The sequence below is a fragment of the Scyliorhinus torazame genome, chromosome 2 (genome assembly GCF_047496885.1).
Source record: "Scyliorhinus torazame isolate Kashiwa2021f chromosome 2, sScyTor2.1, whole genome shotgun sequence".
NCBI lineage: Eukaryota > Metazoa > Chordata > Chondrichthyes > Carcharhiniformes > Scyliorhinidae > Scyliorhinus > Scyliorhinus torazame.
The window spans coordinates 389,183,354-389,255,166 of NC_092708.1; the positions used below are offsets into that span (position 1 = coordinate 389,183,354).

General features: G+C 49.4%; 1 protein-coding gene and 1 pseudogene across 1 annotated transcript; both read right to left on the reverse strand.

Moving 5' to 3' along the window:
* Positions 1–25,945: 25,945 nt before the first annotated feature.
* Positions 25,946–31,517, reverse strand: LOC140407689 (ovarian cancer G-protein coupled receptor 1-like; annotated as a pseudogene).
* Positions 30,222–57,330, reverse strand: LOC140405615 (ovarian cancer G-protein coupled receptor 1-like). The gene is made up of 3 exons (XM_072494162.1): positions 56,862–57,330; positions 37,094–38,303; positions 30,222–30,374 (listed from the first exon to the last, which is right to left on the reverse strand). Exon 2 carries the CDS (start codon positions 38,164–38,166, stop codon positions 37,135–37,137), a length of 1,032 nt encoding a protein of 343 aa, XP_072350263.1. The 5' UTR covers positions 38,167–38,303; positions 56,862–57,330; the 3' UTR covers positions 30,222–30,374; positions 37,094–37,134.
* Positions 57,331–71,813: the final 14,483 nt, after the last annotated feature.

A 71,813-nucleotide genomic window follows, 5' to 3' on the forward strand; every position in this document is an offset into this window, starting at 1 on the left:
CCTAACAAAGGGAAACCCCGAGGTGCAGGGGCACATGCACCAGGTAAATATAGTTGATCCCACCGGAGCGGAAGGACAAAACCGTCCCCCCCCATCAAGATAATTACCTGGAATGTCAGGGGACTTAACGGACCAGTGAAAAGATCCAGAGTCTTCACCCACCTGAAAAACATGAAAGCCGACATCGTTTTGCTCCAGGAGACGCACCTGAGGAAGAAGGACTGACTGTGGGTAAGGAAGGGTTGGGTGGGACAGATCTACCATTCCTGCTAATTAAGAGGACGATGTTCAAGGCGACAAAGATGGTTATGGGCCCAGGGGGATGTTAAGTCATGGTCAGCGGTGCCCTAGATGGGGCAGCGGTGGTCCTGGTGAACATGTACGCTCCCAACTGGGACAATACGGATCTTGTGAAGAAGACCATGGCGGGAATCCCCGTCACAGGTACGCACCAACTGATCATGGGAGGGGGGAACTTTAACTGTGTACAGGACCCACGGAGAGACAGGTCGAACCCCAAAACGGGAAAGACCTCCAATATGGTGAAGGAACTCAGCCTATTCATGGAGCAGCTGGGGGCCGTGGACCCATGGCGATTCGCCCACCATGGGGAGAAGGAATTCTCCTTCCAAATTCATGGATCGACTTCTTTGCAGTGGGGAAATCGATGCTTCCAGTAAGGTGCCGGAATACTCCGCAATCGTAACCTCCGACCACGCTCCACCTGACATGGGTGTGAAGTTGGAGACGGGCCGTACCCGACGCCCCCCCCCACCCCCCCCATGGAGGTTGGACCCTTCTGGCCCACAACCCTTCCTGCAAGAAAATATCACAGGCCATAGAGAGTATATTACTAACAACCAGAACGGGAAGGTCTCACCCTCCATGTTCTGGGAGGCGCTGAAGGCTGTGATCAGGGTGAAGTTATCGCTTATAAAGCACGGAGAGATAGGGACGAGAGGGCGACTAGGCAACAGCTAGTCGACTCCATACTGGACGTAGATCGGCGATACTCCGAGTCCCCGTCCGTAGAGCTCCTGGTGGCGAGGAAAAGCTACAGATGGACTTTGACCTGCTCTCCACAAGAAAAGCAGTGCACCAACTCCGCCAGGCATGGGAGACCCTGTATAAACATGGAGACAAGGCTAGCCGCCTGCTGGCTCCCCAGCTGAGAAATAGCACAGATCAGGGACAGCAGAGGCAACTTAGTAGCAGAAACGGACACGGTCAACAAAGTGTTTCACGGCTTCTACCAGAGGCTGTACACCTCGGAGCCCCCAGCTCCTTGATGGACTGGACATGCCAGTCGTGGGGAGGACAGGAAATGGGGCCTGGAAGGGCTGTTAGAACTGGAAGAGGTCATGGAAAGTATTAGCTCCATGCAGGCGGGGAAGGCGCCGGGACCAGATTTCCCAGCTGACTTATACAAAAGATTTGTGACAGCATTGGCCCCGCACCTGCGGGAGGTGTTCACAGACTCGCTCTCGAGGAGCACCCTGCTACCTACGCTAGCACAAGTTTCAACCTCCCTGGTACCAAAAAAGACAAAGACCCAACAGAGTGCAGTTCCTACAGACCCATCTCCCTGCTAAACATGGACACGAAAATACTGGCCAAGATCCTAGCCAAAAGGCTGGAGGACTGCGTACCAGAGGTGGTTGCAGAAGACTAGATGGGTGGTGTCAAAGGTAGACAGCTAACATTGAACGTCAGACACCTGCTGAAGGTGATCATGGCCCCATCTGGGGAGAGAACACCTGAGGTGATCGTCTCCCTGGACGCTGAAAAGGCCTTTGACAGAGTCGAGTGGAAGTACCTCATAGAGGTGCTGGAGCGGTTCGGGCTTAGAACAGGGTTCACCGCCTGGGTGGAACACCTGTACAACGCTCCCATGGCGAGTGCACAGACAAATATCACCAGTTCTCAATGCTTTGAGCTGCACAGAGGCACGAGGCAGGAATGCCCGTTATTCCCGCTGCTTTTTGCCCTGGAGATCGGACCACTAGCGATCACGCTTAGGGCGGCAAAGAATTGGAAAGGGACCGGGAGGGGAGACAGGGAGCACAGAGTCTCGCTCTGTGCGGATGGCCTGCTCCTCTACATCCCGGACCCGCGGAGCAGTGTGGAAGGAATCGTGACGCTCTTGAAAGAGTTTGGAACCTTCTCGGGCTACAAGCTTAACTTGAACAAAAGCGAGATCTTCCCGGTGAACCGGCAAGGGGGAGGGGGCAGGGCTGAAGGGGTTGCCATTTAAACAGGCCCGGCACAAATTCCGTTATCTGGGGATCTAAATCGCCCCACAAGTGGAACCTGACCAGCCTGACGGGGGAAGTTAAGAAAGACCTGCAGAGATGGAACACCCCCCCCCCACCACTGGCGGGGAGGGTGCAGACAATCAAAATGAACGTACTACCCAGGTACCTCTTCCTGTTTAGATCCATCCCGATCTGCATCCCAAAGCCTTTTTCAACTCACTGGACAAACTGATTATGGCATTTGTATGGGGCAGGAAAAACGCAATGATCCCAACAGGGTACTGCAGAGAACGAAATCCATGGGGGGCCTAGCCCTCCCAGACCTGCAACATTTACACTGGGCAGCGACTGAGGAGAGAGTAAAGGGGTGGATAAAGGAGCCAGAAGCCGACTGGGTGCTTTTGGAGGAGGGCTCCTGCAGAGGGACCTCCCTCCGGGCCCTAGCCATGGCGGCACTCCCATCCCCACCTAACAAATACTCAACAAGCCCAGTGATTGGAGCAACGCTCCGGTCGTGGAACCAGCTGCAACAGCATTTTGGGTTAACCAAAATGTCTGATAAAGCCCCCACCTGCAACCACCACAGGTTCACTCCGGCGACTATGGACGCCACCTTCAAAAGGTGGAGACGGGGGGGGGGCGCTGGCGGGGGGGGGGGCGCGCTGGCTGTTAGGGGGGGGGGCGCGCTGGCTGTTAGGGATTTCTACACCAACAAAAGGTTAACAACGCTCGAAGAGCCGACAGAAAGATTCCAGCTGATGGGGGCAAACAAACTCAGTTTTCTACAACTCAAAAACTTCCTACAAAAGGAAACAAGGACGTACCTACGACCACCATGACAATCCCTGCTGGAGGACCTGCTGGACGCGGACATCTTAGCGAAAGGGAACTGTGGTGACATGCACGGTCGACCGCTAACACCCAACTGGACGAGACGAGGGAGAAGTAGGAGGAGGACATCGGGTGTGAAATAGAGTGGGGACTCTGGAGCGAAGCACTGCACAGGGTCACCTCCACCTCCACATACGCAAGGCTAAACCTAATGCAGCTAAAAGTACACAGAGCCCACTTAACTAGAACCCGAATGAGCAGGTTCTTCCCAGAGGTGGAGGATAGATGCGAACGGTGCCAACGAGGCCTGGCAAACAGCGCCCACATGTTCTGATCTTGTTCCAGACTCGCTAGGTTCTGGATAACCTTCTTCGAGGCAATGTCCAAGGTTGTGGGGATGAGGGTGGAGCCATGCCCTGGGGTGGTAGTCTTCGGGGTATCAGAACAGCCAAATCACTTCATGGGGAAGAGGGACGAAGCCCTTGCCTTTGCCTCCCTAATCGCCCGCCGTAGAACCCTGCTCGGCTGGCGGTCAGCAGCACCGCCCAAATCTGCAGTCGGGCTGTCCGACCTGTCGGAATCCTCCAGGTGGAGAAAATTAAATTCTCAGGTCGGAATAAGGCGTCCACAAAATGTGGGAGTCATTTACTTGGTTGTTCCAAGACCTGTTTGTAACAAGTAGGAAGCCAAAGATCAGGAGGGAGTAGCCACGACACAGTAAGGAAGGTGGGGGGGGGGGGGGGGGGGGGGGGGGAGGGGGGGGCGTCAGGGGAACATGGACCATAACCAAGCCCAAAAACAGAAGCAGGAGACACAAGTTGGGGGTGGGGGCAGGTGCGACAACAACCTGAACCAAAGGGAAGAAAAGCAAAGGAGAAACCGGTGGGAAGCGAAACGCAGAGGGCCACAATCGCCATGGCAAACGCTGTAAGGAGAGGATAAACAAAAGGGGAAATTGTGATGTGTCTATGTGAATAGTTGAAGCAGATCTCGGTGTAACTAGTTATACTTTCACTTCTTATTTTCTCTTTTTTAACTCCCACTATTTGTTCATATTTATATTTGTTTTGTATCCCGAAAACTCAATAAAAATCATTTGAAAAATAATATTGGATCAGCAACAAGCCCCCCCTACTCAAGCCCATCTTCAATATAAAACATTTCAGGAAAGAAAAACAACACAAGAACTCTCCCCCAAACATTTCCACCAATATAGTCAAAGAAAAAACACAAAAAAAAACCATTCAGGTGTAATCATCAACATCATTCAATTCTCCCCCAAAGAACAATACAGTCTGCACTTACGAAGTCCGTATCCTTCTATTCCCACCCTATCCATATATTTGTCTAGATGCCTCTTGTGGCACGATCAATTTGACTGGAGACGAAGTTGAATCCAAACTGAGGCTTTATTAGTATCAGATGTGTGGCCTCCCACAGCAGCTGACGAAATGGCTGCGAGCTGGAGGCCACGCATATTTATAACCTGCCTCCTGGGCGGAGCTAGCATGCAGGGGCCCAGGGGAACCTGTAGTGCAGATTCTACCGTACAACCTCTAATATCAGAACACAGTGGTTTACCACATTCACCCCCTGTTAAAATTGAGTCCGGCGGGGTTGGTGGATAACTATATACAATTAGCAATCTTTAATATTTACAGAGCAGTACAAAAAATGTCTCTGGTCATCCTGCGGGCCGGCCAGAGGTTCAGCCGGTCCGGCGCCTTGATCGTCCTTTGGGATCGACGAAGTGGTGACGGCGATGTTGGTGCTGTCGTGGTCGAAGTTGACTCCAGGAGCGTGCTGAAATCCTCTTCATCGACGGGGGTGGGCAGGGGGAGGAAGGACGGTCCTAGGGGGGGTGATGGGGGCGGCAGGGGAGGGGTGAGTGGTGCCGGGGGGTGACGGGGGTGGTGTGGGGGTGGAACCTGCTGGTGCCAGGTCCCTGAGGGAGACGGTATCCTGGCGGCCGTCGGGGAACGCCACGTAGGCGTACTGTGGATTTGCATGGAGCAGGTGCACCCTTTCCACCAACGGATCCGCCGTGTGGACCCGCACATGTTTACGGAGAAGCACGGTTCCCGGAGCTGCGAGCCAAGTTGGGAGTGATACCCCGGATGTGGACTTCCTGGGGAAGGCAAAAAGACGTTCATGCGGTGTACTGTTAGTAGCAGTGCAGAGTACTGAGTGGATGGAATGTAGTGCATCAGGGAGGACCTCTTGCCAGCGGGAGGCTGGGAGATTTCTGGACCGCAGGTCTAGCTGGAAGGCCCTCCATACCGTCCCATTCTCCCTTTCTACCTGTCCGTTTCCCCGGGGGTTGTAGCTCGTCGTTCTGCTGGAGGCGATACCCCTGCTGAGCAGGAACTGACGTAGCTCATCACTCATGAATGAGGATCCCCTGTCACTGTGGATGTAGGCGGGGAAACCGAACAGAGTGAAGATAGAATTAAGGGCTATAATGACGGTGCCGGACGTCATGTCGGGGCATGGGATGGCGAAGGGAAACCGGGAGTATTCATCAATCACACTAAGGAACTATGTGTGTCAATTGGAGGAGGGGTGGAGGCCTTTGAAATCCACGCTGAGGCGTTCAAAGGGGCGGGAGGCCTTCACCAGGCGTGCGCTGTCCGGCCAGTAGAAGAGCGGTTTTCACTCGGCACAGACCTGGCCGTCCTTGGTAATTGTCCTTACTTCCTCGACGGAGTAGGGCAGATTTCGTGCCTTAATGAAGTGGTACAACCGAGTGACCCCTGGGTGACAAAGGCTGTTGTGCAGGGCCCGGAGTCGGTCTACCTGTGCGCTGGCACATGTACCTCGGGATAGGGCGTCTGGGGGCTCGTTGAGTTTGCCAGGGCGATACTTAATCTCGTAATTATAGGTGGAGAGCTCGATTCTCCACCGCAAGATTTTATCATTTTTGATCTTGCCCCGCTGTGTGTTGTTGAACATGAAGGCTACCGACTTCCAGGTGCGGCTATGCAGAGCTAGGTCGCATATTCGGTAGCTCCCGCTTGGTACGGACTTTTGGGCTCTTTTGCAGGGCCCCCACAGCATTTGTTTGACATTTCCCGGTGTGGCAAGAGGACTGCAACACTCCCCTGACGGTGTCCCCCAGGAGTGTTGTGTCTTTGGGCTGCCAGGCCCGGCAGAAGCAATGGAAGATTTGGCTGCAACAGGATAAACAGGGCCCCTTCCAGCATGCAGGCGGGGGAAGGGCAAGCTTAAAGCTGCAAACTGACCTGAGGACCTTTATCAAAAGTGAATTCTAACAGCAGAGGGAACAACTGTGAAAAGATCTCACCAGGGCCACTGAAGAAGCGGGGACGAGGCTTCCGGTGGTGGCCATGGAGGAGTAGGTCACGCATTCGGCAGCTCCCGTCTGGAACGGACACTTAGACCTTTTTCAGGAGTTTCCACGGACATTTTGGGGCAGATTGGTGAAGAGAACACTGTCAAAAGTATTCCCTCTCGAGACTTTTGGGCTCTTTTCAGGGCCCCCAAGGGCACTTTTTCGACGTTTCCCGGTGTGGGAAGGAGTTAATAATAGCTCCCCGTCAGTATATGGCTTTAACTAGGAGCGGGGCGACAAAAAAGGTGGTGGTGGACCTGAAGAAGGGAGGGAAGAAGGACAAAATGACGGCGGGCGGAGACAAGGCAGCGTGGAGGCAGTGGGCGGAGGAGCAACAGGAGGGTATCCAGCGCTGCCTCAGAGAGATTAAAACGGACCTGCTAGAGCCGATGAAGCCTTCTATTGATAAGCTGCTGGAGACACAGACGGCCCAGGGGGTGGCGATCCGAGAGGAACAACAAAAGATCTCTGACAATGAGGACGAGATCTTAGCTCTGGCGGTAAAGGTGGAGGCGCACGAGGCGCTCCACAAGAAATGGCAGGAGCGGTTCGAGGAGATGGAGAATCGGTCGAGGCGGAAGAATTTGCGGATTCTGGGCCTCCCGGAGGGGCTGGAGGGGCCGGACGTGGGGGCCTATGTGGTCACCATGTTAAACTCGCTGATGGGAGCGGGGTCCTTCCAGGGGCCCCTGGAGCTGGAAGGGGCCCATAGAGTGTTGGCGAGGAGGCCCAAGGCTAACGAGCCTCCGCGGGCGGTGCTGGTGCGGTTCCATCGGTTCGTCGATCGGGAGTGTCTGCTCAGGTGGGCCAAGAAGGAGAGGAGCAGCAGGTGGGAGAACGCGGAGGTTCGGATATATCAGGACTGGAGTGCGGAGGTGGCGAAGAGGAGGGCCGGGTACAATCGAGCGAAGGCGGTGCTGCACAGGAAGGGGGTGAAGTTTGGCATGTTGCAGCCGGCGCGATTGTGGGTTACCTACAAGGACCGGCACCATTATTTTGAGTCTCCGGAGGAGGCGTGGGCCTTTGTTCAGGCCGAGAAGCTGGACACAGACTGAGGGTCGGGATGGGCGATTGGGGACTGTGGTGGATGTGTTATGCCTAATTGTGGTTCGGGGGGGGAGCCTTTGCATTGTTTTGGGTTTCTTTTGCTGTGGGGAACGGGCCGGGTGTGGGGTGCGGGTGCGTGGCTGGCCGAGGAGGGGTCATGGCTAGTCGGCGGGGGAGGGGGGCGGGTAGCCCCCTAATCCGGCTGATAACCTGGAATGTAAGGGGACTGAATGGGCCGGTTAAGCGGGCCCGCGTGTTCGCGCACCTGAAGGGGCTCAAGGCGGATGTGGTTATGCTCCAGGAGACACACCTGAAGGTGGCAGACCAGGTAAGACTGAGGAAAGGGTGGGTAGGTCAGGTGTTTCACTCGGGGCTAGATGCCAAAAATCGAGGGGTGGCGATCTTGGTGGGAAAGAAGGTGTTATTCGAGGCGTCGAGCATTGTGGCAGATAATGGCGGTAGGTACATAATGGTAAGTGGTAAGTTGCAGGGAGAGAGGGTGGTACTGGTCAATGTGTATGCCCCGAACTGGGACGATGCGGGTTTTATGCGGCGTATGTTGGGTCGGATCCCAGACTTGGAAGTGGGGGGCCTGATAATGGGGGGAGACTTTAACACGGTGTTGGATCCTGCACTGGATCGCTCCAGGTCTAGGACGGGTAGGAAGCCGGCGGCGGCTAGAGTGTTGAGGGGATTTATGGACCAAATGGGAGGGGTGGACCCTTGGAGATTTGCAAGGCCGGGGCCTAGGGAATTTTCATTCTTCTCACATGTCCATAAGGTTTATTCTCGAATTTACTTTTTCATTTTGAGTAGGGCGCTGATAGCGAGAGTAGAGGATACCGAGTATTTGGCAATAGCCATTTCGGACCACGCCCCGCATTGGGTGGACTTGGAGATGGGGAGGAGAGGGACCAGCGCCCGCTGTGGCGCTTGGAGGTGGGGCTGTTGGCGGACGAGGAGGTGAGCGAGCGGGTCCAAGGAAGTATAGAGAGGTACTTGGAGACCAACGACAACGGGGAGGTCCGAGTGGGGATGGTATGGGAGGCACTGAAGGCGGTGGTGAGGGGAGAGCTGATCTCCATCAGGGCCCACAAGGAGCGGAGGGAGCGGGGGGAGTGGGAGAGGCTGGTGGGGGAGATGGTGAGGGTAGACAGGAGGTATGCGGAAGAACCTGAGGAAGGATTGTTGAGGAAGAGGCACAGCCTCCAGGCCGAATTCGACCTGGTGACCACCAGGAAGGCGGAGGTGCAGTGGAGGAAGGCCCAGGGGGCGGTCTACGAGTATGGGGAAAAGGCAAGCCGGATGCTGGCGCATCAGCTTCGGAAGTGGGACGCAGCTAGGGAGATCGGGGGAGTTAAGGACAGGGGAGGGAGCGTGGTGCGGAGTGGGGTTGGCATCAATGGGGTCTTCAGGGACTTCTACGAGGAATTGTACCGATCCGAGCCCCCATGGGAGGAGGGAGGGATGGGCCGTTTCCTGGACCAATTGAGGTTTCCAAAGGTGGAAGAGGGACTGGTGGCGGGACTGGGGGCCCCGATTGGGCTGGAGGAGCTGATCAAAGGGATAGGAAGCATGCAGGCGGGGAAGGCACCGGGGCCGGACGGTTTCCCGGTCGAGTTCTATCAAAAATAAATGGACCTGTTGGGCCTGCTGTTAGTCAGGACCTTTAATGAGGCAAGGGAGGGGGGGGCTTTACCCCCGACGATGTCCCGGGCACTGATCGCCTTGATCCTGAAGCGGGACAAGGATCCCCTGCAATGTGGGTCTTACAGACCGATTTCCTTGCTAAATGTAGATGCCAAGGTGCTGGCAAAGGTCTTAGCCACGAGGATTGAGGATTGTGTGCCGCAGATCATCCATGAAGACCAGACGGGGTTTGTGAAGGGGAGACAGTTGAACGCGAATGTGCGGAGGCTTTTGAACGTTATCATGATGCCAGCGAGGGAGGGGGAGGCGGAGATAGTGGTGGCGATGGACGCTGAGGAAGCCTTCGATAGGGTAGAGTGGGGGTACTTGTGGGAAGTGCTGAAGAGGTTCGGGTTTGGGGAGGGGTTTGTCAGGTGGGTTAGGCTGTTGTATGAGGTCCCGATGGCGAGTGTGGCCACAAACAGGAGGAGGTCCGAGTACTTTCGGTTGCACCGAGGGACGAGGCAGGGGTGTCCCCTGTCCGCACTGCTCTTCGCACTGGCGATTGAAACCCTGGCTATGGCACTGAGGGAGTCGAGGAACTGGAGGGGGTTGGTGCGGGGTGGGGAGGAGCATAGGGTGTCGCTTTATGCGGACGACCTGCTGCTGTATGTGGCGGACCCAGTGGGAGGAATGCCAGAGGTAATGGGGATGCTTAGGGAATTCGGGGACATTTTGGGGTACAAGCTCAATATGGGGAAGAGCGAGCTGTTCGTAGTTCAGCTAGGGGACCAGGAGAGGGGGATTGGCGAGCTCCCACTAAAAAGGGCGGAGAGGAGTTTCAGATATTTGGGGGTCCAGGTGGCCAGGAGCTGGGGGGGCCCTGCATAGGCTTAACTTTACAAGGCTGGTGGAGCAAATGGAGGAGGAGTTCAAGAGGTGGGACGCGTTGCCGCTGTCCCTGGCGGGTAGGGTACAGTCAGTCAAGATGACGGTGCTCCCAAGGTTTTTATTCCTGTTCCAGTGCCTCCCCGTGTTTATCCCGAAGGCTTTTTTCAGGCGGGTTAACAGGAGTATAATGGGGTTTGTGTGGGCGCGAGGGACTCCGAGGGTGAGAAGGGTGTTCCTGGAGCGGAGTAGAGATAGTGGGGGGCTGGCGCTGCCCAACCTCTGTGGGTACTACTGGGCCGCCAATGCGGCAATGGTGCGCAAGTGGGTGATGGAGGGAGAGGGGGCTGCATGGAAGAGGCTGGAGACGGCGTCCTGTGTGGGTACGAGTCTGGGGGCGCTGGCAACGGCACCGCTGCCACTCCCTCCAAGGAGGTATACCACAAGCCCGGTGGTGGTGGCGGCACTCAAAATTTGGGGGCAGTGGAGGCGGCATAGGGGGGAAGTTAGGGCCTCGGCGTGGACCCCATTACGGGGGAACCACCGGTTCTACCAGGAAGAACAGGTGGAGGGTTTTCGGGGTGGCACAGGACAGGCATACGAAAGTTGGGGGACCTGTTTGTGGACGGGAAGTTCGCGAGCTTGGGTGAGCTGGAGGAGAAGTATGGGCTCCCCCTGGGAACACCTTCAGGTACTTACAGGTAAGGGCGTTTGCCAGACGGCAGGTGGTGGAATTCCCACGGCTACTGCCACACACAGTACAGGACAGAGTGCTCTCGGGGGGGTGGGTGGGAGTGGGGAAGATCTCGGAAACTTACCAGGTGATGCAGGAGGAGGAGGAGGCCTCGGTGGTGGAGTTGAAAGGTAAGTGGGAGGAGGAGTTGGGAGAGGAGATCGAAGAGGGGACGTGGGCAGATGCCCTAGGGAGGGTGAACTCTTCCTATTCATGTGCGAGGCTCAGCCTCATACAGTTTAAGGTGCTGCACAGGGCACACATGACCAGGACAAGGATGAGCAGGTTCTTTGGGGGTGAGGACAGGTGTGTTCGGTGCTCTTGGAGCCCAGAAAATCACACCCATATGTTCTGGGCATGCCCAGCGCTGGAGGAATTTTGGAAGGGCGTAGCGAGGACGGTGTCGCGGGTGGTAGGATCCAGGGTCAAACCGGGCTGGGGGCTCGCAATATTTGGGGTGGCAGAGGAGCCGGGAGTGCAGGAGGCGAAAGAGGCCGGAATTCTGGCCTTTGCGTTCCTGGTAGCCCGGCGAAGGGTTCTCCTTCAGTGGAAAGATACGAGGCCCCCAAGCGTGGAATACTGGATCAGCGATATGGCAGGGTTCATTAAATTGGAGAGGGTGAAATTCGCCTTGAGAGGGTCGGTCCAAGGGTTCTTTAGGCGGTGGCAACCGTTCTTAGACTTTCTGGCAGAACGATAGACATTGGTCAATGGCAGCAGCAGCTCGAGGGGTGGGGGGGCGGGTTTACTTTATTTTTGTTTATGTTATTTACACTGGAGGGGTCTGAGGGGGTGTATACACCTGTTGTCTTAAGTCGGGGTGTTAATGTTAATTTATTATTTAGGTACAGGGGGGGGGGTTTGGGGGGGTTGCTTTTTTAGATTGTGTTTTGTACTTAACCCTGTTGGGTTCTTTTTTCTTTCTCATTTTGTTATTGATATTTTATGAAAACCTTTAATAAAAATTATTTTTTTTAAAAAAGAACTTGAAGGCTACCGACCATTGGTCAGTGAGGAGAGTGAATCTCCTGCCGGCCAGGTAATGCCTCCAATGTCGCACAGCCTCAACGATAGCCTGGGCCTCCTTTTCGACGGATGAGTGCCGAATGTCGGAGGCATGGAGGGTGCGGGAAAAGAATGCCACGGGCCTGCCTGCCTGGTTGAGGGTGGCGGCAAGGGCGACGTCCGATGCGTCGCTTTCTACTTGGAAAGGAAGTGTTTCGTCTACAGCGTGCATTCCAGCTTTGGCAATATCAGCTCTGATCCGTGCGAAGGCCTGTTAGGCCTCGGCCGTCAGGGGGAAATGCGTGGACTGTATGAGTGGGCAGGCCTTGTCAGCATAGTTTGGGACCCACTGTGCGTAATACGAGAAGAACCCCAGGCAGCGTTTGAGGGCCTTGGGGCAGTGGGGGAGGGGGAGCTCCATGAGGGGGCGCATGCGGTCGGGTTCGGGCCCCAGAACTCCATTCTGGACCACGTAGCCGCGGATGGCTAAGCGGTTTGTACGGAACACACACCTCTCCTTATTATACGTGAGGATGAGGAGAGTGGCGGTGCAGAGAAATTTAGCGAGGTTGGCGTCGCGGTCCTGCTGATCATGGCCGCAGATGGTCACACTGTCTAGGTACGGAAACGTGGCCCGCAAGCCCTACCGGCCGACCATTCGGTCCATCTCCCTTTGGAAGACTGAAACCCCATTGGTGACGCCGAAGGGGACCCTAAGGAAGTGATATAGCCGGCCGTCTGCCTCGAAGGCGGTGTATGATCGTTGAGAAGACCCGGTACTGTGCAATCTGGTTAACCATGTCAGATATGCGTGGTGGGGGTATGCATCGAGCTGCATGTACCTGTTGATGGTCTGGATGTAGTCCACAACCATTCGGTTTTTCTCCCCAGACTTAACCACTACCACTTGAGCTCTCCAGAGGCTGTTGCTGGCCTCAATGACTCCCTCCCGAAGCAACCGTTGGACCTCGGACCTGATGAAGGCCTTATCCTGGGTGCTGTACTGTCTGCTCCTGGTGGCAACGGGTTTGCAATCTGGAGTTAGATTGGCAGAGAGGGAAGGAGGATCGACCTTTAGGGTCGCGAGGCCGCACACAGTGAGGGGTGGTAAGGGTCCGCCGAATTTAAGGGTCAGGCTCTGGAGGCTGCACTGAAAGTCCAGGCCGAGGATAAGTGCAGCGCAGAGGTTAGGGAGGACATAGAGGCAAAAACCGTGGAACTCTACGCCTTGCACTGTGAGCATGACCGTGCAGTACCCCCGGATCGCTACGCAATGGGATCCGGAGGCCAGGAAGATTTTTGATTGGTAGGGTGTACCTTAAGGGAGCAGCGCCTTACCGCATTTGGGTGTACAAAGCTCTCGGTGCTCCCGGAGTCCAGTAGGCAGGAGGTCACATGGCCGTTGACTTTCACGCTGGTGGATGCTTTGGTCAGAGTGTGTGGTCGGGACTGGTCGATTGCCATGGATGCGAGCCGTGGTTGATCGTCGGGTAGTGAGGCGGCCGTTGAGTTGAGGTCCTGAAACGCCGTTGGTATCCATGTGCTGCGGAGTGGACAAGATGGCGGTGCCCAGAGGTGCCGGCGATTACAAAATGGTGGCGCCCATGGAACAAACGCTGCGGGGGTGGAGCAAGATGGCGGCGCCCATGAAACGCATGCGTTGTGCGGGGAAGAAGATGGCGGCGCCCATTGGTCGCACATGGCCTGGGAGGAGAGGAGGATAGGGGCGCCCATTGTCCGTGACCGGGGGTGGGGGGTGGGGGCGACCGCTGCCGCTGAGTGGACCTGGCACACCGCTGCGTAGTGGCCCTACTTCCCGCAGGCCTTACAAAGGGCAGTGTGGGCCGGGCAGCGTTGGCGGGGGTGTCTTTGCTGGCCGCAAAAATAGCTTTGGGGCCCCCCGGAGATCACTGGCTGGCGCGTAGCGCAGGCGTATTGGGTGGGTAGCGCCCCCGCTGGGGCGGCTGCCTGTGGGATCTATGAAGCGTAGGAGGAGTGGGCCGCGCGGTTGGGGGCATAGGACTGGACATTGCGCAGGGCGACCGTCCTGGAAAGCGCTAGTGTTTTAGTCTCTGCGAGGTCGTGCGTGGCACCTTCTAGGAGCCGCTGCCTGGTAACATCAGACCCAATCCCAGTTACAAAAGTGTCCCGCATAAGGAGATCTTAAGGAGACAGCGAAAACAGCGCGGGAGCAGAGAGAGCCGGGACAGCAAAAACAGCGCCGGAGGAGAGAGCCGGGAGATTTAAAAAGCGCGGGAGGAGAGAGCCGGGACAGCAAAAACAGCGCGGGAGCAGAGAGAGCCGGGACAGCGAAAACAGCGCCGGAGGAGAGAGCCGGGAGATTTAAAAAGCGCGGGAGGAGAGAGCCGGGACAGCGATAACAGCGCGGGAGCAGAGAGAGCCGGGACAGCGAAAACAGCGCCGGAGGAGAGAGCCGGGAGATTTTAAAAGCACGGGAGGAGAGAGCCGGGACAGCAAAAACAGCGCGGGAGCAGAGAGAGCCGGGACAGCGAAAACAGCGCCGGAGGAGAGAGCCGGGAGATTTAAAAAGCGCGGGTGGAGAGAGCCGGGACAGCGATAACAGCGCGGGAGCAGAGAGAGCCGGGACAGCGAAAACAGCGCCGGAGGAGAGAGCCGGGAGATTTTAAAAGCACGGGAGGAGAGAGCCGGGACAGCAAAAACAGCGCGGGAGCAGAGAGAGCCGGGACAGCGAAAACAGCGCCGGAGGAGAGAGCCGGGAGATTTAAAAAGCGCGGGAGGAGAGAGCCGGGACAGCGATAACAGCGCGGGAGCAGAGAGAGCCGGGACAGCGAAAACAGCGCCGGAGGAGAGAGCCGGGAGATTTTAAAAGCGGGGGAGGAGAGAGCCGGGACAGCGATAACAGCGCCGGAGGAGAGAGAGCCGGGACAGCGAAAACAGCGCCGGAGGAGAGAGAGCCAGGAGATTTAAAAAGCGCAGGAGGAGAGAGCCGGGACAGCGAAAACAGCGCCGGAGGAGAGAGCCGGGAGATTTAAAAAGCGCGGGAGGAGAGAGCCGGGACAGCGAAAACAGCGCCGGAGGAGAGAGCCGGGACAGCGATAACAGCGCGGGAGCAGAGAGAGCCGGGACAGCGAAAACAGCGCCGGAGGAGAGAGCCGGGAGATTTTAAAAGCGCGGGAGGAGAGAGCCGGGACAGCGAAAACAGCGCGGGAGCAGAGAGAGCCGGGACAGCGAAAACAGCGCCGGAGGAGAGAGCCGGGAGATTTAAAAAGCGCCGGAGGAGAGAACCGGGACAGCGAAAACAGCGCGGGAGCAGAGAGAGCCGGGACAGCGAAAACAGCGCCGGAGGAGAGAGAGCCAGGAGATTTAAAAAGCGCGGGAGGAGAGAGCCGGGACAGCGAAAACAGCGCGGGAGCAGAGAGAGCTGGGACAGCGAAAACAACGCGGAAGGAGAGAACCGGGAGATTTAAAAAGCGCGGGAGGAGAGAGCCGGGACAGCGAAAACAGTGCGGGAGCAGAGAGAGCCGGGACAGCGAAAACAGCGCCGGAGGAGAGAGCCGGGTGATTTATAAAGCGCGGGAGGAGAGAGCCGGGACAGCGAAAACAGCGCGGGAGCAGAGAGAGCCGGGACAGCGAAAACAACGCGGGAGGAGAGAGAGCCAGGAGATTTAAAAAGCGCGGGAGGAGAGAGCCGGGACAGCGAAAACAGCGCGGGAGCAGAGAGAGCTGGGACAGCGAAAACAGCGCGGAAGGAGAGAACCGGGAGATTTAAAAAGCGCGGGAGGAGAGAGCCGGGACAGCGAAAACAGTGCGGGAGCAGAGAGAGCCGGGACAGCGAAAACAGCGCCGGAGGAGAGAGCCGGGTGATTTAAAAAGCGCGGGAGGAGAGAGCCGGGACAGCGAAAACAGCGCGGGAGGAGAGAGAGCCAGGAGATTTAAAAAGCGCGGGAGGAGAGAGCCGGGACAGCGAAAACAGCGCGGGAGCAGAGAGAGCTGGGACAGCGAAAACAGCGCGGAAGGAGAGAACCGGGAGATTTAAAAAGCGCCGGAGGAGAGAACCGGGACAGCGAAAACAGCGCGGGAGCAGAGAGAGCCGGGACAGCGAAAACAGCGCCGGAGGAGAGAGCCGGGAGATTTAAAAAGCGCCGGAGGAGAGAACCGGGACAGCGAAAACAGCGCGGGAGCAGAGAGAGCCGGGACAGCGAAAACAGCGCCGGAGGAGAGAGAGCCAGGAGATTTAAAAAGCGCGGGAGGAGAGAGCCGGGACAGCGAAAACAGCACGGGAGCAGAGAGAGCTGGGACAGCGAAAACAGCGCAGAAGGAGAGAACCGGGAGATTTAAAAAGCGCGGGAGGAGAGAGCCGGGACAGCGAAAACAGTGCGGGAGCAGAGAGAGCCGGGACAGCGAAAACAGCGCCGGAGGAGAGAGCCGGGTGATTTAAAAAGCGCGGGAGGAGAGAGCCGGGACAGTGCTGGGAGAGGTGAGTGTACAAAAGGTGTGGCAGGAGTGCCTTTAGTCACGGAGTGCTGATTGGAACAGAGTGCATCTGAGTTTAGGTGAGTGACTGAGTGCTGATTGGAACAGAGTGCATCTGAGTTTAGGTGAGTGACTGAGTGCTGATTGGAACAGAGTGCATCTGAGTTTAGGTGAGTGACTGAGTGCTGATTGGAACAGAGTGCATCTGAGTTTAGGTGAGTGACTGAGTTCGGGTGAGTGGTGAGAGAGGGCTGTGTTTTTGTTGGTGTTCGGGTTTATCCTTGAGGTTCTATAAAGAAATTTTTTTTAAAAAATAATATTTAAATTAATTAACTAGTTGAATATGGCTGGACAGGTGATGTGCTGTTGCTGTATGATGATGGAACTGGTGGATCCCATTGAGACCGTCAGTGACCACATCTGCAGCAAGTGTTGGCTGCTCGAGGAATTTCGGCTCAGAATTGATGAGCTGGAGACCGAGCTGCACACAGTGCGGTACATCAGGGAGGGGGAAAATTACCTGGACGCTTTGTTTCAGGAGGCAGTCACACCCGGTAGAATATGTTCTGTTAATTCGGACAGTGGTCAGGGACAGAGTGGTGTGACTGCAAAGGAGGCAGGTAGGGGGATCCTGAGTTTAGGAGTTGAGGAGCCTCAGCCCTTGACCTTGTCCAACAGGTATGAGGTACTTGCTCCCTGTGTGGATGAGGAAGAGGGCTGTAGGGAGGATGCGTTGACTGACCACTGCCCCGTGGTACAGGAAGCCATTCAAGAGGGGGGAGCAAAAAGGCAAGTGGTAGTTGTAGGGGATTCTATAATTAGGGGGATTGATGGCATCCTTTGTAAGCCAGATCGAGAGTCCCACATGGTATGTTGCCTGCCCGGTGCCAGGGTGAGGGACATCTCTGATCGGCTTGAAAGGATTTTGGAGAGGGAGGGGGAGGATCCAGTTGTTGTGGTCCACGTTGGGACTAACAACAAAGGGAAGACTAGGAAAGAGGACCTGTTTGGGGATTATCAAACACTAGGGACTAAATTAAAGAACAGGTCCTCCAGGGTTATAATCTCTGGATTACTACCCGAGCCACGTGCCAATTGGCATAGGGTTGAGAAAATTAGAGAAGTTAACACGTGGCTAAAGGAGTGGTGCGGGAAAGAGGGATTCCATTTCATGGGGCATTGGCATCAGTACTGGGGAAGGAGGGACCTGTACCGTTGGGACGGTCTTCACCTGAACCATTTTGGGACCAGTGTTCTAGCGAATAGGATAAATAGGTTGGTCACAAGGACTTTAAATGAGCAAGTTGGGGGGAAGGGAAGTGTAAAGCTATGGACAGTATAATGGTTAATGGAGATCAAGGCAGCAGGTTACGTGACAGGTTATTATGTAGAGATATGGGTTCAAAGACAAGGAAAATTAGGAGAAAGGGTAAGAGGAAAAATAAATTGCGAAAAGTTACTGATCAAGGTGTTAGGATTCATAACAAAGACATAAAAAACAGCATAAGTGTACTTTACCTGAATGCTCGTAGTATATGAAATAAGGTAAATGAGTTGATGGCGCAAATCATCGTGAATGACTATGATTTAGTGGCCATTACTGAAACATGGTTAAAAGATGGTCACGACTGGGAGTTAAATATCCAAGGGTATCAGACTATACAAAAGGATAGAATGGACGGTAAGGGCGGTGGTGTAGCTTTGTTGTTTAAGGATGGCATCCGGGCAATAGTAAGGGACGATATTGGTGCTATGGAGGACAAGGTTGAATCAATTTGGGTGGAAATCAGGAATATTAAGGCGAAAAGGTCACTGATAGGAGTAGTCTATAGGCCACCAAATAGTAACAGGATGGTAGGGCAGGCAATAAGCAAAGAAATAACGGATGCATGTAGAAATGGTACAGCGGTTATCATGGGAGATTTTAATCTGCATATCGATTGGTTTAACCAGGTTGGCAAAGGCAGCCTTGAGGAGGAGTTTACAGAATGTGCCCGGGATAATTTCCTGGAACAGTATGTAATGGAACCTACAAGGGAACAAGCGGTCCTAGATCTTGTCCTGTGTAATGAGGCAGGATTGATTAATGATCTCATAGTTCGGGATCCTCTTGGAAGGAGCGACCACAATATGGTGGAATTTAAAATACAGTTGGAGAATGACAAGGTAAAATAAAACACTAGTGTTTTGTGCTTAAACAAAGGCGATTACAATGGGATGAGAGAAGAAACAGCTAAGGTAGACTGGGAGCAAAGACTTCATGGTGAAGCAGTTGAGGAACAGTGGAGAACCTTCTGAGCGATCTTTCACAGTGTTCAGAAAAGGTTCATACCGACAAAAAAGAAAGACGGTAGAAAGGGGAAAAATCGACCGTGGATATCTAAGGAGGTGAGGGAGAGTATCAAATTGAAGGAAAAACATACAAAGTGGCAAAAATTAGTGGGAGATAAGAGGACTGGGAAGTCTTTAGGGGACAACAGAAAGCTACTAAAAAAGCCATAAAGAAGAGTAAGGTAGACTATGAAAGTAAACTGGCTCAGAACATAAAAGCAGGTAGTAAAAGCTTCTACAAATATATAAGACAAAAAAGAGTGGCTAAGGTAAATATTGGTCCTTTGGAAGATGAGAAGGGAGATTTAATAATAGGAGACGGGGAAATGGCTGAGGAGCTGAACAGGTTTTTTGGGTCAGTCTTCACAGTGGAGGACACAAATAACATGCCAGTGACTGATGGAAATAAGGATATGATAGGTGAGGACCTTGAGATGATTGTAGTCACTAAGGAGGCAGTATTGGGCAAGCTAATGGGGCTAAAGGTAGACAGGTCTCCTGGCCCTGATGGGATGCATCCCAGAGTGTTAAAAGAGATGGCTAGGGAAATTGTAAACGCACTAGTGATAATTTATCAAAATTCACTAGACTCTGGGGTGGTCCCAGAGGATTGGAAAGTAGCAAACGTGACGCCACTGTTTAAAAAAGGAGGTCGGCAGAAAGCGGGTGATTATAGGCCGGTAAGCTTAACTTCGGTTGTAGGGAAAATGTTGGAATCTATCATTAAGGAGGAAATAGCGGGGCACCTGGAGGGAAATTGTCCCATTGGGCAGACGCAGCATGGGTTCACAAAGGGTAGGTCGTGTCTGACTAATTTGGTAGAATTTTTTGAGGCCGTTACCAGTGCAGTAGATAATGGGGAGCCAATGGATGTGGTATATCTGGATTTCCAGAAAGCTTTTGACAAGGTGCCACACAAAAGGTTGTTGCATAAACTAAAGATGCATGGCATTGAGGGTAAAGTGGTAGCATGGGTAGAGGATTGGTTAACTAACAGAAAGCAGAGAGTGGGGATAAATGGGTGTTTCTCTGGTTGGCAACCTGTAACTAGTGGGGTCCCTCAAGGATCAGTGTTGGGCCCGCAGTTGTTCACAATTTACATAGACGATTTGGAGTTGGGGACCAAGTGCAATGTGTCAAAGTTTGCAGACAAAAATAAGATGAGCGGTAAAGCAAAAAGTGCAGAGGAGACCGGAAGTCTGCAGAAGGATTTGGATAGGTTAGGTGAATGGGCTAGGGTCTGGCAGATGGAATTCAATGTTGCCAAGTGTGAGGCTATCCATTTTGGGAAGAATAACGGCAGAATGGATTATTATTTAAACGGTAAGATGTTAAAACATGCTGCTGTGCAGAGGGACCTGGGTGTGCTGGTGCACGAGTCGCAAAAAGTTGGTGTGCAGGTGCAACAGGTGATTAAGAAGGCTAATCGAGTTTTGTCTTTCATTGCTAGAGGGATGGAGTTCAAGACTAGTGAGGTTATGCTGCAGTTGTATATGGTGTTGGTGAGGCCGCATCTGGAGTATTGTGTTCAGTTTTGGTCTCCTTACCTGAGAAAGGACATATTGGCACTGGAGGGAGTGCAGAGGAGATTCACCAGGTTGATCCCAGAGTTGAGGGGATTAGATTATGACGAGAGGTTGAGTAGACTGGGACTGCACTCACTGGAGTTTAGAAGGATGCGGGGGGATCTTATTGAGACATATAAAATTATGAAGGGAATAGATAGGATAGATGCGGGCAGGTTGTTTCCACTGGTCGGGGAAAGCAGAACTAGGGGGCATAGCCTCAAAATAAGGGGAGGTAGATTTAGGACGGAGTGTAGGAAGAACTTCTTCACCCAAAGGGTTGTGAATCTCTGGAATTCCTTGCCCAGTGAAGCAGTTGAGGCTCCTTCTTTAAACGTTTTTAAGATAGATGCCTTTCTAAAGAATAAAGGGATTCGGGGATATGGTGTACGGGCCGGAGAGTGGAGCTGAGTCCACAAAGATCAGCCATGATCTCATTAAATGGCGGAGCAGGCTCGAGGGGCCAGATGGCCTACTCCTGTTCCTAGTTCTTATGTTCTTATGTTATCTGAGTGCTCCTTAGCTGTAACGTCCTGGCAGTCACAGTCCCGAACTAGTGGGATCAGGGCCCTCCAGAAGTCCTCGATTGACTCACCAGGTAGTTGAGTACGCGTTGCGAGCGCGTGTCTGGCAAAGAGCGTGTTCGTCTTCTGTTCATAATTTTCTTTGAGTCGAGTCATGGCATCAGCGTAATTGGGCGCATCCTGGATCAGCGGGAAGACTTCGGAGCTGAGTCTGGAGTACAATATTTGGATCTTCTGAGCCTCTGGAACAGGGGTCGGCGCCGCGTTGATATACGCTTCAAAACAAGCTAGCCAGTGCTGGAAGTCCTTTCTGGCGTCGCTTGCATGTGGATCCAGCTGCAGGCGATCTGGTTTAATCCGGAGGTCCATCTTCTGAATCAGATACTAATAAATTGAGGCACGATCAATTTGACTGGAGACAAAGTTGAATCCAAACTGAGGCTTTATTAGTATCAGATGTGTGGCCTCCCACAGCAGCTGGCAAAATGTCTGCGAGCTGGAGGCCACGCATATTTATAACCTGCCTCCTGGGCGGAGCTAGCATGCAGGGGCCATAGGTGAACCTGTAGTGCAGGTTCTACTGTACAACCTCTAATATCAGAACACAGTGGTTTACCACACCTCTTAAATGCCACTATCGTACCTGCTCCCACCACCTCCCCAGGCAGCGTGGTCCATATATTTACCACCCTCTGTGTAAAAAGACTTGCCTCGCACATCTGTTCTAAACTTTTCCCCACGCACTTCAAACCTATGTCCCCTAGTACTTGACTCTCCTACCCTGGGAAAGTGCATCTGACTATCCACTCTGTCCATGCTACTCATAATCTTGTAGACCTCGATCAGGTCGCCTCTCAACCTCCGTCATTCCAGTGAGAACAGACCGAGTTTATCTAACCTCTCCTCATAGCTAATGCCCTCCATACCAGGCAACATCCTAGTAAACCGCTTCTGTACCCTCTCCAAAGCATCCACATCCTCCTGGTCGTGTGCCGACCAGAATTGTACACAATATTCCAAATGAGGCCTAACTAAGGTCTTGTGCAGCTGCAACATGACTTACCAGTTTTTATATTCAATGCCCCAACCGATGAAGGCCAGCATGGCATATGCCTCCTTGACCACCTAATCCACATGCATTGCCACTTTCAGTGATCGGTGGACATGCACGCCCAGATATCTCTGCCTCTCAGTACTCGCAAGAGTTCTACCATTTACTGTGTAATTCCTACATGCAATGGACCTTCCAAAGTGCATTACCTCACACGTGTCCATTGTGCCATTTCTCCGCCGAAGACCCCAACCAGTTTATATCCTGATGTATCCTCTGACAATCCTCTGCACTATCCGCAACTCCACCAATTGTTGTGTCGTCTGCGAACTTACTAATCAGACCAGCTACCTTTTCTTTCAAATCATTTATTTACACCACAAACAACAAAGACCCCAGAACTGATCCCTGTGGAACGCTGCTAGTCACAGCCTTCCATTCAGAAAAGCCCCCTTCTACTGTTACCCTCTGCTTTCTGTGCCAAAGCCAGTTCTGTATCCAACTGTACCCCAGTGCATATTTCTTTACAGAGTAATTTGCCCTGTCCGGCATGTCGAAATAATAGTCCCGATACATGAACGTGACCCAAAGATGAGCCGGTACACCACTCCAAAACACACCTTTCTCTTGTAAAGAGCTGCCTTGGCCTTGTTAAACACTGTGCTCCTTTTTACTAGTTCTGCCCTGCATCCTGATAAATTCCGATGGGATGGCCCTCCGAATTACATTCTCGCGTGTCCTTCGCCCACCTCAGCATCCTCTCCTTATCCAAGTATCTGTGGAGTTGGACTATAATCGCTTGTGGTGGCTCCCTAGACCTTGGCTTCTGTCTCAATGACCGGTGCACCCAGTCCCCCACCAGCTTCCCAAACATCTTCACCACATACTCTGCGGCACTCGTACCCTCTATGCCCTCTGGCAGCCCGACGATCCTCAAATTCTGACGCCTAAAGCGATTCTCCAGGTCATCGGCCTCGGCCTTCAATATCTTCTGCCTCTCTGCCAACATCACAAAGAGGCAATCCGATCACTATGCTCTGTGACCGTCTCCTCCACCTTCCAAATCGTCGAGCCCTGTACCTCCGCCATTGTCCCACCCTGTCCAAAGTTAGATGAATGGGTGCTGCCGCCACCTCAGTCGCCTTCGCTATTTCATTAGCGACCACCTGTCTCTGTTTCTTGAACTCTTGTGTAAGGAATTCCACCGGCCTCTCAGTTGTCCAGGGCCTCTGCCATGTTCTGCCCTCCTGCGACACTAGGGCCTTCCAGGCTAGGCGAGGACCCCTTATTTGATTTGTTCCTCATATTATTTTAAAATATATATTTTTATTGTCTTAGCATTTGTAATAGGGGCTGGTTTAGCAGAGTGGGCTAAACAGCTAGCTTGTAATGCAGAACAAGGCCAGCAGCGCGGGTTCAATTTCCGTACCAGCCTCCCCGAACAGGCGCCGGAATGTGGTGACTAGGGGCTTTTCACAGTAACTTCATTGAAGCCTACTTGTGACAATAAGCGATTTTCACTTCATTTTTTTTCCAAAAAGATAAACAACAGAAAACAAAAAGGAGAATACAGCATAACTCAATAAATAGCCAACAACTGCACCCGCCCTCCCTACCACACCCCCACCCTCTCTGCCTCCACTTTTTCTTGTTAACCCTAACCCCTCCACCTAGCTGATTTAACTGTCCTGGAAGAAGTCAATGAACGGGCGAACCCTTTCATCGACCCCCTTAAGGCAAATTTAATTTTCTCCAGCCTAAGGAAATCAGCGAGGTCGCTCACAAATGTCCCCGGCTTCAGAGGCTCCAGGTCCCTCCAGGATCCGTCTCCGGGCTACCAGAGAGGCAACGGCCAGAATGTCAACCTCTCTCCCCCTGGACTCCCAGGTCTTCTGATACTCCAAACGCTGCAAATTCTGGACTCGGGACTTTCTTCACCCCCAGTACCTCACTCCAGCGAACCCCCGCCAAACTCCCTGCAACTTCGGGAGGCCCAAAACATGTGAACATGATTCGCGGACACCGCCCACATCTATCCTCCACCCCTCAAAAAACCTACTCATTCCAGCCACCATCATATGCACCCTGTGGACTACCTTAAATTGAATGAGACTCAACCTGGCGCATGAGGAGGACCCTGCTTCCTCCCATAACCCAGCCTCCAGCTCATCACCCTAGCTCCTCCTACTTTCGCCTAACTACTCCTATCAGGGCACTCTCCCAATCCATCAATTCCTTTATATATCTCTGACACCCTGCCCTCTCCAACCCCTGTTCTTGACAGCACCTTGTCCTGCAACCCCAGGGGTGGCAGATCAGGAAGGAATGGCACCTGCATTCTCACGTAGTTCCGCACCTGTAAGTATCGGAACCCATTTCTGCTGGGCAACACGGACCCCAACACCAGTCCTTCCAAACTTGGGAAACTGCCTTCCACAAAGATATCTCCAAACCACTCAATCCCTGCCCTTCGCCAATCCTGAATTCTCCCCCCCCTCCCCCGGTCCAGTTCCCCCGGAGCGAACCTGTGATTCCCACAGATCGGGGCCCAAACTGAGGCCCCCTCAAGACTCAAGTGGTGTCACCACTGTCCCCACACCCTCAGGGCCGCCATTACTACCGGGCTTGTGGAGTACTTGCGAGAACGGTAGAGGTGCTGTCAACAACGCTGCCAAACTAACACCCTTACAGGAGGCTGCCTCCATCCGCTCCCATACCAACCCCTCCCCCACTACCCACTTCCTTACCATGGCTATATTTGCCGCCCAATAATAATTCATTACATTTGGCAAAGCCAACCTGCCCCCCCTTGCCCCACTCCAACAGCGCCTTTGTTTCTCGAGGGCCCTTCCCCTCCCACACATCAACGAGTTAACCTTCTTGAAAAAGGCCTTGTGGATAAAAATCTGGTCCCCTGAATCTTCTAATGTAAATTTTATCAAATCCTTTCATAATCTTCAACACCCCTATTTGATAACCAGATTTCTCTTTTCTAGAGAAAAGAGCCCAGGCTGTTCAGTCCTTCCTGAGTAGCAATCTCTTCACAATTGATCAGATTACGTTAATTAGACATTAAAAAGATTAACTTGCCCCAACACCAAGTTCTTGGATCATTGCTTCCCATCTCCCTCACGCCAATGTATCCCCTCGAACAGTGTTTGCAAACTTTTTTTCCAGGGACCCATTCTTACCAACCGGCCAACCTTCGGGACCCACGCTGGCCGACTGCCGCGACCCACCATTTCCGCTTACCTTAAATGCGACAGGTGAGCCTGCTTGGTCCTCACGATCTCACTTGCTTTGTCATTCAATGTTGCATTTCTGTATGAGCTGTTCACCAGAAGTCCTGAAGCTCACACCAGCACTGCTTTGTCCTGTTGTGGACTCTCCTGAACAGCTCACACAACCACTGCTTTGTCCTGTTGTGGACTCTCCCGAACAGCTCACACCAACACTGCTTTGTCCTGTTGTGGACTCTCCTGAACAGCTCACACCAACACTGCTTTGTCCTGTTGTGGACTCTCCTGAACAGCTCACACAACCACTGCTTTGTCCTGTTGTGGACTCTCCTGAACAGCTCACACAACCACTGCTTTGTCCTGTTGTGGACTCTCCTGAACAGCTCACACAACCACTGCTTTGTCCTGCTGTGGATTTTCCTGAGCCACTCTCTCCAGCAGGTTTAGTTGTGAGATACTAGCCTGTTTGTGTCTCTGGCCCTCTCTTCCTCATTACAAAATGATCCATTTTAAATTTTACAGTCCTGTTGCTTGTTTCCTGCTGACAAAATGGTGGAATCGCAATCGCGCCCAGAGCACATGGCGCCGGTGTGCGGGGCGCGCGACCTGTTCTCTGCCATCGCTTCAGGCAGGAGGACAGCATTGAATTTTTTAAAAATCTTTTCCTCGGTCAGCGCGCAGATGTCAGGAGGACGCGGTGTTTCTTGCTGGTCTCAGGGCATGCGCACTGATGAGCAGGCACTCATGCACAGCGCACCCGCTTCCTGAAAGCCGGTCGCAGCCGTCAATGTTAAAGCCGGTGACAGCCGGCATTTTTAAAAGCCGGTGGCTGTGTCCATTGCGCATTATTCCCCTAATCGGGAATGCCGCGATGGATGACTCCGCGACCCTCCCAACACCTGCCCGTGACCCACCTGTGCATCGCGACCCCGATTTTGAAAATGGCTGCCCTAGAAAGTTTCCCGATCAGAATTTCCACCCCCAAGGTTGAACAGCTCAAAGTGATGTATTGTTTGCATTTGATGGTTTAGCCAGACAAGCCAATTTAAACAAATTTTATTTAACGTTGAAGCAATAAAGTCATTACAATTTAAGAAAAATACAAGGACACTTCATATTGATACAGCTTGGTACAGAAATACAACCTATAAATAGAATACCCACAAAAATAAATTGTTTATTAAAAATGTCTGCATAAAAGACTTAATCAAATTGAATGTTAGTTCATTTTCACATTCTTCAGACTTCAGTGGTCAGAATCCTAAACCCACCCAGGAGGACTGGGTTAGAGGAATTTGGGATGATAATTGGTCATTTCCTTTGCCTCCCTGCTCTGGAGTGGAGTGGTCAAAACTCATCAACCGCCCTCTGATCAATGACGTAAAGTGTGCAGGCCGGCAAATTCTCATTCTAAAGCATTACAGCTGACTGCTGTTCGTCACTCCCATGTTGTTCTATGTCACAGCAAGGTCTGGGTTTCAAAAGGTACCTCATTGGCTGTGACGTACTTCGGGGCAACCCTAAAGTTGTGAAAGGTGCTACAGAAATTCACGTTCTCTCTTTGTAGCTGCTCTCAACTGCGCATAGGCTGCATTGTGTCAGCTTACCTCAGTGGGTAGCTGTCTCCCCTCGGAGTCAGGGCTGTGGGTTCAAATCCCACTCCTGAGACATACAAACAAAATCTAGGCTGACATTCCCAGTGCAGTACTGATGGAGAGCTGCACAGTCAGAGGAGCCATCTTCCTGGTGTTGTGAAAAGAGGTAAATAAATCAAATCATCATTGTCTTCAATATGCTGTTGGTAAAAAGTCTGAAGTTCTTCGTGCAAACTGTGAAGATCGGGGGAGAAATCAAAACTAATGGACGCTTTCCAACAATGATATTTTCAAAGCATTGAGTTTGTTCGAAACATCCGTAGTGTGTTTTACCTCCTATCGTAATCTTTGACATTTCGTCCCAAGGAACAGAGGAGACTTCAAGAATAGCTTTCTAATTATGTGAAAAGGTACATTGTAAGGGAGGAGTGAATGTGGATCAGCCTTGTGACAGAAGGTAACTCATAAAATTAAGTTATCGTTCAATTGGCTGTTGGTAAACTTTAACCGATAGGGTGGGGCCAGGGACCAATACCGTTCTGATGCTCTGGTCCACTGCCAGCAGCCGCAGCGAGCTACATGCCCTCCACTGGTGGCACCGTGCAAATGGATCATCAGCATTCATTTGCATCTGATTAAAGGGCTGGAAGCCTAATTTTCCAGGCCCCATGATGCTCCAGCCCTCTCAGCCGGGATTCACCTAGGCGTTAACTACTGCAAGTATTTCTAAGCGTCACCCTGATTTGGTGGACCCCGCAGTGGGTCAAGGGAGTCAGTGCGTAATGGAGGTGCCCCCAAAGTCCATAAGAAGGCCCCCACAACATAAATCTTGCCTCCCCACCTGACCATCCCCCATCAGATGCCCCAAACACATTTCTGCAAGCACATCAGACGCAACTAAGTGCTTTGATTTCCTCTTTTTCACAGTAGAAAGCACTTAGCTACTTTTGATGTGACTAGGAGCTGTCAGTCATAGCAAGAGTGTTTATAAACATTGTGGTTATCATCAGGGCAGGGTAACGGAGATGCATTGCAGGGTGAAAGGAAAGATCAATAAACAATCCACCAAGCAGCTGTCTCAATTACTGGCTAATGCAATGTATTGCTGTGTGATATTGAATAGAAGATCTGCACTTCACAGACTGTCAAGTGCTTTCAAGTTTTCAAAGAAGACTCTGAAACTTGTAATAGCTGCTTTTGTCCGAGGCAGCAGATGTTAGAAAAGAGTAAGTGAAAATGCAGTGATTTTACACCCTACTGCCTCGATTGCTCTTCAGCTATCGAACAGGTCTCTGATGGGGAGGTCTGATGGCGGGGTCGATGGGAGGGGGGTCAGGTCACCCTGATGTGTCCATGCTGTGGGGGGGGGTGACCCATTATTCCTGTGGTGGTGGGGGGAGGATGCCCCTACTTGTCAACAGAGGTGGGGGGCTGGATTTGCATTGTGGGGGGAGGGGAGCCAGCCGTCGGAACTTGATACCATGCAGCCCGCTCAAAATGGCAGCCTGATACCAGGATTCTGACAGAATTCCACAAGCTCCCCTCAAAAATAAATTTACATGGAAAGGGAGAGGGAAGCACTCCTGGGCATCGCTCCGACTGCCAGCGAAGCCCAGGAGCAGTCCTACTCCAGCAGGAGCACTTAGTCTCCAGAACGGAGAATCCACCCCTCTAATGTAGGATGAAATCCAGAAGCAACTGGGAATTGGTGACTAAATCAGAGGCAGTCTGTGTGGATTTTTCAGGAGCAAGGCATGTTTAACCAATATTATGGAATTAAAGAAATGGTAGAGTGGATGGTTAAGGTGAATGAGGTTTCCATGGAGTTTCAAAACTCCGTGTTGCTGGTGTCTTACTTAGTGATTAAAGTTCTGAACTATGTCATTAATCTGAGACTTGAACTCGGTTTCTCGCTCCACAGATGGTGCCTGACCTGCTGAGTATTTTCCAACGCTCTGTTTTTACTTCGGATTTCCAGCATCTGCAGTGATTTGCATTTGCTCCTGAAGTGTGTCCTTCAAATTCTTCAGTTCTGATGAAGAGTTGCAGCTTAAATGTAGACCTGTAATTTCTCTTCCAGATTTTCACTGACCAGCAGAACGTGCCCAGTTTTTTCTGTGTTCATTTAATTGGGTTTTACTGCAAAGAAACTGGCCGTTCAGCCCAACAGGTCCGTGTTGCTGCTTAGGCTCCATGTGAAACTCCATCACTCCTGTCAATTCCGACAGAATTCCACGAGGGCCCCTCCACAAATAAATTTGCATAGAAAGGGAGAGGGAATCGCTCCTGGGCAATGCTCCTAGCGTCAGCGGAGCCCAAGAGCAATCCGACTCCAGCGGGAGTAATGGGTTGAGATACATTATTGGGGCAGAATCGAGAAAGCTTTGTGGATTGGATTTGTTTATTGTCACGTGTACCGAGGTGCAGTGAAAAGTATTTTTCTGCGAGCAGCTCAACAGATCATTAAATGCATGAGAAGAAAAGGGAATAAAAGGAAATACATAATAGGGCAACACAACATATACAATGTAACTACATAAGCACTGGCATCGGATGAAGCATACAGGGTGTAGTGTTAATGAGGTCAGTCCATAAGAGGGTCATTTAGGAGTCTGGTGACAGCGGGGAAGAAGCTGTTTTTGAGTCTGTTCGTGCGTGTTCTCAGACTTCTGTATCTCCTGCCCGATGGAAGAAGTTGGAAGAGTGAGTCAGTCGGGTGGGAGGGATCTTTGATTATACTGCCCGCTTTCCCCAGGCAGCGGGACGTGTAGATGGAGTCAATGGATGGGAGGCAGGTTCGTGTGATGGACTGGGCGGTGTTCACGACTCTCTGAAGTTTCTTGTGATGTGTCTAATTGCTCTACACCTAATGCAGGCTCCAAGAGCATCACCAGGATTCCATGTGTACTCTCTGACACAAAGGAGTAGAGTATGGGATCAGCCACACAATTCAAACTGGTCAACAGCAACCCAAAGTGATAATAATGGAACGAGCTCCTCACAAAGTTGCAGTTGTCCCCAAATAAAGTTCTGACCAGCAGCATAACATGATAAGGGACAAAGCAAATGCAAAAAATGACAATAGCGCTTAACACCAACGTTTTGATCCTTAACTTTTGATTCTGCTGAATGCCTAGACTCTCCCGGATAGATATCAGCACCCTGTGATAGGAAAAGGCCAACAGAGCAATGGGGAAAAGGAAGCCAACAGGTAATAGTTTATTCTCCTTTGCCAGGACTGCAGTGGATAATGCTCGAAACAGAGTAAGTGATTATTTTGATCTTTCACTGTCCCATCATGAGAGAAAATGAAAACACTGGTTCCGATTTCTTTGATCCAGATGAAAGCACTGACCAGAAGCACAGCTTTCAGAGTTCGGAAGGTATGGAATCTTAAAGGGTGGACCACTGCTAAGTAGCGAGCTACAGAGATGCAAGAGAGGAATGCGATGCTCACATAAATATTCTCGTAGAGGACGATCCCAGAAATCCTGCACAGCAACTCACCATTCACCCAATTATCTTTCATCAATAAGTATTGGATCCGCAAGGGCAAACTGGTGAGGTGCAACAGGTCTGAGATGGTCAGGTTGCACAGATAGACTACCAGCTTATTCCCCTGTCTGATCTGCAGGTAGCTGTGATACAGGGACTGAAGATTAGTTAGGAAGCCGGTGATGAAGACAGCGATGTAGACTGTGGAAAACAATGTCTGGTGGATTCTATACTCTATAGAGTGCAATTGGTGCAGTCATCTTTGCCGCACGCTGATTGGTTGGCCATGTCCATGGTCAATATGAAGAGAACACTCTTTGAATTGCTTCACCTCACTGCAATCTTCAATTCCAGCAGAAAATCAAACCTGGAGATTTTCCTAAATGAGATGGGGATCAGGGAGGAATATAAAAAAGGAACAGGTTATGAAGCAAAACAATAAAAGCCGCATGTTCTGCATAGATACAGGAGTAAAACCTCAGGTAGAGGAGCTCAGGAACAGAGGAGGTCATTCAGCCCATTTTGGCCTGTTCTGCTGTTGCATTAGATGATGGCTGATCTGTACCTTGAGCCCATCCACCTGCCTCCCCTGTAGATTAAGATCCTTGCCAAACAAAAAAGTATCAATCACAATTTTGAAATCTTCAACTGTCCCCCAACCTCAGCAGTATTTTGGTGGGCGGAGGTTCCAAATTTCTCAATTTGTGTGAGGGCACTCTTTCTGACACCGCCCGTGAACTCTAATTTTAAGGCGAAGTCCCTTTTTGTTTTGGGGCCATTAGAGGAAACAGTTTCTCTCCATCTCTCCTTTTCAATTCCTATAAACAATTTAAATTACACCTGAAAGTGGCAGGAAAGAGAGAGGTGTTTCTGTCTTGCACCCCTCAGGGCAAATGCAAGAATGCCAAATTTCAAACTATCACAATAGTTTATACTATAGGAGAATAGGGTGCGGATTGGTTGCCAGGTCTATTCTGATTGGCTGAGGTGTTGCCATGGAGGAAGCAACAGGGAACTACAGGATCCCCAATTTCCCATGTAATTCAAAAAAGATGCAAGGCTTGAACACATTCCATTAGTTTTTAGAGAATGGGCCCCTATGTATAAATTCCATTCTGCACCCAGTCCCCATTGTGTACACCCAGTCACCATTATACACACTGCCCAATTATACACCCCTACCCCTTTAAACACCACGCCCCATTTTACACCTAGCACAAGTGTACATTCTGACCCCATTATATACCCAGTCCCCATTATACAACTAGTCCCCATTATACAGCCGGTTGCCATTATATACCCAGCCCAATTCTACACCCAACCCGTTATAAACCCAGCCGGATTTTACAACCAGCCGGTTTATACACTCTGTCCCCATTATACACCCCGTCCCCAATACACACCCTAGCCCAATTATACATTCTGTCCCCATTAGACCCCCCTCCACATTAATCACCATAGCGCAATTATACACTCCAGCCACATTACATATCTTGTCCCCATTATACATCCCTTCATACATCCTAGGCGAATTATACACTCCATCCTCATTATACACTCCATCCCCATTATACACTCCATCCCCATTATACACCCTGTCATCATTGTACATTCTCTGCCCATTATACACCCATCCCCATTGTACATCATCCCATTATACACCCAGCACCATTACACACCCATCCCCATTATACACGTAGCCCCATTATACAATCCACCTCCATTATACACCCATCCCCATTGTACATCCTTGTCCCATCATACACCCTGTCCCCATTATACACTTTGTCCCCATTATATACCCCATCACCATTGTACAATTTGTCCCCATTATACACCCAGTCTCCATTATACCCTCTGTTCTCAGTATGCACCCCGTCCCTATTATACACCCGTCCCCATTCTACACCCTGTCCCCATTCTACACCCTGTCCCCATTCTGCACCCCGTCCCCATTCTGCACCCCGTCCCCATTCTGCACCCCGTCCCCATTCTGCACCCCGTCCCCATTCTGCACCCCGTCCCCATTCTGCACCCCGTCCCCATTCTGCACCCCGTCCCCATTCTGCACCCCGTCCCCATTCTGCACCCCGTCCCCATTCTGCACCCCGTCCCCATTCTGCACCCTGTCTCCATTCTGCACCCTGTCCCCATTATACACAAACAGACTCACACATAAACTCAGGTTTGCACTGAGTGCTGAATTTGGTGCATTTGAGTGCGATAGTGAGAGTTTGGTGACCGAGGGAGTATAAGGCTTCATTTTTATCTAAAGTTTAGTCTTTCTTTTATTTAGTTAATTAACTTAAAAGTTGCTGTTTGGTTTAGAAGAAGGTGAATTTTCAATCAGCTTTAAACAAAGCTTCTACTTGTAGGCACTTGCAGCTGGAGCTTGTTAATTAGTTAATTGGATTAGGCCAGTTTTCAGAGGCTAGATTCACAGTATAAAAGTGATCCCCGTCTGCTCTGAGTGCTGAATTTGGTGCATTTGAGTGCCATAGTAAGAGTTTGGTGACCGAGGGAGTTAGGTGAGGAGTAAGGTGCTCCTTTCATTTTGTTTCTGACATTTCCGCAAAGAGTGAGAAGAGAGCCAGGAGTTTACAGGAAGTGTAGCTGACTGGGAGCAGAGTCGGAGGGCGGAGATCTAGTTAGTCCACACAGCAGCTATATTCTGTAAGGTAAGAGGGGATGGAGGCTAGGCCAGTTGCATGCTTCTCCTGTAGGATGTGGGTGGTGAGGGATACCACCGGTGTCCCCGCTGACTATACCTGCGGGAAGTGCACCCAACTTCAGCTCCTCAAAGACCGTGTTAGGGAACTGGAGCTGGAGCTGGATGAACTTCGGATCATCCGGGAGGCAGAGGGGGTGATTGAGAAGAGTTACAGGGAGGTAACCACACCCAAGGTACAGGACAAGAATAGCTGGGTTACAGTCAGGGGGAAAAAAACAAACAGGCAGAAAGTGCAGGGATCCCTCGTGGCCGTTCCCCTTCAAAACAAGTATACCGTTTTGGATGCTGTTGGGGAGGATGACCTACCGGGGGAAGGCCCTAGCGGCCAGGTCTCTGGCACGGAGTCTAGCTCTGGGGCTCAGAAGGGAAGGGGGGAGAATAGAAAAGCAATAGTTGTAGGAGATTCAATGGTTAGGGGAATAGATAGGAGATTCTGTGGTCGCGAGCGAGACTCCCGGAAGTTATGTTGCCTCCCGGGTGCCAGGGCCAGGGATGTCTCGGATCGTGTCTTCAGGATCCTTAAGGGGGAGGGGGAGCAGCCAGAAGTCGTGGTGCACATTGGTACCAACGACATAGGTAGGAAAAGGGGTGTGGAGGTAATAAACAAGTTTAGGGAGTTAGGCTGGAAGTTAAAAGCCAAGGCTGGAAGTTAAAAGCCAGGACAGACAGAGTTGTCATCTCTGGTTTGTTGCCGGTGCCACGTGATAGCGAGGCTAGGAATATGGAGAGAGTGCAGCTGAACACGTGGCTGCAGGAATGGTGTAGGAGGGAGGGCTTCAGGTATTTGGATAATTGGAGCGCATTCTGGGGAAGGTGGGACCCGTACAAGCAGGACGGGTTGCATCTGAACCAGAGGGGCACCAATATCCTGGGAGGGAGGTTTTCTAGTACTCTTCGGGAGGGTTTAAATTAATTTGGCAGGGGAATGGGAACCGGATTTGTAGTCCAGCAACTAGGGTAGCCGATATTCAGGACGCCAAAGCGTGTAATGAGGCAGTGGGGAAGGGAACACTGACAAAGGAGAGTACTTGCAGGCACGGAGATGGGTTGAAGTGTGTATACTTCAACGCAAGAAGCATCAGGAATAAGGTGGGTGAACCCAAGGCATGGATTGGTACTTGGGACTACGATGTGGTGGCCATCATGGAAACTTGGATAGAAGAGGGGCAGAAATGGTTGTTGGAGGTCCCTGGTTATAGATGTTTCAATAAGATTAGGGAGGGTGGTAAAAGAGGTGGGGGGGTGGCATTGTTAATTAGAGATAGTAGAACAGCTGCAGAAAGGCAGTTCGAGGAGTATCACCCTACTGAGGTAGTATGGGTTGAAGTCAGAAATAGGAAAGGAGCAGTCACCTTGTTAGGAGTTTTCTATAGGCCCCCCAATAGTAGCAGAGATGTGGAGGAACAGATTGGGAAACAGATTTTGGAAAGGTGCAGAAGTCACAGGGTAGTAGTCATGGGTGACTTTAACTTCCCAAATATTGAGTGGAAACTCTTTAGATCAAATAGCTTGGATGGGGTGGTGTGTGTGCAGTGTGTCCAGGAAGCTTTTCTAACACAGTATGTAGATTGTCCGACCAGAGGGGCAATATTGGATTTAGTACTTGGAAATGAACCAGGGCAAGTGATAGATTTGTTAGTGGGGGAGCATTTTGGAGATAGTGACCACAATTCTGTGACTTTTACTTTAGTAATGGAGAGGGATAGGTGCGTGCAACAGGGCAAGGTTTACAATTGGGGGAAGGGTAAATACGATGTTGTCAGACAAGAATTGAAGTGCATAAGTTGGGAACATAGGCTGTCAGGGAAGGACACAAGTGAAATGTGGAACTTGTTCAAGGAACAGGTACTACGTGTCCTTGATATGTATGTCCCTGTCAGGCAGGGAAGATATGGTCGAGTGAGGGAACCATGGTTGACAAGAGAGGTTGAATGTCTTGTTAAGAAGAAAAAGGAGACTTATGTAAGGCTGAGGAAACAAGGTTCAGACAGGGCATTGGAGGGATACAAGATAGCCAGGAGGGAACTGAAGAAAGGGATTAGGAGAGCTAAGAGAGGGCATGAACAATCTTTGGCGGGTAGGATCAAGGAAAACCCCAAGGCCTTTTACACATATGTGAGAAATATGAGAATGACTAGAGCGAGGGTAGGTCCGATCAAGGACAGTAGCGGGAAATTGTGTATTGAGTCTGAAGAGATAGGAGAGGTCTTGAACGAGTACTTTTCTTCTGTATTTACAAATGAGAGGGGCGATATTGTTGGAGAGGACAGTGTGAAACAGATTGGTAAGCTCGAGGAAATACTTGTTAGGAAGGAAGATGTGTTGGGCATTTTGAAAAACTTGAGGATAGACAAGTCCCCCGGGCCTGACGGGATATATCCAAGGATTCTATGGGAAGCAAGAGATGAAATTGCAGAGCCGTTGGCAATGATCTTTTCGTCCTCACTGTCAACAGGGGTGGTACCAGGGGATTGGAGAGTGGTGAATGCCGTTCCCCTGTTCAAAAAAGAGACTAGGGATAACCCTGGGAATTACAGGCCAGTTAGTCTTACTTCGGTGGTAGGCAAAGTAATGAAAGGGTACTGAAGGATAGGATTTCTGAGCATCTGGAAAGACACTGCTTGATTAGGGATAGTCAGCACGGATTTGTGAGGGGTAGGTCTTGCCTTACAAGTCTTATTGAATTCTTTGAGGAGGTGACCAAGCATGTGGATGAAGGTAAAGCAGTGGATGTAGTGTACATGGATTTTAGTAAGGCATTTGATAAGGTTCCCCATGGTAGGCTTATGCAGAAAGTAAGGAGGCATGGGATAGTGGGAAATTTGGCCAGTTGGATAATGAACTGGCTAACCGATAGAAGTCAGAGAGTGGTGGTGGATGGCAAATATTCAGCCTGGATCCCAGTTACCAGTGGCGTACCGCAGGGATCAGTTCTGGGTCCTCTGCTGTTTGTGATTTTCATTAATGACTTGGATGAGGGAGTTGAAGGGTGGGTCAGTATATTTGCAGACGATACGAAGATTGGTGGAGTTGTGGATAGTAAGGAGGGCTGTTGTCGGCTGCAAAGAGACATAGATAGGATGCAGAGCTGGGCTGAGAAATGGCAGATGGAGTTTAACCCTGAAAAGTGTGAGGTTGTCCATTTTGGAAGGACAAATATGAATGCGGAATACAGGGTTAACGGTAGAGTTCTTGGCAATGTGGAGGAGCAGAGAGATCTTGGGGTCTATGTTCATACATCTTTGAAAGTTGCCACTCAAGTGGATAGAGCTGTGAAGAAGGCCTATGGTGTGCTCGCGTTCATTAACAGAGGGATTGAATTTAAGAGCCGTGAGGTGATGATGCAGCTGTACAAAACTTTGGTAAGGCCACATTTGGAGTACTGTGTACAGTTCTGGTCGCCTCATTTTAGGAAGGATGTGGAAGCTTTGGAAAAGGTGCAAAGGAGATTTACCAGGATGTTGCCTGGAATGGAGAGTAGGTCTTACGAGGAAAGGTTGAGGGTGCTAGGCCTTTTCTCATTAGAACGGAGAAGGATGAGGGGCGACTTGATAGAGGTTTATAAGATGATCAGGGGAATAGATAGAGTAGACAGTCAGAGACTTTTTCCCCGGGTGGAACAAACCATTACAAGGGGACATAAATTTAAGGTGAAAGGTGGAAGATATAGGAGGGATATCAGAGGTAGGTTCTTTACCCAGAGAGTAATGGGGGCATGGAATGCACTGCCTGTGGAAGTAGTTGAGTCGGAAACAGTAGGGACCTTCAAGCAGCTATTGGATAGGTGCATGGATTACGGTAAAATGATATAGTGTAGATTTATTTGTTCTTAAGGGCAGCACGGTAGCATTGTGGATAGCACAATTGCTTCACAGCTCCAGGGTCCCAGGTTCGATTCCGGCTTGGGTCACCGTCTGTGCAGAGTCTGCACATCCTCCCCGTGTCTGCGTGGGTTTCCTCCGGGTGCTCCGGTTTCCTCCCACAGTCCAAAGATGTGCAGGTTAGGTGGATTGGCCATGATAAATTGCCCTTAGTGCCCAAAATTGCCCTTGGTGTTGGGTGGAGGTGTTGAGTTTGGGTAGGGTGCTCTTTCTAAGAGCCGGTGCAGACTCAAAGGGCCGAATGGCCTCCTTCTGCACTGTAAATTCTATGATAATCTATGATTAATCTAGGACAAAGGTTCGGCACAACATCGTGGACCGAAGGGCCTGTTCTGTGCTGTATTTACTATGTTCTATGTTCTATGATATTATGCACAGATGGCTCATTGCCCTCCTCCAACAAACACAGATTATTTGAGCTCTCTTAACGTGTTTCCTTTACACATCACATTTAATCTGTTGACCTTTACATATCTAAATACATACTTTGTTTTTCCTGAAATCCCATCAGAGGTTTAATTAGCGAATCATGCTTTTGTTGAACTTTGATAATCATTTTCTTCCTGTTTTGGGAGTCTTTGAGTCCCAAGACTTATTTTGGCCGTGCCTGGTGAATTGATCTTCATCTCCACATTCTCAATTTCTTTTCTTCTTCTGCAAGGAAGGAAGTTTGTAACAGGATCCAGGAATCTGCCTAACCAGCCCTGTGAGCTCGGAGATATGAAGCAGTACAAGATGGGATCAGCCAGGCAGTTTAAACTTGTCAACAGAAGTCCAAAATGGTAAGCTTCAAAAACTGCATCTGCAAATTTACAGTCATGTTCCGATATGGTCCGGACCATCAGAAAAACGTGATAAGGAACAAAACAAACCAGGAAAATGATGATTGTCCCAGACACCAACCTTTTTATTCTTAATTTCCGTTGTTTTTCAAGCCCGTGGCTCTGGTGAACCACCATCAGCACCTTGTAGTAAGAGTAGATTAATAAAATTAAAGGAAGGAAGAACCCAACAGAGAGCTTGTAACTGTTTAAATATCTGTCCTCTGTCTGCATGGGATATTGTTCGAAACACAAGGTGTCATTCTCCTTGTCTACACTGAGAACCTGAGACTGGATGTAAAAGGCACAGGCAGGTATCTCCTTGAGCCAGATGAGAACACTGATGATCACTGCAGCCCTCCTGGTGTGAAAGAATTTAAATTTCAGAGGGTAGGCCACTGCGAGGAAGCGATTAATGGAGATGAAGCAGAGGAAGCCGATGCTGATGTAGATATTCTGGTAGAGGAATAGACCGCTGAGTACACAGAATGCCCGAGGGAGGACCCAGTCATCGTGCTGCAGCATATACTGAACCCAGAAGGGCAAGGAAAAGAGGTACAACAGGTCTGAGATGGTCAGATTGCAGAGATAGATTCCCAGCTCGTTCCTTTGTTTGATCTGCAGGTAGCTGTGATACAGGGACAGGAGATTAGTTGGGAGGCCGATTATGAAGACAAAGGTGTAAACGATGGGAAACAGAATCTGATGGATACTGTGGTCAACAGTACAGTTGTTCATTGTTGAACACAAGACTGGAACTTCTTTTTCCAATAAACTTAATTTCGTAACTGGTCCCCTTGCAACAGTCTTGTGTGTGGTATCAAACTTGTCCTGATAATTCTCCCTTTAATTCTTCTTTATTGAAAGTTGTCTGACTGGAGGGCAATAAAAACACAGAAACTGTGAAACAAAGTCATAATTTGCAGTTTTGATGACTTATCATTTATTAAATGGCTCACTTCTGTTGCCACGTGGTGTTAACAGAATTTATATCAGAGAACAGATATCATGGAGCTTCCACAGCTTTTTATCAATACTGTTATGGTTATTGATCTATTGAAATTTCCTTTATTGGTCCGACTCAACCTTATGATGGACTAAATGGGTCAACAAGCGAGACTTCATAGAATCATAGAATTTACAGTGCAGAAGGAGCCAGTTGAGCCCATCGGGTCTGTACCAGCCGTTGGAAAGACCATCCCACTTACGCCCACACCTCCACCCTATCCAGTAACCCCACCTAATCATTTTGGACGCTTAAGGGAAATTTAACACAGCCAGTCCACCTAACCTGCATATCTTTGGACTGTGGGAGGAAACCGGAGCACCCGGAGGAAACCCACGCAGACACGGGGAGGATGTGCAGACTCTGCACAGACAGTGACCCAAGCCGGGAATCGAACCTGGGACCCTGGCGCTGTGAAGCAACTGTGCTAACCACTTTGCTACTGTGCCACCCTTGAACTTAGAAATTAAAAAAAACGGGCTGTTACACTACTGGGAGTATACTACAGACCCCCAAATTGTGAAAGGGAGATAGAAGGGTTAATATTGTGGCACATTTCTGCCTGTAAGAACAAGAGGGCAATACTAGGAGACTTTCAACTATACTAATATCAACTGGGAATCAAACAATACAAGGGGAACCGAGGGTGAAAGCTTCATGCAGTGTGTCCAGGAAAATCTTTTCAACCAATTAGTGACAATCCCAACGAGAGGAGATGCAATTCTAGACCTAGTCTTGGGGAACAAAGAAGGGCAAGTGGTTGAAGTTGCCGACCATATCAGGGATAGTGATCACAATTCAGTATTACCATGGAAAAGGTCAGAGGTAAAGTAGGAGTAAAAATGTTGAACTGGGGGAAGGCAAATATTGTTGAAATGAAAAGGGACTTGGCTGAGGTGGACTGGCCAGCACTGCTAGAGGATAAATCTGAGGAAAACCAGTGGGAAGCACAAAAAGGAGAGATCCTAAACGTACAAAGTAGACATGTCCCTTCCATAAATAAAAGTTGTACTGCCAAATCTAGACCCCCCCTGGTTGTCTAGAGGAATACAGGGGAAAATCAAACAGAAAAAGCATAGGATTGGCATAAAGAACTAAACACTGCAGATAGCCCAGACGAGTATAGAAAATGCAGGGGCAAAGGAAATGAGGAAATCAAGGCGAGCACCTGAAAAAAGATTAGCAAGTAAAGTTAAAGAAAACCCAAAGATGTTTTACCAATATATTAATGGTGAAAGGTTAGTTAAGGAAAAAGTGGGCCTTATCAGAGATGATGAAAGGAACTTGTGTGCAAAGGCTGTGAGGAGGATTTTAAGTGAATATTTTTTTCTCCGTGTTTACAAAGGAAAGGGATGATGCAGATATAGTAGTCCAGGGGGAACATTGTGAGATTCTGGATGGGATAATCATAAAGAGAAAGGATTGCAAGCCTTGAAAGTTGATAAGTTGCCAGGACCAGATGGAAGGTCAGGGAGGAGCTGGCAGATGAGCTCTGAGGATGATTTTCCAATCCTCACTAGACACAGGAGAGGTACCGGAGAAATGCAAATGTGGTACCATTGTTTAAAAGTGGATCGCAGAAAATGCTGAACAATTATAGGCCAGTTAGTATTACGTCAGTGGGTGGGAAAATTATTGGAATCAATTCTGAGAGATAGGATTAACTGTCACATAGAAAGGCATAGAAAGTTCAGGAATAGTCTGCATGGATTTGTTAAAGGAAGGTCTTGCCTCACAAATTTGATTGAATTCTTTGAGGAAGTGACAAGAAGGGTTGATGAAGGTAGTGCAGTGGATGTGGTGTACATGGATTTCAGCAAAGCATTTGACAAAGTCCTACCTAGCAGATTGGTCAAAAAGTGAAAGCCCATGGGATACAGGGCAATGTGGCAAACTGGATAAAAAGTTGGCTCAGTAACAGGAAACAAAGGGCAATAGTTGATGGTTTCCCTTGCAATTGGAAAGTTGTTTCAAGTGGTGTTCCATAGGGCTCGGTGTTGGGACCCTTATTGTTTGTGTTATATATTAACGATTTGGACGTGAACGTGAGGAGCATGATTGGGAAATTTGCAGACAACACAAAGATTGGCAGAGTCGTGAACAGTGTATAGCATAGGTATAATCTCCAAAATGATATAGATGGATTGGCGGAGTGGACGATAAAGTGGCAGATGGAATTCAACACAGAGGAGTGTGAGGTCATGCATTTAGGGAGGTCAAACAGTTATAGGGAGTACACAGTAAATGGGACTATACTAAGAGGGGTAAATGCAGTGAAAAAATTTGGTGTACAGGTACACAGGTCCCTAAAGGCAGCAGTTCAAGTAGATACGGTTGTTAAGAAAGCATGTGGAATGCTCTCCTTCATTGGCAGAGGTATAGAATATAAAAGTAAGGATATAATGTTGGAATTGTATAAAACACTGGTGGGGCCACAACGGGTATACTGTGTGCAGTTCTCGTTGCCACATTGCAGGAAGGACTCTATTGCTCTGAAGAGAGAAAAGGTTTACAAGAATGTTGCCAGGGCTAGAGAAGGGTAGCTACGAGGAGAGATTGAGTTGATTGGGGTTATTTTGCTTGGAACAAAGAAGGCTGAGGGGTGACTTAATTGAGGTGTGCAAAATTATGAGGGGAAGAGATTAGAGTGGACAGGATAAAATTGCTTCCCTTGGTGGAGAATTCTAGAACCAAGGTACATGGATTCAAGTTAAGTGGCAGAAGGTGTAGAGGGGGCATGAGGAAAAACATTTTTACACAGAGGGCAGTGGGAGTCTGGAATTCGCTGCCCGAGTTTGTGGAGGCGTCAGAGACCCTAAACTCTTTTAAAAAGTACCTGGATCTGCATGTTAAGTGCTCTAAGCTACAGGGCGTGGACCGGATGCAGCAAGGTGGGATTCGAAAGGGCACCTGGGTGTCCTCGGGCTGGCATGGACAAGGTGGGCTGAATGGCCTCTTTCTGTGCTGTAACCTTTCTATGATTCTGCCCAGATTTTATGCTCAGGTTTTATACTGAGGGAGTCTTACTATTCTGGGAGGTGTCAAAATCCTGGCTGCCTGTTTAGGTGGAAATAAAAGATTCCCGGCATTAATCGGAAGAGGAGCAGTAGACTTCATTACAGTCAATAATGCCCCCTTAACCAAAAACCAGCGAAAATAAAAGTTATTCATCTCATCTGCTTCTTGTGGAAAGATCCTGTGTAGAAATGAACTGCTACACTTTCCTATTCCTCTTTAACCAGCACTGCCACGGTCTTATCTTCTGTTTATATTTATGACCTATCCTTATCTAGTTTTGTAAACCGGTTTCTGTTGAAGTTAGTCTAGAGCTTCCTGTAAAATAATTGTTTCCTGCTCTCTTATTTTCCACACTCTTGCGCCGTGCAGTTCATGCGTGTTAACCTGTTGTTTTGAGCATTATTTTTTTTTCCATGATTTTCTGCTGCTATTGCCACCACTTTCACATCAAAGAATAGAATCATAATCATCAAATGATTACAGCTCACAAGAAGCTCATTCAGCCCAGCCAGTCCATGTTGACTGTCTGTGAGACCAATTTAACTAGCCTCATTCCCTGTTTATTACTCTACTCCATGTCCCTTTCAAGGCAGCAATGGGCAATGAATAATGGACAAATAAACAACATAAAATTCACAGCCCAACTGGAGTTGAAACCCAAGCTCAGCCATGGTCATATTGAATGATGGAGCACGCTCGATGAGCCGAATGGTCTACTCCTATTCCTATTTCTTGTGTTGTTGTGTTAACTGGCTCACACTGGTGTTTATACTCCACAGGAGCCTCCTGCCACACTTCCCCACCTCACGCCATCAACATTTCCTTCTCTTCCTTGCTCACCCATGTAGTGTCCCTGACTCGGAACTAGAAGCTTCGGTTTTGAGCCCCACTCCAGGATGCCTCGTGAGTAGCAGCCTGGAAATCTTTCTAATGCATGCCAGTAGGATTTGGTAATGCTGGTAGGATTTGGAGAGATTCCTGGTCAGCCATGTGATGGAAAGAAGCCTCGACCATCACTATCCTTGTCTCCAAGCAACAAGGCGGTGTCTGTAAGTGGATGCTGTCGCAGCAAATGGGACTCTTTGGGGGCTGGTTGGCTCAGTTGGCAGGACGGCTAGTTTGATCAGATTGGCGGCAATGACACAGGATTCAATCTCTATTCCAACTTGGTGGTTGGGGGGGGGGGGAAAGAGTGGATTCAGGACCTGCCTCCTTGCTGAGGCTGTGGTTCTGTGGGTTGGGTAGAGAACTGAAGAAGGAAGAGCTGGCCTTAGTAACGATGAGTATGAAACTGCCAGCTGGTTTAAAAAACCCATCTGGTTCACCAATGCTTTTGGAAAGTAAATCTGCCATCCTTACCCAGTCTGACTGTCCTGTGACTCCAGAGCCCCTGAAATGGCCGAGCAAGCCACTCAGTTGTATCAAGGTCTGAACGAAAATCTATCATTCACATGGACAAAAAAAGTAACCACCTTCTCAAAAGTGTTTCGGAATGGCCATTAAATCTTGGCCTGGCCAATTACTCGCACATCCTGTGAATGAATTAAAAGTTCTAACCATTCATTAAAAATGAAACAATTGACTTTGGGATGCCCTGAGGATGTGACTGGTCTTATATCAATGCAAGTTTGAATTATGAGCTTATCTATATGTCTGATCTTTGTCATTCTCCCTTCTGTTTTGTTCAGTTTATTTCCTGATCAGAAAAGTTAACTAAACATTAACAAGTCTTCCCCAACTCTCTCTCAGTAATTGACAGTCCTGCTGTGTTTCCAGTTCTGCAAACAGCAGGCAGCATGATTCCAGTCTGCATTGACTTTAATCACACATTCCCCAATGAGGATTGCACACTCATTAAACTGATTTGTTACTTTCCACATATGAAAGGAAAGCTGAATGCTGGAGGTCTGCAATGGAGAAAGTATAGCATTTTTATAGCACCTTTTCTGACTGCAGGAGATCATAGCCTCAAAATAAGGGGAGGTAGATTTAGGACGGAGTGTAGGAGGAACTTCTTCACCCAAAGGGTTGTGAATCTCTGGAATTCCTTGCCCAGTGAAGCAGTTGAGGCTCCTCCTTTAAACGTTTTTAAGAAAAAGATAGATGCCTTTCTAAAGAATAAAGGGATTCGGGGATATGGTGTACGGGCCGGAGAGTGGAGCTGAGTCCACAAAGATCAGCCATGATCTCATTAAATGGCAGAGCAGGCTCGAGGGGCCAGATGGCCTACTCCTGTTCCCAGTTCTTATGTCCTTCTGTCAAGGCCCTCAGCTATGGTCAGCACAAACTGAACCATGCCTTGAGCACTCCGACTCTACACATTGAGCTCATGCTCCAGGATTTCCACTGTGGTTGCCACCCTATGTGATTTCCACTGTGGTTGCCACCCTATGTCTGTTCCATATTCCTTAAGCTACTCACGCTGTAATTACACTATCTGAACCTCATTTGGCTTCTGACAGCATTTTAAGTGGCATGCGGAAATATTGCCTCTGTTGGCCTCGGTGCGATGCATTGTCGGTATCATCTCCAGCAGCAGTAGCCTTTGGCACTCCTCCAATCGGCTATGCACTCACTGTAATGTCACTGACATTCCCTCCTGAATCTCAGGACTGTCTCCTAAAATCTGCATCAGCTCTGGGATAACCTTGTCCAGAGACTTGGCATCTGACTGAGTCCTGGGATCCAGCAGACCTCTGACTGCTGCCTCCCTTGGACGTTCCTGCCTCCACCTGATGTGCATCAGCAACTGTGTGGCACTCACCAGATTGTGCCCCAGAAGCCTGTCCACTAATGTGCACCCACCAAGGCGTGAGTCTCTGTGCTGGTGGAAGGTGTGGGTGATTGCTGTGACACCTTGATGGCCTCCTCGGAGCTCTCCCCCATGGGGGTCTCTTGGGTGGCAGAGTGGGGGGGGGGGGGGGGGGGGAGAGAAGAGAGATGGGGGAAGGGGTGACTCCAGGTGGCCTGGCCTCATTAGATGGAGATCCTGAAAGAGAATGGACATGTGGTCAGGGAGAGGGAAGGATCATTTTGTCTGGCATGACTTGATAGCGAGGTCACCTGGATGAAGGGACAGTTGATCCTCACCTCTCTGACGCAGGCCAACCTCGATGTTCGAGGCTGCTCCCTCCTCTGACAACACCGCGATTTCCAGGGCCCATTCCTCATAGGGGATGAGCATTCGGATCTCTGGTACATTGCTATCCCCCCCCACCCCCGCTCCATCCTGACCCTCTCACGCTTATCATGGGATACCTTCTCCTACAGGGACAAAGAGAGGGCATTGTGCACTGCACACTTGATGGATCAGGGATCCATAGAAGGTGGCACGTGTGAACACCGCTCCTGGACATGAAGGGGTTGTGCTGGTAGGTGCCAGCGGGTTCTGAGGAGCAAGCATGAAGATCAGTTGTGGGGAGGGTGCGAGGTGGCAGCCAGTGTTTTTTTTTTTTGGGGGGGGGGGCGGGGGGAGGAGAATGCGGGTTTTGGAATTTGAGGGGTGGCAGGTGGAGCTGATGCCAGAAGAGAAGTGGTAACTTATCCTAGCAGCTCGGTGGAGATTGTTGGTGGTCTTCCAATATTGGACAGCAGTGAGCCTTGACATGCTGCCCGCACGGACAGCCGCTGCTATTGACATCCCAGGCAGAATTGGTGACCCTACTGCAGGTCCTCCGACCCACCCAGGGGAACAGGATGTCCTGCCTCTCATTCACAGAGAAGCCTGGCCATGTCAGCATCCCCAAAGCAAGGAGCAGGTCTGCGCGTTGCCATACTTGTGTGTTGCCTGGGAGTGAGTGGTGAGGGAGCACTTAAAAGTAGCTCCCCTTTGTGGGGTCGAGACGCTGAGGCACAACTCTGGTGAAGAAGGTGGGTGGCTCATTTCCAACACTAAGTGCCGTTAAATACTGGCCGAGATCTCACCAAAATAACCGTTGAGAAACACCCCGCCAATTGTGCCCAAATCTGGAAATCTAGACACTTGGAAATCTTTCCGTGAAATTGTGCCCCAAGTCTTTAGACTGGGACTCAAACCCATGACCTTTTGTCAATTCGGCAAGATGCCACCATCAGCTCTGTAGGTAGAGGCATTGGCTGGTGCAGAAATGTGACTCATTTCACTGGGCTCCTATCAATCATCTTATCATAGAATCATAGAATCATAGAATTTACAGTGCAGAAGGAGGCCATTCGGCCCATCGAGTCTGCACCGGCTCTTGGAAAGAGCACCCTACCCAAAGTCCACACCCCCACCCTATCCCCATAACCCAGTAACCCCACCCAACACTAAGGGCAATCTTGGACACTAAGGGCAATTTATCATGGCCAATCCACCTAACCTGCACATCTTTGGACTGTGGGAGGAAACCGGAGCACCCGGCGGCAACCCACGCACACACGGGGAGGATGTGCAGACTCCGCACAGACAGTGACCCAAGCTGGAATCGAACCTGGGACCCTGGAGCTGTGAAGCAATTGTGCTACCCACAAGGCTACCGTGCTGCCCCAATCTGTGATAACTGAGTTTTTCGTGTTCTCTGGGAGTTTGCATGGAACTTTCATTCCTGTCACAGCGGATGATTGGAGGGAATGCCGTCAAAATTCAACTATTTCCCCCCACACACCCCCTTTGACCGCCATTGAGTGGCTCTGTTTATATTAAAAAATGGGGCTCTTACTGAAACATGCCAAGTAGTATGTGGGGTTGTGGTCACCGAAATATAGGAAAGAAGATAAGAGGGAGCAAAGAGAAGGAAGGCAGCACAGCTCAATCGGCAGATTTAATTTAAATAGTTCGGAGTGTGCTATTTTAATTAAACCTTCGAGTTAACATTTGGCAGAAAAACTGGTACCACTGAAGGTAAAAACAAAATTGACGGATGAATGGGTTTTTTCTGGAAGTGCAAGTGTTCTTCTCGGGTCCCAGCGAATCATACGCACATGTTCTGGTCATGTCCTAAACGTTTGGGTCTCCTTCTTTAAAACCATGTCAGGGATTCTGTCATGGAGCTGTGCCCGCTGGTGACCATTTTGGGGGTCTCAGATTCTTCGGAGCTGCAGATAGGGGTGAAGGCAGATGCTCTCACTTTTGCCTCGTTGGTAGCCCAGAGGCGGGTTCTGTTTGAGTGGAGGATTCCAGTTCCACCCAGTGCTTTATCGTGGTTGGGTAACCTTATGGAGTTTCTGTACTTAGAAAAGATCAAGTACATCATGAGTGAGTTGGTCGAGATAGCAACCTTTCATTTCCTATTTTAGGGAGCTGGTCCCTGTCAGATGTTGGGGGAGTGGTTTGTCTGGTGAGATTTTGTTTGCTTTTTGGGGGATGGGGTTGGGAGAGTGGTTACATTTGGGATGTATTTGTTGTGTGTTGTGGTTTTACTTTGTTAGAATGGAAAATGCTCTGAATAATTTTTTTTAATATCTCTATTCGAGCTGTTCCCTAAAAGGATGTTCATTTGTGAGTCTAACCAAGTAGAAATCTTTATGGGGGGAAATGTCATGCAAGACAGGGCAGCACGGTAGCACAGTGGTTAGCACAGCAGTTACTTCACAGCCCCAGGGTCCCAGGTTCGATTCCCGGCTTGGGTCACTGTCTGTGTGGAGTCTGCACATTCTCCCCGTGTCTGCGTGGATTTTCTTGGGGTGCTCCGGTTTCCTCCCACAGTCCAAAGATGTGCAAGTTAGGTGGATAGGCTCTGCTAAATTGTCCTTAGTGTCTAAAAAAGGTTAGGTGAGGTTATGGGGATAGGGTGGAAGTGTGGTCTTGAGCAAGGTGGAATTGTGGGCTTGGATAGGGTGCTCTTTCCAGGGGCTGGTGCAGACTCAATGGGCTGAATGGCCTCCTTCTGCACTGTAAATTCTATAATTGAATTCTATGATAAGACTAAATTTAACTGTGTAAATGTAATCTTGTGTTTTTAAGTTTTTAAAAAATATATAAATTTAGAATACCCAATTAATTTTTTCCAACTAAGGGACAATTTAGCATGGCCAATCCACCTACCCTGCACCTCTTTGGGTTTGGGCAAAGTCACGCAAACATGGGGAGGATGTGCAAACTCCACACGGGCAGTGACCCCAGGGCCGGGATCGAACCTGGGACCTCGGCGCCGTGGGGCAGCAGTGCTAACCACGGTGTCTCTGTGCTGCCCCTGTTTTTCCTTTGTTAATAAATGTTGTAATTTATTAAAAATCTCAAAAAACAATTGGCTATCTCAGTTGCAGAGTAGAAAGTAACCACCCAAGGCAATGGATATCTAGAAGCAGGTTAGCAACTGCCAAAAGGAATATTTATTATTCATTAATTAAACTAAATGTATTTAATCATTTTAGTAAAATTTCAGTTCTCAGATGACATACTACTTAATCATCTAATTATCCTATTCAATAAACAAGCGATTGCTCGTGTCTATGTTCCTGTCATGTTAAAATCTCACATAGCCTTACACAAGTTACTTTATCGAAGAATGAAGTTTGTTTATAATTCCCAGATCCCAGAGATAAATGAGTTGTTTTGTGGGTGGACAATGGGTCCTCGCTTTGATTTGCAAGCTGCGTTCCATCGGAATTGGAGATTAATTTCCTGGACAGTGCTTGAGCAATGCCGAGGAAAAAGAATTATCGGACGCTTTGAACAAGTTTGTTCAAAGATGGTTTCACTAACCATCAGGATTAATCCAAAGAGGTAACAAAGAGTCGGTTCCCATTCCAATTGACCATCCCAAACAGCACGTCTGGAGGATGGTCCAATGATGCGGGTTTGTGGGGCATGGCGGCTACAAGTACGAGTTCATGTGATGAAAGTTCCTGGGTTCAGGATTCCCTACAGTGTGCGTGTGAGTGAGTGTACGAGAGAATGTGCGAGTGTGTGCAGGTGTGAGAATATATGTCATAGTCATAGAGTCATAAAGGCCCACAGCACAGAAAAAAGCCTTCAGCCTATCACGTCTGCACCGGTCAGAAACAACCACCTGACTATTCTAATCCCATTTTCCAGCTCGTGGCCATAGTCTTCTTTACCTTGACATCACAAGTGCGCATCTAAATACTTCTTAAATGTTCTGAGGGTCTCTGCCTCCACCACCCTTTCAGGCAGCGAGTTCCAGACTCCCAACACCCTCTGGGTGAAATATTTTTCCTCACATCCCCTCTAAACCTCCTGCCCCTTTAAGTCTATGCCCCCTGGTTATTGGTCTCTCCACCAAGGGGAAAGGTTTCTTCCTGTCTACTCTATCTATGCCCCTCATCATTTTATATATCTTAATCATGTACCCTCTCAGTCTGCTCTGTCCAAGAAAACAGTCCCTGTCTATCAAATCTCTCTTCATAGCTGAAACTCTCCAGCCAGGTCAAGATCCTGGTAAATCTCCTCTGCACCCTTTCCAGTGCTATCATATCCCTCCTATAATGTGGATTCCAGAACTGCACACAATACTCCAGCTGTGGCCTAATCAACGTTTTATACAGTTCCAGCCTAATAATAATAACAATCGCTTATTGTCACAAGTAGGCTTCAATGAAGTTACTGTGAAAAGCCCCTAGTCGCCACATTCCGGCACCTGTTCGGGGAGGCCGGTACGGGAATTGAACCTGCGCTGCTGGTCTTGTTCTGCATTACAAGCTAGCTGTTTAGCCCACTGTGCTAAACAAGCCCCTAACCTCCCTGCTCTTAAACTCTGTGCCTCAGCTAATAAAGGCTAGTAATAATAATAATAATAATTAGGCTTCAATGAAGTTACTGTGAAAAGCCCCTAGTCGCCACATTCCAGCACCTGTTCTCGGAGGCTGGTACAGGAATTGAACTCGCGCTACGGCCTTGTTCTGCATTACAAGCCAGCTGTTTAGCCCACTGTGCTAAACCAGCCCCTAAACCAAGTATACCATATGCTCTCTTTTATTTTTAATTTAGAGTACCCAATTCATTTTTTCCAATGAAGGGACAATTTAGCGTGGCCAATCCACCTCCCCTGCACATCTTTGGGTTGTGGGGGCGAAACCCACGTGAACACAGAGAGAGAATGTGAAAATGCCACACGGACAGTGACCCAGAGCCTGGATCGACCTTGGGACCTCGGTGCGTGAGGCAGCAGTGCTAACCACTCCGCCACCCTTTGCCTTCTTTTAAAAAATATATATATTTATTAAAGTTTTTTAACACAATTTTTCTCCCTTACAAACAATAACCCCCCCCCCCCCCCCCCGCCACACGTAACAAAGTAACAAGAAATTGCACAGAGCAAGATATATACATGGTAAAATGATATGTTTACATAGCTTTGTACACTGGCTCTCTCCCGCACGTGCCAGTTTCCCCAACCCTTCATGTTACCTCTTGCTCACCCACCCTCCCAGGCAATCCCCCATTCCCCCCCACTCCCCCTCCCAGGACGTCTCCCCCCCCCCTAGGTTGCTGCTGCTTCTGACCAACCTTCCTCTAACGCTCCGCGAGATAGTCTATGAACAGTTGCCACCGCCTGTAGAACCCCTGCGCAGACCCTCTCAAGGCAAACTTAATCCTCTCCAGCTTTATAAACCCAGCCATGTCGTTTATCCAGGCCTCCACGCTGGGGGGCTTCTCCTCCTTCCACATTAGGAAGATCCTTCGCCGGGCTACTAGGGACGCAAAGGCCAGAATGCCGGCCTCTTTCGCCTCCTGCACTCCCGGTTCGTCCACTACTCCAAATATTGCTAGCCCCCAGCTTGGCTTGACCCGGACTTTCACCACCTGAGATATTGCTCCCGCCACTCCTCTCCAGAACCCCTCCAGTGCCAGGCATGACCAAAACATATGGACATGGTTCGCCGGGTTCCCTGAGCACCTTCCACATCTGTCCTCTACCCCAAAGAACCTACTCAACCTCGCCCCCGTCAAGTGCGCTCTGTGAACCACCTTAAACTGTATCAGGCTAAGGCTGGCACACGAGGAAGAGGAATTAACCCTACCTAGGGCATCAGCCCACAGACCTTCCTCAATCTCCTCCCCCAACTCCTCCTCCCATTTACCCTTCAACTCTTCTACCAGCGCTTCCCCCTCTTCTTTCAACTCCTGGTGTATTTCCGACACCTTGCCCTCCCCGACCCATACACCCGAGATCACCCGGTCTTGAATTTCTTGTACCCGGAGCAACGGGAATTCCCTCACCTGTTACCTCACAAACGCCCTTACCTGCATATATCTAAAGGCATTTCCCGGGGGTATCTCGAACTTCTCCTCCAGTGCCCCTAGGCTCGCAAACGTCCCGTCAATTAACAGGTCCCCCATTCTTCTAATCCCCGCCCGATGCCAGCTCTGGAACCCCCCGTCGATCTTCCCCGGGACAAATCGATGGTTACCCCTGATCGGGGACCACACCAAGGCTCCCATTGCACCCGGTGCCGTCTCCACTGGCCCCAGATCCTTAGCGTTGCCGCCACCACCGGGCTCGTGGTGTATCTTGTCGGCGAGAGCGGCAGCGGTGCCGTCACCAACGCCCCCAGGCTCTTTCCTTTACAGGACGCCATCTCCATCCTCTTCCATGCCGCCCCCTCTCCCTCCATCACCCACTTGCGGATCATCGCCACATTTGCTGCCCAGTAGTAGCTCCCTAGGTTTGGCAGCGCCAACCCTCCTCGGTCCCTACTTACCCTTTGCCTTCTTAACCACTGTATCCACTTGCCCTGCTGCTTTAAGGGACCAGTGTACATGCACACCAAGGTCCTTCTGATCCTCGGTGCTTCCCAGGGTCCTGCCTTTTAGCATTGTCTCGTTTGTCCCGCCCAAGTGCATCACCTCACATTTATCCGGATTTAATTCCATTTTCCACTGATCAGACCATCTGACCAGCCCGTGTATATCCTCCTGTAATCTTAGGCTATCCTCCTCATTGTTTATCATCCCACCAATTTTTGGATCACCTGTGAATTTACAGCATCGCTTCTCGGCCTTTTTGCTAAGATCAAGCATCAGGTTAAGCCCAAGGTGAGGTGCGATGCCTTTTCCTGTCAGCTTGGCTCTTGTGCATCTCTCTTGTGGAGACCATGAATTGGCTTCAATTTGAATTTGAACTGTTTTTTGGAGCAAGCAATGAGATGGATTAAGGGTTTGCCCTGTTCACTCTGTGCATTGGATTTGTAACTTTAAGGATGGGATTTTTTTAAAATCCAAATCCGTGAACTTGATAATCAAACCTCCTACATTCATGTCTAAATCATTTATATAGACCACAAACAGCAAGGGCCCCACAACTGATCCCTGTGGGACCCCACTGGACACAGGCTTCCAGTCAGAAAAACACCCCTCGACCATCACCCTCTGCTTCCTGCATCTCAGCCAATTCAGGATCCAATTTGCCAAATTTCCTTGAATCTCATGGGCTCTTATCTTCGCCATCAGCTTCCCATATGGAACCTTATCAAAAGCCTTGCTGAAGTAGAAGTAGACTATGTCAAATGCCTTGCCTTCATCTACACACCTGGTCACCTCTTCAAAACATTCAATCAATTTTGCCAGACATGAGCTCCCTTAACAAAACCATACTGACTGTTCTTGATTAATCCCGGCCGCTCCAAATGTAGGTTAATTCTGACTCTCCGAATTGCTTCCAATAGTTTCCCCACCACTGAGGTTAGACCGACTGGCCTGTAGTTTCCTGGTTTATCCCTTCTTGAATAATGCTACCACGTCGACTATCCTCCAGTCCTCTGGCCTCTCCTGTGGCCAAAGAGAATTTGAAAATGATTACCAACACCCCTGCTGTTGTCTCCTTTTTCTCGCTCAATAGCCTAGGATACATTTCATCTGGCCTTGAATTTATCTACTTTTCAGCCTACCAGACCATCTTTGAAGGGAGTTCCCCCTAGGTAGGTGGTCACTGTGGGGGTGATCTCTTTATTTAGGTGATCTCGGGTGGGGGGGGGTGGGGGATGGGCATGTTTGGCATTGTGGCCCGTTTTTAACCCTGACGCCTGACTCTCCGCCGCATCGGGAACCCCGCTATTGGTGGTGGGCAGTGGAAAGTTTTGCCCATTATATGTCTGTCTGCCTCTCTTTCAGTTTTCCCTAATGCTGTCTGTCTCCCTTTCGATTTTCCCTAATGCTCTCTGTCTTTCTCTGTCTCTCTCGTTCGGTCTTCCTGAATTCTGTCTGTCTCTCTCTATCTTTAGGCCTTCTCTAATGCTTTCTGCCTGTGCGAATTCTGTCTGTCTCTCTCTTTCTCTCTCTCTCTTCCTTATTGAAGCTTCTTAAAACCAAACCTTGTGACCAAACCTTTTATCACTTGTTCTAATGCTTCCTTATGTCAGCTATCTTTCAGGCACTCTCACCTCTGAATCACAAGGTTCTTGAATCAAATCCCACTCCGCAGGTTTGAGCACAAAATTCTAGGCTGACACTACAGTGCAGTGCTGAGGGAGTGCTGCCCTGATGGAGGTGCTGTCTGTCAGGTGGATGTACCTTTAAGAAATTGGTGGTTATCAAATAGCTGCAGTGATGTCAGTGTGTGGGTGAAGCTGGGCTCTGCTCTGCTTTTTACTTTTGTTTTGTGCTGAAAGCTGGTTTGGGCTCTGTGTTCAGTTTTGATTTCAGTTGGAGAGCTGCATGTGAACCAAGCAGATGTGTGTATTGATCTTTCTCTCTACAAGCTAAAGAATGGTTCAGCTCATTGCTGATTTCAAAGTAATACCTGTTTCTGTAGAGAATTTAAACCTGTTGTCTTTGTTAAAAAGTGTTTGGGGCTTATGGATGTTGTTAGGAAAGTTACTACGGGTTACCTATAGAATATTGTATTTAGGAAAGTATCAGTGTTTTAGTTGATAAAATGTTTACTGTGTGTTTATAGAGTGTTAACTGAATTCATAGAATAAACATTGTTTTGTTTTCAAAGTACTTTAGATCTCTGCTGTACCACACCTGTAAAGTGGGCCCTTGTGCTCCCCATAACCAAAATCTATTAAAAGTTGTGGGTCAGGTGAACTCCATGATACACTTTGGAGTTTTCTAAACCCTGGTCCATAACATGCCCCTCAGATGATATGGTGAGCTGAGGTCCCATCATCTGCCTCCTCGGGTGGGTATAAAAGATCCAAGCAGAGAAGGAAGAGGAGGTCTCCCTGGTGTCCTGGTCAATAATTAACCCTCAAGCAACATGAAAAAAAACCTGATTATCTAGTCATCGCATTGCTGTTCGTGGCAGCTTGCTGTGCATAAATTGATGGCTGCGTTTCCTACATTACAACAGTGAAGTTGCTTCATTGACTGTAAGGTGCTTGAGACATCTTGTGGTGGAGCAGGCTTGAGGGGGACCAGGCGGCCTACTCCTCCTCAGCACGTGTAGCATCCCTCTTCCTCCTCGTAGTGAAATGGGCTGACCGAGTGCAGTCTGGAGAAAAAAACCCTGCGATGCCTGCTGTCTGATCCTGCTCAGTCAATGCAGCAATTTTAAACGGCATGGCTGAGTCCTGGTGGGTGTTGTGTGGGAAACAGAACTGGGAATCTAGTTTGCAGAGTGGGACTGCTTCCATCATATTTATCAAAGAGAGGTTGGAAGGCATCTCATTTTTGGCAGCACCCCTGGCTATACAGAGTGGAACAATATTGATTGTGCTCGCACTGGACAGTATCAGCATTGGTCTAAGCCAAAAGCAACTGAATTAATTTGGAAGAAATATTTAATGCTTTAATTTTTGCCAGATTTTTTCATGCAAGTTACTCACACAATAAACAAAGCTGGATCCGGGGGAGATTTAATTACACAGTTCTGCTGGTTACAGTTAGGTTAAGCAATGAATTGACTGCCTAGTCACCTCAGTAGCACACTGAAGTGAAGGAAAATCATCGAGCAATCACTTAGACTTTTAAAATTACTTCACATTTCCTCTGATGCTTTAACCCTAACCCTAAGGGAGTGTGTGGTTGGGTTTGGAAACAATTTAGTTCCATCTATAATTGCTCCCTGGTGGTTTATTTAAAGAAAGGTGCAGCCCAACATGATATTTAGCTGTCTAGGTCACCAGTTTTTAGATGCAATTGCCTGGCGCCATGGTAAAATAAATAGTAGCTTAAGGGGGCATTGGAGGAGGGTTAGAAAAGCGGGACATTGTATGCTTCACCCGATGTCTAAGTATTTACATTGTGTATTTATCATATGCCCTATGTTTTTTTTCATGCATGGAACAACTGCCTGGACTATACACAGAACAATATTTTTCACTGTACCTCGGTACACGTGACAATAAATCTAAATGGTGAGCTGGAGTGGGGGATGTGGATCATTCTTTATAAGTCATTGCATGTTGGACTCTCCTCCTCATGATGTGTTTCATGGGTGTATTTTCTTCTATTATCCAGCCACCTACACCCTCCAGATATACACTTGGACCGATGTCCTGCTTTGGATCCCTGACTCTGGGCTGCTGCAATATTGGGCCAAAGACTAACCTGGGTCAATGGAGAGGGGCGAGTTCAGGATCTGTATTGTTTTTGCTGCTTGAAATCCTAACTTATACCTTGTCCCGTTCACCTGCCATCCCGGTGCTCGCTGATCTATATTAGCTCCTGCTCTGGCAATGCCTCTATTTCTAAACCGCATCACTTGTTTTCAAATCCCACCCCAATTCCGTAACCTCCTCTAGCTCTACAGGACTTGCATTCCTATAGCACCTTTGTCCCAAAGTGCTTTAGAGTCAATGAAGTACATGGCCAGTTTTACGCAAAGCAAGCTTCCAACAGCAGCCATGCGATAAATGGCCAGTTTATTTTATCAATGTTTCTTCCAACAGGTCACATCTCTGACGGTGCAGCACTCCCTCAGTCCTGGACCAGGAGCGCCAGGCTGGAATACATGCTCTAGAGTCCCTGAGTGGCATTTCCAACCCACAACCTTCTGACTAACTGATGAGAAAGTGTAATTATCGAGCCACAGCTGACACCCACAATTAAACCATTTTCTGACAACAGATATGCAGAGTAAGTGAAGGGTTGTTTCCTTATTATACAGCAAAAAAGGCTCACTCCCAATCTTCACAATAGTCACGTGAATTAATTAGAAAAATGTTGAGTAAGCAAAAGCCATCAGTTGTCAAGTCTATTCCTGCCACAGTGAGTGAACTCCACCCATCTTACATTCCAAAAGAATATTAGAATATTCTGTAGAAATACTCACTATTCTGTGAAGATACAAGTCCACAAAATAAGAAACACAGAAAATGCTGGAGATAATCAGCAGGTCTGGTGTTAATGGATGGTTAGGGTTTTGAATGCACTGTCTGAGAACTTGGCAGAGGCAGGTTCAATCCAGACTTTCAAGAAGAATTTGGATTTTTATCTGAAAAAGGAAGTGTGTGCAGGGCAATGGGGGAGATGACAGGGATATGGCCCTTGGTGAATTGCTCCTCCAGACAGACAGCACAGACACGACAGGCCAAAATGGCCTCCTTCTGTGTTGTAACCATTCTATGATTCTGTGGGAGGTTCTGATGAAATGCTTTCATCCTGGGCGGCACGGCAGCACTGCTGCCTCACAGCTCCAGAGCCCCGGGTTCAATTCCAGCCTCGGGTGACTGTCTTTGTGGAGTTTGCATGTTCTCGCTGTGTCTGCGTGGGTTTCCTCCGGGTGCTCCGGTTTCCTCCCACAATCCAAAGATGTGCAGGTTAGGTGGATTGGCCATGATAAATTGCCCCTTAGTGTCAAAAAGGTTTGGTGGGATTATGGGGATCGGGTGCTGTGGGCTTAAGTAGGGTGCTCTTTACAAGGGCCGGTGCAGACCTGATGGGCCGAATGGCCTCCTTCTGCACTGTAAATTCTATGATTCGATGAAACGTGCTGCGGGATTCTCTGCTTCGCCGGCAGCACGGGACTGGTGGGAGAATCCCGCCCAATTTCTATCTCCCAACAGGTGCTATCTGACGAGCTGCGCCACTGTCTGTTTTCAGCAGGTCTCCAGCAGCAACTTTGTTTTTGGGTGCACAAACTAACCTGGAATGATCTCTGTTCTCCACCGGACCACACCAGGGGCAAAGCAAGACTCCACAAGGTTTGAAAGCAGATATTTTCACTTCTCATTCTCCATTTGGCAGGTCAAAGTAGACGAGCAGTTCCATTAACAGAACAAAATCTCTAAACACCAGTTACAGTGAACCCTGATCCTTTAGAGGAAGATATCATATCGGTGTAAAAATCTTTGACCAAAGCTTCAGTGTTTCTCCTTATCGCCCATTTTATCCTCTCCACTTCTTGCAGCTCGCTCTGCCCTTTCACAGGGGATGTATCTTGCTCCCAGCTCCACCCAGCCATCCACTTTCATCCCAGACTCTCCATCAATTCCTTCCTCCCTCTCAGCAATCAGGGTGAATATGCAATTCCTCTATAGCCACCACATACACACACACGCACCAAAAACAAAACAGGAGAAAAAAACTAGGTCAAAAACTTACCTCTGAGGATCACCTGCATTTCTGCATTTTTGGACCGATTTCGGTAAACAAACAAAAGCTGATCCTGAATAGCAACTGCAGGGGAGACTTCACAGCAGTCCTGGGAACTAACTAAACAGCTGTCCTGCTTTTTACTCCGAGCCAGGCAGTTAAACCCTGAGTTAGAAACTGGAAGAGTTTGCACGCACCCTCTCTTTCACAAACCGTGCTGCTTGTTCTGAATTCTGCCGAAGCGAGCGGAGGAGAACTTCGGTCTGAGAGCTCAGGCGCTCGTGGTTTGGCCGACACCAGTTACACAGGGCGTGTTCTGTGCTCGGAGCTGACTTGTGCTTCGACACGAGATCGCAGTGGGTGGGGAAGTGGTGCCTCCTGTTTAAAAGTAAAGAAATGTGCAAATTGGCAACGTAAGATAGAACTGTTATTTCAAGAAGTGATGGCTGTGACGGGAATAGGATGGGACTTTGTCACTCTACTGCACGCCCAGGAATTTTAAGGGAAGTAAAATAATCTCAGTTTGTAAAAGGGCATGCATTTATATACTGTCACGAACAGCGGACATGTCAAAGCACTTTATAGTCAATGACACACTTTTTGAAATGTAGTCACTGTTCTAATGTAGGAAACAGGGCAGAGTTTCAGCAACTTCATTGCAGTGTTAATGTAAGCCGACTTGTGACACTAATAAAGATTATTATATAGTTTGTGGACAACAAGCTACAATCAGTAATGCAATAATAACCTCACCTCCGAAAGCTAGTGATTTGAAACAAACCTGTTGGGACTTTAACCTGGTGTTGTAAGACTTCTTACTGTGCCCACCCCAGTCCAACAGCAGCCTCTCCACACCATGGCAATAATGAGCAGATAATAATTCTTTGTGATGTTGATTGAGGGATAAACATTGACCAGGTCACAGGGAGAGCTCCCCTGCTTCTTTTCAAATGAGGGCCAGGGGGTATTTTTATCTGCCCCAGCAGACAGATTTAGCTCAGCATTGAGTCGGTCTTGATTTTTGAACTCAAGTCCTGGTGTAGGACCGGAACCATGTACCAGCTGAATCACAGTTGAATTAGTCAAATTCCATTTGTATCACAAAACAACTGAAAGGATTTTCACCAGTGCTGTCTGTGGTTGTCTGCAATTTGCAACAAATCTATCTAGGCCTTACATAGGCTTCCTCTATATTGCGGTATTAAGGGAAATGGGAATAGTGCAGGCAAGTGGGGTTGAGGTAGAAGATCAGTCATGATCTTATCAAAAGGTAAAGCAGATTCGAATGGCACATATAAGTGTAGATTGTAACAAGGCTGGGTTTTTGTTGGGGATTGTTTTTGTACTGTATTGTGAAAATGCTGAAGATCTGTTGAATAAAAATACATTAAAAAATAAAAGTACTTTAAAAAAAAAAGATTGTAACAAGGCTGCAGTTTTGTGTTAGTGTGCTGAAAATCTGTTAGTAATAAAGTTAGTTTACAGCAATGGTGTCAGTCGTCCTGCAACGTAAAAACAAGACATGTGCAGAAAGCGAACTAAACGTAACAATGGAGGTTGTGACACCACCGACAGAGCTCAGTGTGGAGGGAGATCTTGCTGATAATCTTGAGATTCCGGCAATCTACAGCTCAAAGCGACAGGCAGTGATAAGAAAGACCCACAGGTACAGTCTTTATGTAGCGGGGAAGAAACCACCAAATATTGTAACGTTCACGTTTGAAAAGCCTGAGAAATGAAATGACTTGAAAGAAATAATGAGAAGGTTTGACTGCAGCCCGAAGAAAAATAACAGATACAAATGTTTTACAAGCATGTGACGCAGTGACAACATTGGTCAGTACTGAGCTGAGAAAACAAGGTAAATTGGGTGAATTTGGAGAGTTTGAAGAACCATTCATCCGAGGAAATATAATTTGTGGGATCACAAATGATTCTCTGAGAGACCAACTTTTGAGAGAAGTGGCTCTCACACACGAGAAAGAAAGAAATATCTGCAGAGCAGCAGAGACAACAAAATGCCAGATTAAACAGGTGACTGAAGATGAGAAGCCACACACCCTCAAGCAGTTAGATGAAGTTAAACTGAAACAGCACTGGGGAAAGGCAAATAGACAGCCTGAAGGTCAAAAAAACAAAACTGCTATTAAAACATTTCAATGCAGTTGCTGCAGAACAGCGCACTCACCTTGTAGGTGTCCAGCCTATGGCAATCAATATTAGAACTGTGATAAACTAAATCACTTCTCTAAGATGTGTAAATCAAAGAAAGTGCGCATGATTGCATATCATAAACTCTGAATCTGAAACTTTCATTGGCGCACTAACTGCAAATTTGAAAGATGACGAATGAAAGTTGGTTTAAAATTGCCAACAGGATAGCTGTGGTAATACAATGGCAGCACAGTAGCATTGTGGATAGCACAATTGCTTCACAGCTCCAGGGTCCCAGGTTCGATTCCGGCTTGGGTCGCTGTCTGTGCGGAGTCTGCACATCCTCCCCGTGTCTGCGTGGGTTTCCTCCCGGTGCTCCGGTTTCCTCCCACGGTCCAAAGATGTGCAGGTTAGGTGGATTGGCCATGATAAATTGCCCTTAGTGTCCAAAATTGCCCTTAGTGTTGGGTGGGGTTACTGGGTTATGGGGATAGGGTGGAGGTGTTGACCTTGGGTAGGGTGCTCTTTCCAAGAGCCGGTGCAGACTCGATGGGCCGAATGGCCTCCTTCTGCACTGTAAATTCTATGATAATCTGGGCCTAGTTTTAAGGCCGATTGAATTGTATCCCCTCATAAATAAAGACACCTGGGTAAACTTTGATTAAGGAGCTGGTTGAAGTATCTGAATTGGACAGATACAACATAGCGAATTGCAAGCTTGACACTGGTGCACAAGCAAATATCATTCCCATAAGCGCATATCATAAGATAAGTGAAGAATGGGTGGCACATGGTGCAGTGGTTAGTACTGGGACTGCAGCCCTGAGGACCCGGGTTCGAATCCCGGCCCTGGGTCACTGTCTGTGTGGAGTTTGCACATTCTCCCCGTGTCTGCGTGGGTTTCACCCCCACAACCCAAAAATGTGCAGGTTAGGTGGATTGGTCACGCTAAATTGCCCCTTAATTGGAAAAAATAATAATTGGGTACTCTAAATTTACTAAAACAAAGATAAGTGAAGTAAAGCAGATAACTAAAACAAAAGTGAAACTGTCTACCCACGCACATGAAGAAATTACTGAAGTTAAGTGAACTACAAAGAATAGTCTCAAGCACTTCCATTTATAATGGTGAAAAATGTTCTTGGAATATAAGCTTGTGAAAATCTGAAGCTAATTCAGAGAATAATAACAGTAACCTCTGATGAAATCATGGGCACGATTGAATGGGACAAAAACAGAGTCCTGTTTTGGGCACATTTAGTGGTGTTTCTCGATGCCTGCAGCACTGGGAAACATTGTCCTATTTAACGGGGCATTGCCGGTTTTTTTTGGCCTTGGCAAGGAACACCCCACCAACGCCACACTTTCCTCATTTCCTGCACTGGCGAGCTTAGCTCACCAAAGGAGACAGACGACTCGTGAATCGGGGGACCATTTTAAAATAATCTTTCAACCCCCCACCAGCCACCCCACTGTGGCCTCCGAACCTCCCCACTGAATCTAACATACCTTTTAGGGGGTTCTTGAGCCCCCCCCCCTCCCCAACCTAGTTCTTTAGGGCAAGGTATCCCCAGGCCTGATATCTCTGGTATCCTCGCAACCGGGCACCTTGGCATATGCCAGCCTGGCACCTTGGCAGTGCCTCTCCCTGCCAGCCTGGCAGTGACACCTGGGCACCTTGGCAGTATTTTGATCGAGGGGTCCAACCTCTGTCTGAACTGGACATGGGCGAGACAGTGAGGATTCAACAGGAAGGGACCTGAAATCCTGCTGTTGTCACAGGAATCACAAGAGAACCAAGGTCTTAGAACATACAGTGCAGAAGGAGGCCATTCGGCCCATTGAGTCTGCATCAACCCACTTAAACCCTCACTTCCACCCTATCCCCGTAACCCAATAACCCCTCCTAACCTTTTTGGTCACTAAGGACAATTTATCATGGCCAATCCAACTAACCTGCACGTCTTTGGACTGTGGGAGGAAACCAGAGCACCCGGAGGAAACCCACGCACACACGGGGAGAATGTGCAGACTCCGCACAGACAGTGACCCAGCAGGGAATCAAACCTGGGACACTGGAGCTGTGAAGCCACTTGTGCTACTGTGCTGCCCTCTTGCCGAGTGCAGACTCCTAACAGACAACAGTGTGGGAGAAATCAGAAATTCCTATGGAAAGCAAAGCAAAACAAAACACCACCCTGCCCTGAACCAGAAAGTGGAGACGAAGATTGTAATGATCCACAGGAGGCATGGGTTCCGTCACCACACCAGCATTTATTTGCAATAACTTATCTACAAGAGCAGCTCCAAACAGTGCTGCTAGCATTCCAGTCAACTTAAGACTACCTCACAAAGCCTACACAGGTGTTTATATGGGCCCCCTCAATGAGCTATCATTGAGGGAGCTCATATTCCAATTGGCCAACCAATAATGCCAATTGGAGGTCATTACAAAGATCAAGAACCAGAATCCACCAGTGAAGCAACAGATAATCAGACAAAGCCGAAGAGTCCTGAAAACTATCAAAGGAGTGAAAGTGATGCAGAACTGGAGAAGGATCCTTATCCATCAATCATTTCTGCCATCATTCAGAATGCCCAGTGGAAGAATTGTGAAAAACCACCCACAGGGACACAGGAACGGCAGAGCCTTTGCGATCCAGGGCAATTTGGCAAACTGGATCCAAAATTGGTTTAGTGGCAGGAGCCAGAGGGTGATTTTCACAGGAAGCCTGTGTTCCAGAGGGATCGGTGCTGGCTCCCTTGCTGTTTGTTGTGTGGACATGGATGCAGGAGGTATCATCAGTAATTTCGCAAATGACACAAAGGTTGGCGGTAAATAGTGAGGAGGAAAGCCTTAGGTTACAGGAAGACATGATGGGCTGGTTAGATGAGGAAAACAGTGGCACGTGGAATTTAACCAGGAAAGTGTGAGATAATGCATTTTAGGAGGACTAACATGGCAAGGGAATATATAATGAGTGGTCCGACACTAAAGTACAGAGGATCAGAGGAGACCTCGGGGTGCATGTCCATAGATCCCTGCAGGCAGCAGGACAGGTGGATAAGTTGGTTAGGAAGGCATCTAGGATACTTGCCTTTATTAGCTGAGGCATAGAATATAAGAGTAGGGAGGGTGTGATGGAGCTGTAGAAAACGCTGGTTAGGCCACAACTAGAAGAAGGCCAGTCACCATTTGGCTGGTCAGTTGAGGCGGACTGTGGCCTCCTGGGAGGTTGTTCAGGTTTGGGATTCAGGTGATGGACTAGTGTCTGCACCGGGTAAAGTTAATGGGGCGTTTGAGGAATTCTATAAGAATCTTTCTAGTTCAGAGCTGCCTGGGGAGGAATCGGATATGGTGGAGTTTCTGCAGGGATTGGAGTGCCTTCAGGTGGAGAAGGAGGTTGGGAAAGGATTGCAGGAACTGTTGGGGTTGGAGGAAGTTAAGACAGCTGTTGGGCGAATGCAGATGGGTAAGGCGCCAAGGCCAGATGGGTTCCTGGTGGAATTTTATGAAACGTTTGCTGATCGGCTGTTACTGTTATTGGTGGAAATGTTTGAGGATTCAGTAGCTTGGGGGGGGGGGGGGGGGTGATTGGGGGGGGGGAAGAGGGAGTGGGGGGAGGGGAGGTGGGGGGGGGGGTGATGGGGGGAGGCGGGTGATGGGGGAGGGGGGAGGGGGTGTGGGGAGGGAGGAGGGAGGGGAGTGGGGGAGGGAGGGGAGGGGGTGGGGGGAGGGAGGGGAGGGGGTGGGGGAGGGAGGGGAGGGGGTGGGGAGAGGGGGTGGGGAAGGGGTGGGAGGGGAGGGGGTGGGGGAGGGTGGAGGGGGTAGGGGGTGGGGGATGGGGTGGGGGAGGGGGTGGGAGGGGTGTCCACTTCTGAAGACAATGATGGAAGCATCCATGCCGCTTCTGTTAAAAAGGGTACGGACCCGGTGGAGTGTGGGTCAGACCGCCCGATTTCCTTTTTAAATGTGGATGCCAAGATTTTGGCCAAGGTTCTAGCACTGAGGTTGGGGGAGTGTCTCCCTCAGTTTATTGGTGGGGGAGCAGGCGGGGTTTGTGAAGGGCAGGCATTTGGCGTCGAATGTGCGGTGGCTTTTAAGTGTGGTGTTGTCCCCGACGGAAGGGAGGGATCAGGAGATTATTGTGACGTGGATGCCAAGAAGGCTTTTGATAGAGTAGAATGGGGACGTTTGTTTGCGGTGCTGGAATGGTTTGGGATAGGGCCTAAATTTGTGCCGTGGCCTCGGTTGTTATATAAGGCACCTAAGGCCTGTAAGGTCTATAAGGTCTGGAAAAATAATGTGCGTTTTCAGCTGCAGAGGGGAACAGAGCAGGGGTGCCCTCTGTCCTCCCTCTTGTTTGCATTGGCAATAGAGCCTTTTGCCATTGCCCTGAGGGCCTAGGATAGGTGGAGAGGGATAATGAATGGCGGGGGGGGGCGGGGAACAAGGTGTCCTTATATGCCAATGATCCTCTTTTGTATGTGGCAGACCCGATCCCCACAATGGGTGATATCATGGCGCTGTTGATGCGTTTCGGGACTTTTCAGGGTACCAATTGAATTGGAAGGAAAGTGAGTGTTTTCCGGTCACTCCGCTGGTGAGGGGAGCCAATCTGGGGGTGTTAGCAATCCGTTTAACAGGTCTCGTTGCAGATACTTTGGGGTGCGGGTAGCTCGGGATTGGGCCCGGCTTCCTAAGTTGAATTTTACGAGCTTGGTGAGTAGTGTTGAGGCCGCCTTGCAGCGGTGGGATAGCCTCCCTCTGTCCATGGCGGGCAGAATTCAGTTGGTGAAGGTGAATGTTTTACCGCAGTTTCTGTTTTTGTTCCATCGTTTGTCGGCTTTTCTGCCAAAATCCTTCTTTGGAAGAGAATGATTTTGTCTTTTATTTTGGTGGGTAAAGTAGCTAGGATTCAGAAGACGGCCCTTCAGAGTACTGGACATTGGCTTGGCCGAGCTTGATACACTATAATGCGGCGAATGTGGAGAAGGTGCTGTGGTGGTGTGGGGGATCCTGAGGCTCTATAGGTGCACATGGAGTTGGGTTAGTGTAGGGGGGGCGTGGTTGACGGCGTTAGTGATGGCCTCACTTCCGTTTTCTCCAGGGAAATATTCAGCGAGCCCGGTGGTGGTCTCCACATTGAAGATATGGAGACAATTTCGGCAGCACTTTAAATTGGGGGCAGTATCGAAGCTGTCGCTGATTTGTGCGAACCCTATGTTTGAGCCGGAGGGGTTGGTTGTCAGGTTTAGGGGATGGGAATAAAAGGGGGTGGAAGGAATGAGGGATTTCTTATTTATGGGGTGATTTGTGAACATGGAAGAGTTGTCGGAGAAATTTGGGCTTTCACCATTGGGTACATTTAGGTATCTACAGGTTCACAATTTCGCGAAAAATTGGTGCCACCATCCTTGTTGTTGGAGAGGGTTTTGTCACGTGCAGAGATGGAGGAGGGGAGTACCTCAGGGACTTCTGAAGGATTATGGCAGTGGATGGAGTATCAGTGGAGGGAGTTAGGGCCAAATGGGGGATGGGGGCGGGGGCGTTGAGGTGTTCTACCAGAGATGGCAGCTGTTTATTTTGTACTTTAAATAGCTGGTCGCATTAGTAGCTAGGGTGGGGGCTTTTTTGTTGCGGGTCTTTTTTTTAGGGGGCGGGGGAAGGGTTTTGGGTTGTTTGTTATTGTTCCATTGTAATGTGTAAAATTGAAAGTGTTGAATAAAAATACATTTTTTAAATAGGCCACTGCTCGAGTATTGTGTGCAGTTTGGTCTCCTCGCTACGGGAAGGAAGTGATTGCACCAGAAAGGGTGCAGAGAAGATTGCCTGGGCTGGAGCATTTCAGCTATGAAGAGGGGCTGGATAGACTTGGGTTGTTATTCCTGGAGCAGAGTAGGCTGAGGGGTAAGCTGTATAAAATTATGGGGCGGTATAGATAGGGTGGATATGAAAGAACATTTCCCTTTGGCAGAAGACGATACGACCATAGTGGGCCAGATCTCGAATAACGACGAGTCAGAATACAGGCGGGAGATAGAGAACCTAGTGGAGTGGTGTAGAGACAACAATCTCTCCCTCAATGCCAGCAAAACTAAAGAGCTGGTCATTGACTTCAGGAAGCAAAGAGCTGTACACACCCCTGTCAGCATCAACGAGGCCGAAGTGGAGGTGGTTAACAGTTTCAAATTCCTAGGGGTGCACATCTCCAAAAATCTGTCCTGGTCCACCCACGTCGACGCTACCACCAAGAAAGCACAACAGCGCCTATACTTCCTCAGGAAACTAAGGAAATTCAGCATGTCCACATTAACCCTTACCGACTTTTACAGATGCACCATAGAAAGCATCCTATCGGGCTGCATCACAGCCTGGTATGGCAACTGCTCGGACCAGGACCGCAAGAAACTTCAGAGAGTCGTGAACACCGCCCAGTCCATCACACAAACCTGCCTCCCATCCATTGACTCCATCTACACCTCCCGCTGCCTGGGGAAACCGGGCAGCATAATCAAAGATCCCTCCCACCCGGCTTACTCACTCTTCCAACTTCTTCCATCGGGCAGGAGATACAGAAGTCTGAGAACACGCACGAACAGACTCAAAAACAGCTTCTTCCCCACTGCCACCAGACTCTTAAATGACCCTCTTATGGACTGACCTCATTAACACTACACCCTGTATGCTTCATCCGATGCCGGTGCTTATGTAGTTACATTGTATATGTTGTGTTGCCCTATTATGCATTTTCTTTTATTTTCTTCTCATGTACTTAATGATCTGTTGAGCTGCTCGCAGAAAAATACTTTTCACTGCACCTCGGTACATTTGACAATAAACAAATCCAATCCAATCCAATCCAAGAGTCAATAGCCGGGGAGCATAGATTTATGGTCAGGGGTAGAAGGTTTAGAGGTGATGTGAGGAAAAAGCTTTGACCCAGAGGGTGGTTGGAATCTGGAACTCGCTGCCTGAAAGGGTGGTCGAGGTGAGAACCCTCACAACATTTAGCAAGTATTTAGATGAGCACTTGAAATGCCAGTGCATACAAGGGTATGGACCAACTTCTGGAAAATGGTATTAGAATAGATCAGTGTTTGATTGCCGGTGTGGACATGATTGGCCGTAGGGTCTATTCTTTTGCTGAAAGAAGCCTCGATGACAACAGCACGAGGTTTCTGGCTGGGGTAGATTCCAGACCTGCCTCCTTGCCCTCCACTTGGTGGAGGCACTGTGAGTTGGGCCTATCTTCGGACAGAACTTAAAAAGAAGGAAAACGATAAGAATAACTGTTTGGTTTTACATCCTTTTTTAAAAAAATTCATTTACGGGATGTCGCTGGTTCGGCCAGCATTTATTGCAGATCCTTAGTTGTCCTTCAGAAGGTGGTGGTGAGCTACCTTCTTGAACCGCTGCAGTCCTTCAGGTGTAGGTACACCCACAGTGCTGTTAGGGAGGGAGTTCCAAGATTTTGCCCCAGCGACAGTGAAGGAACGGCGATACATTTCCAAGTCAGGGTGGTGAGTGACTTGGAGGGGAACCTCCAGGTGGTGGGGTTCCCAGGTATCTGCTGCTCTTGTCCTTCTAGATGGTAGTGGTTGTGTGTTTGGAAGGTGCTGTCTAAGGACCTTGGTGAGTTACCGCAGTGCATCTTGTAGATGGTACACGGGGCTGGCACTGTTCGTCGGTGGTGGAGGGTTTGAATGTTTGTGGAAGGAGGAGCAATCAAGCTGGCTGCTTCTGGATGATGTTGAGCTTATTGAGTGTTGTTGAAGCTGCACTCATCCAGGCAAGTGGAGAGTTTCCATTACACTCCTGACTTGTGCCTTGTAGATGATGGACAGGTTTTGGGGGGTCAGGAGGTGAGTTGCCATCGGATTCCTAGCCTTTGAACTGCCCTGGTAGCCATAGTATTAATGTGGCTGGTCCAGTTCAGTTTCTGATCAACAGTAACCCCCATGATGTTGATTGTGGGGGTTTCAGCGATGCTAATGCCATTGAATATCAAGGTGCAATGGTTAGATCTTCTCTTGTAGGAGATGGACATTGCCTAGCACTTGTGTGGCACAAATGTATTTTACCTTATACATCCCAAACAGATTTCTTTACTGTAAGAAGTCTCTATGACAACCGTGGGGCAGCGGGGTAGCACAGTGGATAGCACAGTTGCTTCACAGCTCCAGGATCCCAGGTTCAATTCCCAGCTTGGGTCACTGTCTGTGCGGAGTCTGCACGTTCTCCCCGTGTCTGCGTTGGTTTCCTCCGGGTGCTCCGGTTTCCTCCCACAGTCCATTGACGTGCAGGTTAGGTGGATTGGCCTTGCTAAATTGCCCTTAGGGTCCAAAAAAGGTTAGGTGGGGTTACAGGGATAGGGTGGAGGTGTGGTCTTGAGTAGGGTGCTCTTTCCAAGGGCCGGTGCAGACTCGATGGGCCGAATGGCCTCCTTCTGCATTGTAAAACCTGTGATTGGTTTCCTTGGTAACTGTCATGATATTCAAACACACACATCATGATAGACACACCAACAGACAAATCAGAACACACAACACCACAACCAATGACAGAAAGATATAAAAGCACAGACACGACACCCGGTGGTCAGTATTAGCTGGAGGGGAAGACCAGGACAGACCTGCTACCAGACACACTCAGGGAGACAGCACGTGCAGAGTATCCAGAACGAACTGTATTATAAGAGTTAAAATAAAATAGAGTTGTACCACATACAACTGTGTTGGCTCATCTGTGCACCAGAGCACCCAACACCACATGGTACAGGAGTGGATCGATACCTGCCGGCATACCTCAGTGTACACAGACAACCAGCAGTGCCCAGGCAAAATGATAGAGCTCCCGGTTCCTCAGCCGCTCCAGTGCTACGGCGATCTCCGCGAAAACTGGCGGCGATTCCGGCAAATGTTCGAATTGTTCCTGGTGGCAGCTGAACTCCAAGACCTGGATGATAGCGAAAAAATTGAATTTCTCCTCACCATCGCCAGTGCAAGGGCAAGAGAAATATTCACAAGGTTCAGGTTCTTCAGGAGGCAGCAAAGGTACGATTACCAGGCAGTCCTGGACAAATTCTCCAAGTACTGTGAAGAAAACGCAATCCAATCGGCAAGTAAAGGTAAGAAAAGCTGCAGTACTCACCTCGTGGCTGGGATCCCGGAGCCCGAATTCCCAGAGGCCGAAATCCCGGGCCTGAGAGAGGGCTGGGTCGAGGTCGGCGGCCATCTTGCTAAAGGTATCACGCTAGCACAGTTGCGCGAGCTGTGCGCAGAACCAGAAGTTTCGTTTGCGCGTGCGCGAGATGCTGCGCATGCGCAGTCAAGAAAACGGCCATCGTTAAAGGAACAGCGATCTGAGCATGCGCAGTCGCTTCCTACGTGCTACATACCGAGCGTCAGGATGTCAGAGGCCCCAGACTGCACCAATTTAAAGGGGAAACGTCCCAAATCCAATTTAAAAGGGAAACGTCCCAAATCAAAAAAACAAAAATCTGTTAAAGCTGTAAAACAACCCTCCCTCACCTGGAATGACAGCACATTGCCGCAAATTGACCCAGGAGATGATTTTGACCTCCGAAGAACCCTCCGACAAGCAGTTACCTACGCACAAGCCGATGATTCCGACCTCGAATACTTCGATGACGATCTTTACAGTGTTTCCGGACCTCGCGAGCCCAATGATACCTCCGTGGTCCTATACGACTATGACTCGGACGAACCTTTCGTCTTGCACATTGGCGGCCCCCACATTGAATCCGACGCAGATGCGGATTCATTTTTCGGATTTGAGGATCTTCAATCCAGCAGATATGACGTCCCAACTTATCAGTACCAGATGATGCTGCAGCCTGACATTAACAGACAGGGAGCGCTGCAAGCACACGGAGAGCGCCCTGCTGCCACACAGAGCGTGGTCCACGTCCCGCTCAACGTTCCCGACTCTATGAAAGAAGACATGCAAGACTCCAGAGCGCAGTCCTCGCATGAACCAGAAGTGACTCCAGTGTCACAAGCCTCCACAGCAAGCTCGTGGACAGACTCCACAATTGCAGAAGCGCAAGACTCCAGAGCGCGGTCCTTGCAGGAACAAGACCATGAGGGTCTAGCAACCTCTCCTGACCAACCAGCGGCAGACGATGCAAGTCTGCCATGCTCACGTGAACAGCAAGAAGGCTATAACAGCCTACCATGCTCCACTACACAGCAGCATGACCATGATGGTCTCTCATGCTACAATGAAGGGCACAGCGCTGAAGACTGTTCAAGCCCAACTGAAGACAAGCCAAAGGAATCGCCTCGTCCAAGCCTGAAGAAAAAAGGTTTATGCGCTGACCTTCAGGATCATTATAGCCGAACAGAGATTAATAATGCTGCACGGCCACAGAAGGATGCTGAGGATTTGCCAAAGAAATTAATTGAATGTTTAACTTGCAAGGAGCAGACTGAGAATTGCCAGTGTTTTAGCACGGATCGAAAAAATGGACAAGACATTGATCCTCAGGTAATGGAAATAACACAACCTGAATCATATCTACAGCAGGGACAAATGTCTCCCTTCAACACAACGCCGCAAAGTCCCAACTTCGGAGACCAGCAGTTAGTCAGTAATGACTCTTCAAACCTTGAGGGGAACATTAATTGCATTGAACCTATACACACTCCACTGATAAATGAACAGAACATTGGAGCAAGAATCCTGAGGACACCGACATCGAGTAGCCAGATAACGAATTTAAAACCCACAGCAGTTTCAAGTGAACCAAGTGTGCTTTCCACTAATGGTGAAGATGCAGATAAGGTCGACCCGATTATCCATTGTACCACACTAACCCCAGAGATTAAGCAGTTATGTATGGGGAGTATAATGTGGGAAATTGAGAACAGTAAAAGAGAGACTGTGACCATGCCAGTCCCAGCAAAATCAGACCCAGAGACCATGAAGGCATGTACATTAGACAAAGATACATATGAGGTACCTGAGAAGAAAAGTGAAACGGAATGTTCTTTGGAAAATAGTACAATGTCGATAGAAACATTGGATCCTATATTCGAGACCATCCATATGGGAGAATTTGGGGGTAATAAACAAGGTTCTGCAATGTCTGGGGGAAGATTTAAAATTCCAAAGAAGAAAAGCCCAAATGAAGGACAACGGCAAGACAATGACAGTCCACCGACATGGTGTGCACCACCAGATGAAAACTCTGACAATTTACCCAACCCTAGTGAACAGCAAGCTGCTAATGAGGATCTACCCACGGTATGTGAGATGAGTGACGACAGCATCCCACTTACCATGCAAAAGGTGCAAGGTGACAGACCTCGCCTAGTGCGTACCGAGGCACTCGACGATCACGGTGGGACCACTGACGACTGCGGTGGCGGCGCACCGCTTCCACCCTCGATGGCTCGAGCCTCTCCACTGGTTGGTGCATTCCTGCATGTTCCGACTCCAGAAGTGCAGCTTCAGGGAATCTCGGCTGCCTCCAGTGAACCTGTTGGGACTCCGGACGGGGGGCATCGACGGAAGGCAGACCGGACTCCAGATGGGGAGCAGCCAAGCGCCGACTCTGATTCGTGCACGCCAGACCTTGCTCCGGACGGGCGGTGTCGCGGCCTCGGTGATGGCACGCTCAGGGTGACGGCGGATGCCACGGCGACAGGGAATGGATCGCGTGGCAGTCCCACTGGGTCGGCAGTGGCAACCAGCACCGGCGGTCCAAGATGGACACACCAATTCGCGCCATCGCCAGACGTTGATGCGAGCAACAATTCTCTCTCCAAGGCGACATGCTTCGACGTTTCTCTGCGGAGTCGCCCTTCCGGCACAGCAGGTGGCCGGAACCAGCATGCACGGTCTCGGCCAACTTCCACATCTGGCACAGTCATCGCCTTGCATGATATTAGTGATGGTGCTACTTCGATGGCAACGACCCATTGGCTACAAGATGCCGTCCACCACAAACATAAAAAGAAAAAAGACTCCACCTTGTTCCTGGCATGCAGGGCGGATGGATTGGTGCGTAGGCGCAATCAGCGAGCTTTGCGCCGCCTTCCACGCTCGCAACTGAACCGTACGCACACGCCGAATCCTCCACTGGTTCCCAAGGATGACTTCGTGGAGATGCCACGGATCATGCCCCTTCCATCGCCACCAGAACCAAACCACAGCCAAGGCAACACTAAAACAGATGTTGAATGTTATATTTGCATGAATGAAAAACCAAGCACTGCACGAAGTACAACAAATGGAAAAGTAGAGACTTCGGCAACAGCATCACCTCCAACAGTCCAAGGTGAACCAGTGTGACCCCAAATCTCCACAGCTGAACCGGCTTGAGGACCAGCCCATTCTTGAGGCGGTCACCCATTAGACTGGACTTATAACGCTGTTCATACGTTCAAAAAGTCAAACACTTCTGTATTATAACCTGTTGTTGTTTATTGTTCCAGATATCGTCTGACCGGACCACTGTTCAAGTTTTTTTTTTCTTCTCACATCCATGTTTTGTTATGGTACAACCTTGTTAGTGTGACGCACCCGACATCGCCCCATGTAAATAGTTACGTCATATACACACGCTGTACACAACACACGTACACACTCTTAGATGCACTCACGACACGATTATATTTATAACCACGTAGGCACATATCTTTGTAAAAAGAGGGGATGTCATGATATTCAAACACACACATCATGATAGACACACCAACAGACAAATCAGAACACACAACACCACAACCAATGACAGAAAGATATAAAAGCACAGACACGACACCCGGTGGTCAGTA

Coding starts and splice junctions, on each gene's coding strand:
- LOC140405615 (XM_072494162.1), bottom strand. CDS start 38,166: ATGAACAACTGTACTGTTGACCACAGTATCCATCAGATTCTGTTTCCC.